Source organism: Lycium ferocissimum, chromosome 12 (genome assembly GCF_029784015.1).
Source record: "Lycium ferocissimum isolate CSIRO_LF1 chromosome 12, AGI_CSIRO_Lferr_CH_V1, whole genome shotgun sequence".
In the NCBI taxonomy this organism is placed as follows: domain Eukaryota; kingdom Viridiplantae; phylum Streptophyta; class Magnoliopsida; order Solanales; family Solanaceae; genus Lycium; species Lycium ferocissimum.
Genome location: NC_081353.1, coordinates 38,151,316 through 38,223,404, shown reverse-complemented (window position 1 = coordinate 38,223,404; position 72,089 = coordinate 38,151,316). Strand labels below are relative to the sequence as shown.

At 34.7% G+C, this 72,089-nt stretch overlaps 3 protein-coding genes and 1 pseudogene across 3 annotated transcripts; 2 read left to right on the top strand and 2 right to left on the bottom strand.

Annotated features, from left to right (window-relative positions):
- Positions 1 to 27,560: 27,560 nt before the first annotated feature.
- On the bottom strand, positions 27,561 to 29,772 carry LOC132040256 (polygalacturonase-like). The gene is made up of 4 exons (XM_059430884.1): positions 29,281 to 29,772; positions 28,569 to 28,858; positions 27,991 to 28,219; positions 27,561 to 27,881 (listed from the first exon to the last, which is right to left on the bottom strand). The coding sequence occupies exons 1-4, from the start codon at positions 29,728 to 29,730 to the stop codon at positions 27,663 to 27,665; spliced, it is 1,188 nt and encodes a 395-aa protein (XP_059286867.1). The 5' UTR covers positions 29,731 to 29,772; the 3' UTR covers positions 27,561 to 27,662.
- A 6,626-nt stretch (positions 29,773 to 36,398) lies between these two features.
- Positions 36,399 to 38,394, top strand: LOC132040591 (polygalacturonase-like). The gene is made up of 4 exons (XM_059431243.1): positions 36,399 to 36,883; positions 37,448 to 37,737; positions 37,850 to 38,078; positions 38,176 to 38,394. The coding sequence occupies exons 1-4, from the start codon at positions 36,434 to 36,436 to the stop codon at positions 38,392 to 38,394; spliced, it is 1,188 nt and encodes a 395-aa protein (XP_059287226.1). The 5' UTR covers positions 36,399 to 36,433.
- An 8,000-nt stretch (positions 38,395 to 46,394) lies between these two features.
- LOC132039625 (2-alkenal reductase (NADP(+)-dependent)-like) lies at positions 46,395 to 50,674 on the top strand. The gene is made up of 5 exons (XM_059430124.1): positions 46,395 to 46,777; positions 47,894 to 48,071; positions 48,607 to 48,773; positions 49,626 to 49,708; positions 50,076 to 50,674. The coding sequence occupies exons 1-5, from the start codon at positions 46,556 to 46,558 to the stop codon at positions 50,452 to 50,454; spliced, it is 1,029 nt and encodes a 342-aa protein (XP_059286107.1). The 5' UTR covers positions 46,395 to 46,555; the 3' UTR covers positions 50,455 to 50,674.
- Positions 50,675 to 51,615: 941 nt separating this feature from the next.
- On the bottom strand, positions 51,616 to 53,415 carry LOC132040452 ((13S,14R)-1,13-dihydroxy-N-methylcanadine 13-O-acetyltransferase AT1-like; annotated as a pseudogene).
- Positions 53,416 to 72,089: the final 18,674 nt, after the last annotated feature.

Sequence of the window (72,089 nt, the reverse complement as noted above, 5' to 3'; positions counted from 1 at the left end):
TAATTTCTTGGTTCAAGTTCGTTAGATTGAATTGAGTCGTCCGTCTTTCTTCGAGTCTAACAAGAATCCATTCCGACCTCAAGTAGCAATTGTGCACCTTGCAAGCAACCGAATCCAATCGAGAATCAACATCGGCCAATCCATTTGAGTGGTAAAAGGCAAAGAGTGTGTGAGTTCATTTGAGTGGTGCTAGCCGAGCACAAACGAGTGTAAACACGAGCGTGGTGAGGTTTCTTTACTACTAACGTGTTTGCTAAGTGTTCTTTGCAGTACTTCTCCATGGATTCCGATTCGTGTGGTGGCGATTATGATTGTTATTACGATGATGGTTGTATTTAGAAGGGGAGGACTATGGGAGCTATCAAGGGTGTGACGATGGGGAATATGAGGGCTATATGGGAAATGGTGATCATGAGGAAGCTCGAGGAGAGAATTACTATTTTGACGGAGAATATGACGAGAGTGGTTCTCATGTGTCTTATGAGGAAGATAGGGATGAAGAAGACCCTTGTTATGATTCATATGGTGAAGATAATGAAGCTGAAAATTCTTGTGCTATACATCATGAAGATGAAGATGACTCGAGGTATGACTCTCCTTCACACGTATCTTGTGGGTCATATGAGGAAAATCCTTATACAAATAGGACTCGTGGAGGTATGTCTATGGAGGTAGTGAAGTGCTAATGTTGATTTTGGAAGGACTTCTAGTGGGTATGCATATTTTCTTCTTCGTAGTAATTCCAATCCGAAGCAAAGTGGCATGAGTGGGAATGTGAGTACTAGTTGGGAGTCGTCCTATGCAAAAGAAGGTGGTTCCAAAGAGGCGATTCATGGAGACCAAGGTAAAACTTGGTGGTAGAGAGGAACCCTTGTGCTTGGGATGACGATTGTGACACCAATATCATCACCCCTCGTGCGGTTGAAGAGTTAAGGCTACCTTGTGTGATTAGGCGAAATCCTTACTATGACGAGGAAGGATATTGGGTTGATAAGAGAGTGATGGTATCCATTTCACTTGGCGAGTACCAAGAGGAGGTTTGGTGTGATGTGCTTCCAATGGATAATTGTCACGTATGTTTGGAGTCCCTTGGTTCCAAAAGCATGGAATCCCATATGAACAAGATTGGCATCGATATGTAGTGGACAAGAAAGGCAAACTTCTTTCCACGCATACTTTCTAAGAGAGTCCAAGTGCAAAAGTGCGAGATACCCATGTGAAATGGCCTACCTTGGCTGGGGTGGAAGCTAGTGGAGAAGAATATGCGAAATGGGAATTCATAATAGATGAAATCTTCGCTAGCTACCACTATTCACAAGAAAGGAAGATGGACTTAGCCGTTCAAACTTTTGATTCAAGGCTTGTCAAATATTGGGAGTATGTAAAATATTGTGGGAGACAAGTGAAGAGTCCAATCAAGACTTGGGAGGACATGAAAAGGATATTGAGAGGCCAATATCCCAAGCCCCATGTGAGAAGAAATGAATCTTTGAAGGGTACTTCTTTTGAGAGAACCCCATGCTTGAAGGCAAGGACGGCGGCCCCAACCATTCCTTCCATTGGTCAAAGGAGCTTACATGAACATCAAGGTAAGATCACTTATCCTTATACTCCTACATCTTTGTGTGATTTTAATGCCAAGTCAAGTATGAAAGTTAGCTTACCTTGCGTTAAGCCTAATGCTTCTTTGTCATGTATTGGTAATGTCATTGTTGAAAGTGTCCTCACACTAGTTGATCCTTTAGATGACAAAATTGATTCTTCTTGCAAGATTGATTTGTGTCCACCTAGTGTTGACACTTGTGCTTTGAATGATAGTGCATTATCGAATGAAGGTGCTCAAACACTAGTTGATCCTTTAGATGACAAAATTGATTCTTCTTGTAAGATCGATTTTTGTCCATCTAGTGTTGACACTTGCGAATTGAATGGTAGTACAATGTCATGTGGTCATCATGTTAGTAATTCTTGCGAGATTGACATACAACCAACTACTATTGAAACTTGTGTTGATCAACTTGCTTGTAATGATAATTCACTACTTGAGGATCCTTATGATGTGTTTAATGTACCTCTAGTTAGTAATGATGTTGATATAGTTGGTCAATTGAAAGAATGTGACATCTCACCCTTGCTTGTTTCATGTCAAAATGAGTCTCTTGATCGTACTTTAGTGTCATGTGGCAAGACGCCAATTTGTAGTGGTGATGTGTGTCATGTAGATAGTCATGTGAGCAAAAATGCATTGAAAGATGACATTGAAAGATGACATTGGTTCTTTTGAGAGTGAAATGACATGCTTTGATTCCTCATTGTTCATGGATTTACTCTTGTAAGGGATAATGTTTTATTTGAGGAAGACATGACTATTGCGAGCGATGAACCTAGCGGGGTGTTTGGTAATGTTGAACGTTTAGTTTCCTTTGGAGACTATAATGTGATATGTAACCCACTATGGGATGATAAGACACTCTTTCCCATGATGGAGATCTTCCTTTGAGGAATTATGATCCATTTGTATGGGGAAGGAAAGTGTTACAAAGGAAGGTAATTCTTGTCAGAAATTGCACATTCTTCCTTTCATGTTCAACTTCATAGTAACCCCTCGATAATCTTGTCCTTGAACCGTATGGTGAGGTTACATTGGGGAGTGATATTGATGAGGAAGTTATTTTACGTGATACCTTTCTTTATTACTTGTTTGCATATGATGACATTCTTAAGCAAATAGTGAGTGCATCTTATGCGAGAAGGCTCTTGTGATCTAGCCGATCGTGTTCTTGACCATACTAGATGGATGTTCGTTCTTTGATCCGGGTGACACCTTGTGTGATTTGAGAGCACTATCTGGGGGAGTCCTTATTTGAAAATGAGAGTGTTCTTGTTTCGACATTACGCTACATGTCAAATAGAACCAATGTCGAGTTGCATACTTCGGATTTTGAATCCATCGTTTTATTACTCTATCCTTATGTCATGAACCTTGGAGGAATCAACTTCTTGATACCTCATGTGTGCAAATGTTAGTCATGATTGTCATAGATGTGTGGTTGTACCACAAGTTTGCTCATCCGTGGCGAATATGTGATTAGTCCGTTAACACTAACCCTCAATCCTTGAGGAGTATGTTTTCGTATGTCTTCCCTTGGGTTTTTCTAGGTTCGGATTCGAGGACGAATCCTTTTGAAAGGGAAGGATGATACAATCCTAAATGGCACAAATGACTCAACTACTCAAACTTCTCCAAGGATTTATGTTGAGTCGGGATTTGGAGGATGAAGCTTTGGGAGAATTTAAATGGAGTCATTGGAGGGCCTTCAAGCTATGGGAGATAGCATGGGAGAAGAAGTCAAGAGTCCAAGGCCCAAGGCTTGCCTCTTAAAGTGGCTACAATTGCAAGCTTGGGTGATTTAAGGCCGGAAGATGGCTATTTGCGCAAAGGGATATTTGTGCAAGTGGCTACTTTGCGCAAGGAGGGTTATGATTGCAAGAAGGCCATGCATGCAAGGTTGATTAGAGGGCCATCTATGCAAGGAGGGGCGTGTTTGGCCATTGAAGACCAATCCTTGAATTGAAGACTAGCCAAACAAGGCCCTTACTTCATTAAGGGTAGCATTATAATTTCCTAATAGTCTTCTTAGCTTAGCTTCTATATATAGCTTGTTTTTCATTTGATTGGGGAGCTTTTTGATGAATTATGAATATTTTGAGTGTTTTAGGGATATCTCTAGAGAGAGACTTGTGAGAGGCCTTTGGTAGGCTCTTGTTGATTATTGATTGTGAGAGGATTGGTTGCTTGAGAATTCAATTCCCTTGAGGTCATCCTAAGAGTTTGGTGCTATCTAGAGTGTAATTAGGAGGTCTTGGTTATTGAAGAACCTTGGTTGCCTAATTGTGCCTATTTTTGTGTCAATCTATCTATCTTTCTTTTCCTATTGTTTATCTTCTTAATTTCTCATTTCCGCGTATCCGTTCACGTATCAATTGGTACTTGTGAGAGGCCTTTGGTAGGCTCTTGTTGATTATTGATTGTGAGAGGATTGGTTGCTTGGGAATTCAATTCTCTTGAGGTCATCCTAAGAGGTTGGTGCTATCTAGAGTGTAATTAGGAGGTCTTGGTTATTGAAGAACATTGGTTGCCTAATTGTGCCTATTTTTGTGTCAATCTATCTATCTTTCTTTTCCTATTGTTTATCTTCTTAATTTCTCATTTCCGCGTATCCGTTCATGTATCAATGGCGGTAACTCTACCTAGCAGACGGGAGATCCCAAGAGCTAGGTTCAAGGAGATCAAACAAAGTTGTGACCGGCGGTTCAACATTGTCAAATAACTCAACCCATTCTCGGATGAAGACAATGTTCAGAAATAAGGATAAAACTTTATGGCTTGTTAATGAGTTAATAAAGCATTAAGGTTTTTTAATGATTATCTAAATCTGGCAGTGTATGACCAGATAATGTGGCTATAGGACCACATGTTTAGAAATCACCTATGTGAGTGTTAAGTGTAAGCCGCTTTAAAGGGGAATGACAGTGAAGGCCCATTCTCTATGCACTCATAAAACCAGGCGGTGTTCATGGCTGAAACAAACACAAACGTGAGAACCATAAACGGTTGAGGGTTGATTGTGTGACTTATGTTGTCTAGGTATACAACAAAGTTCGACGGTTCAAAGATATCAAATCTACCGATTGATCGAGTATATCCGATATAAGTTCACTACGGAAAGTTCAAAGGGAAACCTACTTATCCATACGGTACCAATCTTCGCTTGTATATCACACTTGTCCGCGCGTTCTTTATATTATGGCCATTCCCCATTCATGTGGGGGATAGGTTTTGATATTGGTGAACGGGAAATGATGGGATGAAAAGTGAAGGGAATGTAAAAGGTCCCTTTGGCTTTGGGAATGTAAAAGGTCCCTTTGCTTTGGTTAAAGCATTTGTCCGACATGGGAAAAAGAGAGGAAAAGAGAGGTGTATATATTACATTACACCTTCTCTAGTTGCTAAAAGGGTTGAGGGGGCAAGGACCCCTCGCGCCGTCCTCGTCGCTCGGCTCGGCTTCGGCTTCGGCTTCGGATTTGGATTTGGATTTATCAATTGATTGATTATATTTTTGGACAAACTTTTCTTTAATTATTTAATTAAATAAATAAAAAAAACCAAAAACATCCAACGCGGATCGACCCCGACCCACGACTACCAGACCGACCCGGTCCGTTTTTCTCTTCCTGGATATTTTTGAATTTCCCTCCAAAAACTCAGCGACCGATCCGAATGGTTGCAAACATTCGTAATCGCATTTCGCTATAAATTCTCGATTTGTTCCATAAATCGTAAATTTTCGCGCTCAAAAACAAAAATAAAACCTTTCTCTCCAAAACTCTCTTGTTTTATTCTGTGTGATACATCCGCACGTTGAGTGGTTCGTCGCAACCCGAATTTGGAGTACTACTATTATGGTAAGATAATCGTTCTATCCCGGGGAGGGATATTCCATCAACCTCGAGTTTCTTGAGGGGAATAATTACCTTAAGGACACACTTTGAACTAAGTGGGCTCGATTATACTACGAAAATATTTTTATTTTTTCAACATCAAGCTTCGTTCATTTTCCAGTTTCAGAAGTTTCATCGGTTTTAAGTATTTTACTGTTAAGTATTTTATCGGTAACTGCTTTTACTAAGTGTTTTACTGATTGTGTTGAAACTTTATTTAAACTTATACAGATTATTTTGCGAACAATAGTTCCATACAAGCTGTTGCCAGAAAAATTTAATCCAGTCAAGCCAGTACAATTTCGAATGCCTCGAGGAAACTCACCTATTAATCCCATGTTTGGAAGCATGATGTTCAGTACCTTATTTTCATTCTCATGCCAGCATTCAATTCTTGTAATGAATCTTTTATTGATTTCAAGCAATAAAAATCACTCTCTGCAGCATTGTAGACGCAAAATCTGCCAATTAATGTAAACAGAAATCCAACAACAGCGTAGATGAAAAAGAAAGGTCTTGTTCTGAAGTTTGTTTTCTCCATTATTTGAGAGACTTCCTTCTAAATCTTTTATGAAGAAGGAGATATTTGCATTGAACCTGAAGAACTTATTGTAGCAATGGGGTCAAACTAGTCCGGCCAATCAGTCAACTTCCTAGAAGCAACTTGGAAAAAGCTTCAATTTTTGTCTTTACTTATTGATGATTCTTTGACTTAATTCATTGTCTGACGTTCTCCGCGTAAAGATTTCAAACATGTGGGAATTGGTTTAATGAATAGTCAAATAAGTAGATATCACTCCTGAGTTTTATAAAACAAGATAAGTAATTATATATATAATTATACACACACACACGCATACTACTCCCTCCCGTATCCATAATAAAAGTGTTGTTCTTAACTTAAATCATAAATTACCTAATTTTATCCAACTCTACCCTCAGACAAAACTGACAAGTTAAAGTAATATCTAAATGATGATTGAAAGAGCCACATAGTAACTTGGTATTGTTGGTACTACTTGTGCATGCTCTAATCAAGAGGAAAGAATAATTTATTTTTATTATATAGGGGTAATTTAGTAAACTTCACATTACATTATTAGTTTCTTAATATGCGTATTTTTGAGGTGACACTTATTATGAGACGGAGGAAGTATGTTAAAAGTGTGGGAAGTCCTTAAGTTGAAAAGTTGATTTACTAAAATGTTCATCAAAAGTTAAACGACATTTATACCCTTCATCCAAACATTACTAGTATTACAATATCTTTGTACTAAATAGTAAATTTACCTATAACTAAATGATAAAAAACAATTAAATAAGAAGTTATTAGAGTTAAATTCTTTTTATCTACCAAGCACTTACTGCAAAGTTATTATCGGAGTAGATTCACTTTCTTTGTTATGAATACAATGAACTAAAGTGGCTGTCCATTTAATTCTTGCAGATCACATACATGAATCGCTTGAATTCATAGGTATGTATCTGATATGTAACTTCATTCTTGCCTTTAACGATGTACTTTATAACTATAAATAGAACACTTTTGGCTCATGGATTGTACACTTGAAATAAGAAGAAAAGTCTTCTCCTCCTCTACATCTATTGTCTCTATATATCTTGTTTTATATTATTTCATTTGCTCTCAATTTATAACACGTTATCACCACGAAGCTCTAATCTACTGAGAAAGTTTCGGTATTTTCATTTTGTGTTACGAACATCAAGCAAGGTATGTTTTTCAAAAGATTTACTTTAATTTGGTTCTTGGAATACATATTATCATTCTTGTTACATTCAACTACTTGTCAGCCTTAAACTTAATTATATCTTGAATTCTCAAGACATAAGCATGAAATAATATTAAAGACAGTGGTTGCTATAGTAGCTTAAATGAATTTGATATAGGTTAATTGATTGTCTTTGGTCTTATAATTACAATCACATTCCTACCATTAAATAATCTTACCTTGCTCACTATTATGTGTTTGAATATATGTGGTACGACGTAAGAAAATTACCGCTCATATTTGGTATTATTTTATTATTCATAAATTGCCAAAATTATTTGACACAAGTAAACTATGACAGTTTATGATATAAGATTGCCCATGCATTATTTTATTCGGTAGCTATATAGCCCCTGAATTAGCTGCTCAATTGACGATCACATGAAATCTTTGTGTGGAATTTTATTTTTTTCTCCATGATAAAAGACTCTATACATGCATGACTAAATTCTCACCAATCAGTGAAATGTCATTAATTAATTGTATCTTGGTCATTATTCATATTAAGAGAGTGATTATCATCATATTTATTTGGATATCTTCATTAAATTTTAAAGGTTATAATATGAGATACATATATGTTTCATTAGTAAATGTTACTTACGGAATTGTAAGAATATGTGAACATTAGGGTGATAACAAATTTTTTCATAAAGGCATATTATAACTAACCATTTAACTTTATAACTGTTAACTTAAATAATAGTACGTTCAAGGTGTTATTAATTATGGTTGGTTTTTATGATCACTAAAAGAGAAAATATTTCCAAATGCTTGCTATGTTTATATCTGAAGAACTGCTCTATTGCTTGTACAATATTATTCTTTGTAAGTAATCTAATAATGTGAACAAGTTGTGGCTCACAATTGTACAAGAAGAGAATAAGCTTTGAAAGCCTTCATCGGGTAAGCGACATTTTGTGTTTTCAATACTTATGACATTCAATTATTCCACACACTAAAAAAACCCTCAATTGCCAACGGATTTACCAACAAACCAAATTCGTTAGTATATCAAGAATGCATTACTAACAAATTGGTAGCTGATTTGTTATTTAGAATTTAGCAAATGATTCCGAATGGAATACCAACTAAAATTGTACTAACTAAATAATTTAGTTGGTAAATATGGCGGGAAAAAATGCGCTAATCTAGTAACTTCCTACCAACGAATTACCAACCGAAATATTACCAACAAACACCTTTTGTTGGAGATATTACCATCGGAGTATATATCGGTTGGTAAACATAGCGAGGAAAAAGTGGAATATAGTTTATTAACATATTACCAATGAATTACTAACTAAATATTTACCAACTACGGGATTTCGTTGCTAATTTTACCAACTAATTAGATATGTGTTGGTAAATTACCAACTGATTGTTATTTGTAAGGAACTTACCAACGAACATTCAATCGGTTAGAAAGTTTTTACCAACTGATCAATTTTGTGGTCTGTAAATTACTAACAAACTAGAATTAGTTGGTAATAAACCAACCGATTATTAATCCATTGGTAAAATTTACCAATCGATCCATTTTTAGTTGGTAATATTACATACGGACACCGAATTGGTTAGTAATTGCTACTAACTAAGATCAAATCTCGTTGGTAAATTACCAAGTGATACCGAAATAGTTGGAAAATTTAGCAACTAAATGATTATATTGGTTGGCAAATTACCAACTGGCCAAAAACAATTGGCAAATTTAACGATGGATACTAAATCAATTGATATTTTTTGACGAATTAAGCATTTATTGGCAAATTTAATGATGGATTCTAAATCAATTGATATTTTTGGACTGATCTAGCATTTAGTAAATTCATCATTACTTATCTATCTATTATATTGTACAATATGTTCATGAATAATTGTACTAATTTCATAAGCTCTAACGGTTATCATGATTCTTTTTTTGAATTCTTTGTGAAAAGAAAAAGATAATACCTATGGTAGAAAGACTAGTCATTTTTTTTTTTAATTTTCAATATGTTAATATAGACACTAATGCTATGTAAATATCTCAACTCGTTGTTCAAACAATTATTGAGTCTAGAGTTCCTAGAGCTCCTTGTTAGAAAATCCGTTATTTAAACTTCAAGTAATTTGTTTCAACCATGCTAATAGTCCTACATTATTGGTTAATACAAAATGAAAATCGATTTACCAATGAGTCACTAAATGTTATGGATCTTACATATAATTTTGGAATTTATTAAGAAGTAATTCATGAGATCATGCACCTCACTTTCCTATTTACCATGGAAAGGGATACAACGTTGGTTCAACTTATTTTTGCGACAAAAAAAACTTGAATATACTTCTTTTAAGAAAAACCAAAACACCAAGTACTAACACTTAGATTTTCAAAGCTAAAGTAATTGATACTATACCCGAAATCCTGCAAATAGTCAATGGTCCAAATAAACGAAAGAATCGATTACGTTTTTCATATACATCCTCTTATAAATAGACTAAAAATCAAACCAAGTTCTTCTATTAGTACTTCATCCCTCTTTTTATTTATTCTTGTATTATTTATGAAATTGAGTGGAAAAATAAATAAAAGTTTTGAATTATGAACTAATGAATTAGCCCTTTTACTAATTTGTTGGATCATTAACACTCACTAACAAGAATTTTCGTTGGTCTATGAACGCGAATGATAAAAATCGAAGCCAATATACTAATTCTTCATCCGCAAATAAGCCCTCCCTATAGGTTCTTTTCTCAAATAATAAATACTTGGAGGGGGAAATCTTGATAGGATTTGATAAAGCAAACGACAATAGAGAGAGAGAGAGGGGGGCAGAGAGAGAGAGAGAGAGAGAGAGAGAGTCACGCTCCAATCCCCCTACTTCAGGACTTGTTGACGCATAGACTTGCTATAACTTGAAGACGAGGCTTCAAAATTTGTATATTGATTTTGTTGCACCAAGTTACCTTGACCAATCAAGTTCCAGCATAGTCCTTAATAATAGCTTCTAATGACAAATCACGAGATTCTTTCACGTTCTTAGTTTTGTCTTCTTTTGTTGTTCTCTAATCAAATAAGAAAGTCTCTTTCACTTTTCATCTTCGATCTAAGGAACACCATCCTTGCACTAGCGAAAAGAATTCACCCCCGTTAACAATATAAATAATATCCCCAAACATATAGTTTGTGTATTTTTCATAAGTTAGGCGAATTGAAGTCGATCATCCTTTCTAAGTCGTGCAATTGTAATTCCTTTCGATTGTTCTCTTGTAAGCATTGTTCTCCGGTTCTCTGAACTTGGTATGCTTCAATTCTACCACATGTTGGAAGAAGTTTTATGTGTTTAAAATTGATGTGTTGTGCTTTTTTAATCCAATCGTAAAATCTTTGAACTTTGCGTGTCTGCAATAGAAAATCAACATCTCGTGTAGGAGTGTCCAAAACGCGAGTTGGAATTAAGTTTTGAAGTTGATATACACGTTTGGCCCGTCTCAATTTGGCGAAAGACCACTTGGAGCTTCACCCTGTAGTTTTGTGCAGCTTCAATGAGTTTTGTATATGAAATCTTACTCCCTATATCAAGAATCCTTCCCGTCATGTGGTAATCAAGAAGCCTTCTCTCCGGTGGTGAGCTAGCCACATGTCTTCCTTACCTCCACATTCATGATCAAGCTTGGCTCCCCGCGATCATGGTCAAATTCATCAACAAATTTAATCCATCAATTCAAGAACAACGTTTATCAAGCCCTTGGAGTAGATGATTGTGGGGAGAAGTGTGAAAAATTAAAGTTAATTTTTGAAAGAATAAATATCATAGATATTTAGAAGAGTTTCTAGAAAGTTATAATGTAATATCTTTGATATATATTGTATTAGGAAATGTCTAGAAATTCTAGACACTTAGATATTTATAGTTGAAAATAGAATTATCTAGATCCTTTTGTATCTAGAATAATATCAAGATATTCTAGAGTAGTGATAGGAGATAAAGATGACTAGATTTTTCTAATGGATGTATCTGAAATATTTCTAGAACTATCGCTACACAAGTATAAATAGGGGTAGCCTTAGTCATTTTTAACCAACCCCAATTGTAAGCTAATACTACCAATACAAGCCAATTCAAGTAAACTTTTCCTTTCCATAGTTTCCTCTTCTTTAGTTGAATCTTTTGACCTTAGTTAACGATCTTGGGCTAGCAAGGTTTCCCTGATTTACTTTTCTTCGCATATTTCTCTACATTGTATCGAGCCATAGCCATATACGTTGGCTTCTGGATATATTTTCAAGATCGGGTTAGTGGTCGATTCAATTGTTTTTTTCTAAATGGATGTGTGTGGTCGTGCTAATGGAATGGGGATGGAATTATTGAACCAGTCCAACTACAAGGTATGGAAGACTTTGTTTGAGTCCTACCTTGTTGGCGAGGATTTGTGGGAAGTTGTCAATGGGAGTAACACAAATCCTCCTGCCGATGCACCGGAAAATAATGACGCACGTAAGAAGTGGAAGCAGATTAATGCCAAGGCGGAGTTCATCCTGAAGAGGTCCATCTCTCCCAGTTTATTTGATCATATTATAAGGTGTAAATCAGCTCATGAAATATGGAGGACCCTTGATCGTTTGTTCAACAAGAAGGATGAAGCTCGGCTACAGATTTTGGAGAACGAATTGGCCAACACCATTCAAGGTAATCTTTCTATTCCGAGTACTTCTTGAAGATTAAAAACTTATGTTCTGAAATATCTCTATTAAATCCGGACGAGGTTGCTTTCTAAAGCACGAATGAGAAGAATTATCATTCGTGGTTTGAAAGTCAGAATATATTCCTTTTGTTACATCAATTCAAGGATAGGCTCAACAACCATCCTTGGAGGAGTTTGAGAATTTGTTGTCATCACAGGAGCTACTAGCCAAACAGATGGCTGGTATGTCTATCAAAGAAGGGGCAGGAAATGCTCTTGTTGCTAACAAGAGGAATTTTAAAGAAATACAAGAGCGAAGTTGCTCAAGAGAGGTGATACATTCTCAATTCCATGAGGGGTCAAGCTCGCCAAGACAGAAGGAAGAGTATTCTAACAACGGTAAGAAGACTATTAAATGTTATCGATATGGTGAAGTAAGACACATAAAAAGATTTTGCCGAGCCAAGGAAAGCTACATGGCTCAAACTGAGAGAGCTCCTGAAGAAGAAGATTAGGGAAGGTGCTTTGTAGCTGAGACTCGAGTAGTAGATGCCTTGGCTTCTCTCAATTTCGAAAGAGGCTGGATCGTGGATTCAGGATGTGGGCACCATCTCACTGAAGATGAATCTAAATTTTTCAACTTCCAAGAAAACAATGGTTGTGATGTCATTGTGACAGCAGATAATACGGTCCATCACGTGGAGAAGGAAGACACTGGTGTCATCAACAAGAGCAAGAAAATTCGAAGATGTTGACCGGTAACGTGGTAGTCGCTACCGAGGAAATCAACGAAGCAGATCCTGAAATTGATAATAAAAGTCTAGACGTGGAGGATGTCAAGTAGATCCTGAGCATGAAGTTTCTGAAACTATATATGACAATGGTGACCATTCCGAAGAAAGCATTAAGGGAATTGTAGTGGAAGTTGAAGACTCTGGTCAATCATCCGCCGTATCAAAGTCAATCACTAGCTCAGATCAAATACCGGAAGCGTATGGAGAAGCCGACGGTCAAATAAATGAAGAGGTTGACCTTGAAGGCTCAATTTCATATGGAGATACAAGCGGTATGATTTTTGGAAGCTCTGAAGCTGCCAAACAATTTATTGAGGAGTTGAAAAGGGAATCTAGTGGTGGATCCTGTGTTGGTATTGAGGCTTCGAAGGAAATTCATGGTCAGATCGTCACCGACTCAGGTGTTTCTCCAGATAACACAATTGTTAAGGAGCTAAGAGAAAGGGGGAGTCTGGAAACTCAAGATAAAATTCAGCATGAAGATGATTCACGTGGTTCGCAAAGGCCAAAAAGAAATAGTGGCAAGTCTGCCCGCTACAGAGATGAAATTTTATCAAGACGTATTCATGTTTCTTTGGAGGCCCAATTATCAGCGGAAAACCATCATCATTTGAAGAAGGAAGAAGTGTCGGGAAAACATTGCTGAGATCTTCACCAAGGCACGTCCAAAAGCTACGTCTGAGTTCTTCTGCGACAAGTTCAGGATAGCTTCCAAAAAATTACTTTAAGGGGGAGTGTGAAAAATTAAAGTTAATTTTTTGAAATAATAAATATTATAGATATTTAGAAGAGTTTCTAGAAAGTTATAATGTAATATCTTTGATATATATTGTATTAGGAAATGTCTAGAAATTCTAGACACTTAGATATTTATAGTTGAGAATAGAATTATCTAGATCCTTTTGTATCTAGAATAATATCAAGATATTCTAGAGTAATGGTAGGAGATAAAGATGACTAGATTTTTCTAATGGATGTATCTAGAAGTATTTCTAGAACTATCCCTACACAAGTATAAATAGGGGTGGCCTTAGTCATTTTTAACCAACCCCAATTGTAAGCTAATACTACCAATACAAGCCAATTCAAGTAAACTTTTCCTTTCCATAGCTTCCTCTTCTTTAGTTGAATCTTCTGACCTTAGTTAACGATCTTGGGCTAGCAGAAGGTTTCCCCAATTTACTTTTCTTCTGCAATATTTCTCTACAAGAAGAATTAGAGGGCTACTTCTTTTGATTTAAGATAGTTTAAAATTGTGATTTGCCTAAATTATTGAAATACAAATATTATTATTTTTCTTGTCTTTAATTTTCTAAATGCGAAATTTAGTGTTATGCACATTAATTGAGATGGATGAAAGGAATTCATTGAAACAAATGTGTGTTCGCATCGACAAGTAAATTAAAATGGACCTATATAATGTGAAAAATAAAATATGTAGTGTAGCGTTTTTACATGATTAATTTTACATAATACTAAGTATTTTAATTAAGTGTTTGTCTTTGCATATTCAAACAACACCAAATGATTATAAATTCTAGTATTAATATTAATTTCATCGCACAATCTTTGCGTCTAAGTGGTAAGTGTTCTTTATCAATCTTACATTTTCCTCGTTTGTTTGATTCGATCAATTCATTGTAGATCTGTTGATATGCTATATTTTTTGGCTAAAATATAGTATTTATATAGTTTGTTGGCTGATGGGTTATAGATTAAAGAAGATAGAATATAATGATACTTGTGTTTTCGAATCCCCTTGATAAAGGCTATTTCTCTAAGATAGTTGTGAAGTGGTTATGAAATTTACAGAAAGTACTTACTGTTTAAAAATTGTATGACTGTGCAAGTTGTTTCTGAACTTTCAGACACAATTGTGCGTATCTCGGTTCGTCAAAGTGGCATTATATTGAGCGACCAAAGGCGATTTAGAAAACGCCCCAGCTAGAATAATTTAGAGCCAAAGCTACAGCTAGAAATATCTTTCGTCAATTTGTCGGTGCATCTTAAATCAAGCAAACCTTATTTAGGAATTGATTAAGAAAACTAACTGTGAACATATCCCAACATTTATTTAGGAGAGCTGGAAGCCTAACTGGGAGACTGAGGCTTTTAAGGCGAAATCTGCATAATGTTCAAGAAATCGACTAAGTGAGAAATATGGCGAAGGGTCTGGCCCCTCACGACATACAGGAGGCGCTTACACTCACCAGTGCATGCACAATACTTGGTAAATTCATTTTTTTTCGTCAAGTTATAATTTTTTCAAAGCTATTGCTTATGTACTAATTGTGCTAGATGAGATTTTAATTTTAGGCTAAAGAACTAGGGCGATCCTCACGAGCTTTTGAAGAATACACATATCAATGCGAATGATGAGTTGTTTCCGGGAAGTCTAAGAGCATATATGTAAGTGACTACAAGCATGTTAATAGTATCTTCTTAGATTTGTGTTGAGGTTCGTGCTTAAATCATTCCTCATGTTTACTCCATTTATTAAGTACATAGTTATAATATTATTCAAGACAGAACTCATCATCGTTGTTTGGAAAAGTGACCATGTTTGGTCCAGAACTAACTGGACATTAATCCAAATGGATTTTGTTATTGCTTATAGTTCTCCAATAGTACTAGTTTACTGGACTATCAAAACATAGTTGTACGATGTATGTGGTCTTTCTGTCAAGACGCAATAGTACGATGAAAGCGTTAGATACATAACATTTGGGTAGAGGTATAAATTATCTACTAGTAGTTTTATGACATATAAGACTGACACTATAAATTTTGGTTACTGCTTTATTAGTTCTCCACCAGTACCACTTTTACTGGACTATTAAAATGCAGTCGTATGGTGTATGTAGTTTCCTAGCAAAACACAGCAATACGATTAGAAAAATTATTGCTAATTGACCGAAGTGAGATGCAAAAATAGCCTGATAAAGACGTTCTTGTTAGACACATGACATTATGATAGAGATTTAATAATCTATTAGCACATACAACCTGACATGCTAGACTAACACTATAAATTAGTCTTAGATACTTATGTTATCATATTCTACGAAAGTAGACTTGCAATTCAATAGATCTCACTGTGTAGAAGATCTAGTTACTTTTTGGTTATGCTTGAGGCAGAATAGTAATGCCTAATGTTGTAAATACAATACCTGCTTATGTAAGATAAGCTGTATTCTTAGATCTAAGAGAAGCCGACTTAAGAAAACGCATAATTCAAATACCTTTGTTGTGACAATTTGCTGTGAGCCTTAATGGTACCTTTTTCATAAATAGTTTGCCAGGGGAAGAATCTGTTGGCACTTTTTCTGAAAAATTAGCTAATTTTTTCTTGAGTTAAATTTGTTCAAAGCTGAAACTCAAGAGAATTATGATGTATATGCTCTTCTTAGACTGATGACAACAACGACTCAAGTAAGTATTACTTGTATTCATACACTTGGGTAATATTGAGTATGGGAATGATGTACCACTTAATCATTGGTTTGGGTACAAAATGTGATATCAAAAGATGACACCCTAAGGCTTTAAAGTTATTTATCACCATGGACTATTAGAGAAAAATGCTTGTAAAGTAGCTATTATATGGCTTCTGGCTCTTTGCTCCTTTTTTATAATGGTTGCAGTGTCCTAGATAGGAGTATGTTTTAACAAAAAAAAATTCTTGTTTAACTCCTATGACCACTTCATATTTGGTTATATTGCTTTTGAAAAGAAATTTGAAATTTAAAGTCATCTCTGAGATTTCTTTGGTAGGAGATGCAAGCTTGCAATAGCATATCCTAAAGTTTAATCTATAGCCTCTGTTCAATCACTATTGGTGTGTACTGAAGGAATTTCCTTACTCATTTTCTGTGACGTCGAATCACTTATACTAGACGTCATTTCAAATAGTATCATGTAGCTCTTATTTATAAGCATTTGTTGAAATTTTAATGAGAACTTGAAGGCCTATAGTTCGGTTATTTCTCCAATGGGGTTTGGCATAAATGGATATGAGGAACACCTATACATAGATGTTATTTACATATCTCATGGTTCACTCACATTTTGTTGAGTTTTGATATCACTAATCCTACATTCAATGAGTTAAGGAATATTGACCAGAATTGGTTTTTATGATTGCTCATTTGAGGAAATCTTTCCACCTTCAGTGATTACTTATACTCTATATTTCGCTCTGAACATCCTTGAGGGGTCGTGTTGTAGCTTCATTGTTTGATTACAGATTATGGTACAGTTTAAAGAAATTCAACATTATAACCCAGGCCCATTAAATTTTAGTTATTGGTTAAATTTTCCGTTTTGAAAGATTAAAGTAAATGAAATGTGAAAAAAATGATGAGCATTATATAGGATAGCGCTTCCGCACAACATGCAAATTCACATTCCTCGGCACTCATGAGTAATTTTTGCCTTTTATTTAACTCCAGTACATGAGCAAACTCATGAACTCCCATGACTGGTGAGGCTGACTTCTTTATTTTATTTATGGACACACAAAACACTATATATCAGCTGTGTTGTCTCTCTAACTATTTCTTGATGATTTCTTAGCGCAATACTGTAGTGTTGAAGATCACATCTGCATCTCAACCTACAGATGAATTCACTCAGGGTGGGTGGAGTTAAAAAGGCATGCACTTATAACCTTGGTTCTCAGGCAGCTTTCTCGGGGAATGTTCATGCATCATCCACAACTTCTCGGCTTCAACATCATGATTTTGATGCTCGGGTGAAGGCATGAGTTGTATATCGTTTACAAGAGATGGAGGAGGAGATGAAGCAGGACATGAGAGAAGAGATAAGAGAAGAAATGAGACGAGAAATGCGTCAAGAAACAAGATACAAAATGCAGCAACAAGTGCGCGAGCAAGTTGCTAAGATTCTCCAAGCCGTCTCAGTTCTCATTGATGGCCTACCTACATTGCCCACTTGTACACCGCATCAGTTTAGACATGACATGCCATCAAATAATGATATGGATCATACTTAGATTTCTTTAACTCTTTATCTTAGACCGATTTTGCATTGTTTTATTGAAACTATGACTTATAAAAGAACAAATATTTTTGGATTTATTTTGGTGCTCTTTAGATTTTTTTTTTTAATGCTAGTATAAATTAATATAAATATTTAAAACGAAAATTTTACTATCGAATTATCATTCAGTTAGTAAATTACTGACAATTACTAACAAAAGTTTGTCTATTACTAGAATTACTAACCAATTACTAACATAATTGAGAAAAATAAATAACCATACTTACTAACGAACTTAAAATTTGTTGGTAATTTACCAACATAACTTTTCCGTAACTAAAATTGCTAACTGATTACCAGCGTATCTTGAAAAATCTATTATCGGACTTGCCAACCAAGTTATTGTCCGTTAGTACAGTGGCTAGCGGAATACCAACGGCATTTCTTCTTCGTTACTATAGTTACCAACAGATTACCAATGAAATTGAATAATGAAGAACTAAATTTACTAACTCCTTTTCTATTCGTTAGTAAAGGTACTAACTGTATACCAACCAAAAATTGGTTAGTGAATTTACTAACGGAAATTTCAGGGCCAAGTTTCAAAAATTACCAACAGTTTCTTTGGGTGTTTACCAACTAATTTTTAGTTGGTAATTTTACCAACGAATTAAAATTGGTAGGTAAAATTTACCATCGAGCCTTTTAGCAACGGATCAATATCAGTTGGTAACTCAATTTGCCAACTGATTTGATCAATTTACCAACGAATTTTTTTGTTGGTAATTCGGGTTTCTTTTGTAGTGACAAGATTGAAAATACATGAATACTAATCTAATAAATTTGAGATCAAATACGAAAATACTCTCAATTTTTATGATATTAAATATGCTCTTGAAGCAGTATTTACGGAAAAAAAAAGTTTTAAAATATACTATGAGATTATTTTATGCCTAGTTGTGACTAAACAAAATTATGTTAATTCCTTGAAGTGAATGAGAAAAATTGTGATAAACATTATACAAGGGTAAGATGGTGGGTTCAAGTCCAACGCACTATAAGGGTAAGACAACGGGTTCGAGTCCTGATGCACCGTGATGATAAGATGTTGGGTTGGGTCCCAACACATTATGGTCTCACATAGATTTATGAGGGCAAGACTTCATGTTCAAGTCTGGTGCTCCATGATGATAAGACGTTGGGTTCTAGTCCCAACGCATTATGGCCTAACATGCCTTATATGGATAAGACATTGGGGTCACGATCCAATGCACCATATTGATGATATAATGATGACTAAGATAAATTATTCCTTTCTGAGGATAAAATATGAAGCCTGTCCCACTGAATCTGCTCCATTCTATGAAGCGAATGTGGGAGCGATAGATCAAAAGTCTGAAAGAAGACTAAATAATTATCAGGGTCGTATGAATGAATGTGGGCGTGGCATATGACGAAATAATAATTGTCACCATGGTGGTAATTATAAATAAGATAATAATAAGGATTCTCAGGAATAATCCTTCAAAAGGTGAAGGTAATGTTTGCCATCGATGTGGTATGAAAGGGAATTGGGCACATGACTGCCATTCGTCCGAACATTTTGTCAAGCTTTATCAATCCTCCATCAAAAGAAAGAAAAACAAAGTGAGGCCACACTTGACCTTTTGATGTTGAGGCGAGGCCATATGAAGAATTATGAGAAATGCTTGGGAAAAAAAAGAAGCTCATGAGGCATGTCTAGATGATTATAAGTCATTCTAGAAGTCAATATGGCCATATGCATTAAACTTATGAACTAATACATGCTCATGGTTGAATAAATACCACAACTCACCTCTAGTGGAGGTTTGAGAGAAATAAGGAAATAGTTTGGCATAAACGGTCATTGGTCACATGCTTTTAGTACGTCAAAAATATTGTGGTATGTCTTATGATGAATCACCAAAGGGCAAAAGCAAGAAATAAGTCTTGCCTATAAAGGAGGTGGACAAAGGAGACGTCCACCATACTAATTTTATTATGAAATATGTGGTTGTACATAATTAATTGTGGTTCCGGAAGAGCTAATGTGTTACTACCCGGAGGAATGAAATTGTTCAGAATATTGGGCTTGTAGTAAGTCTCAAAAGAAACTTATTAAGTTTCAAAGGCAATGAATTATATTGAGACTACAAATTATGGGAAGATTTAATCTTCATGTTACTACAAGCAGAGCGGGTTATAAATAATTATGTGAAAGGTTACCCGACTTTTCCTCCTGTTTGAACTACACAAATATGGGCATGATGATGGAATCACATGCGATAGTAAACTAGAAGGTTACTGAAACAAATATAAGTTGGCATGACTGGTTGGTCATCCCGGTTCAAATGTGATGTGAAAATAATTGAGACTTCACGTGGTTATATATTAAAGAAATAAAAGATTCTTCAAGAATTCTCATATGCTGCTTGTTCTCATAGTAAATAGATCATTGTATCAGCTAAGGTTGGGATTGTATTCCCTGATTTTTGAAACATATAAAAGGTGAATATGGGCCCGTTTACCTGCCAGGTGGACCACTTATTATTATATGGTATTAATAGATGCATCTATGGTATTGTCACATGTGCTTTGGTATCTTGAAATTGGAATGGGCAAGGTTGTTGCTCAAATTTTTAAATTAAGAGCACAGTTCCAAACTATGATATTATGTTGATAATGCTAATTTATACCCAAGTTGGTTTAGCAGAAATTGTATGCCTTCAATTATAGCTAAACCATTGTCTATGAGAATAAAACTCCCAAATGAAAATTTGGTATGAGATGTGTTGTTTAATATGTAGCAGCACTTGTACGCATCAAAACCAACAAGGTTCCCCTATATGGTTGGTTTCAAGGACAAGAACCAAATAATTCCCATCTAGATATTTAATTGTGTGGTATATGATTCAATTGCTCTACAACAACGCACAAAGATGGATCCTCAAAGAAAATTGAGAATATATTATTAACTATCTGGAACCAATCACGGGAGATTTAATTTGCTTGCGATCAGATTTGGTGATTGATGTTTCGACGAATAAGTTTTCTCAATATTATGGGCAGTGATGGAGCCAGGATATTTACTAAGGGAGTTCAAAATATGAAAAAGTAAACACACGAAGAAGTCAAAGGGGTTCAACGTCTATTATATTATACATAAAAAATATTATTAACCATGTATAAACAGTATAATTTTCCGCTGAAGGGGGTTCGGATGAACACCCTTGGCCCTTCCTACCTCCGCCCTAATTATGGGGAAAAAAATAAGCAGCAGGAAATGAGACAGATTGAAATGCATTGTCACAGTCTTATATGGGTTAATGTTCTCGTAAAAATCAGTGAGATCAAGAGGTTCGAGAGATCATTTATTTGCAAGATATTGCAAAACAATTGTCAGACGTATTATTGACCAAAAGCAAAATATATATCATGATCTTCAACAATACAAACTATAGCTGCTACATCTTCAAATCATGCAAAAATATTAGCCATGAAGCTAGTCAAGAATGTTATGATTGAGATCATGACTCAACATATTTTGCAACTGCGTGGTCTTTCTTTGAAGAAAGATTCTAACAATATTGTAATAAGACAACACTAGTTGTATAGCTCAATTGCAGGAAGAATCCATCAAAGAAGGCAAAAAAAAGTACATTTGACCCAAATTCTTTTTCACACATGATTTTCAACAGAATGGTGACATAGATGTTCAACAGATGCGGGCGAGTGATAATCTTGCAGATTTGTTCACTAAAGCATTATCAACATCAGCCTTTGAGAAGCTAAGGTGCAAGATTGGAATGCGTCATCTCCCAGATATCAAGTGAAGTTTCTATCAGGGGGAGCAACGTACGCATTGTACTCTTTTTCCCTTAACCAAGGTTTTGTTTCAATTGAGTTTTCCTAGTAAGATTTTTAATGAGGCAGCTAGCACTCAATGCGTATTACAAGATGTGTGTATTCTTTTTCCTCACAAAGAATTTTTCCCACTGATTTTTTCCTAGTAAGGTTTTAACGAGACACATTATCTATGGACATCCAAGGGGAAGTGTTATGAATACAATGAACTAAAGTGGCTGTCCATTTAATTCTTAGAGATCACATACATGATTCGCTTGAATTCATATGTATGTATCTGATATGTAACTTCATTCTTGCCTTTAACGATGTACTTTATAACTATAAATAGAGCACTTTTGACTCACTGATTGTACACTTGAAATAAGAAGAAAAGTCTTCACCTCCTCTCTACATCTATTGCCTCTATGTATCTTGTTTTATATTATTTCATTTGCTCTCAATTTACAACATTCTTCAATTTATTTTCATTTTTCTGCAATTATTGCCACTACAAGAAAATGACAAATTTGTGACGGATAAATCCGTCACAAATCATTGATTGTGACGAATTTGTGCCAAATTTATAAATAAAATTATTTAAGAAAGGTTGATCCGTCACAAAGAGATCAAAATTCTGTCACAATTTGTGACGGAATTGCTCCTTGTCAAATATTCCATCACAATTTTAACATTTTCTTGTAGGAATTATAATTAATGCAAAGATCCAATTTATGTCTATTCATTGTCAGTTAGTTGTCTACATAAACTAAATAAATAAAATCAGATTGGAATCTTCCGGTAATTATTATAGGCTGAGTAGTACTTTAAATACAACCTTTCCACATTCCAACTTTATTAGTTTGGTCCTCTAAGCTTCTACGGTTTTATATCTATTCACACTCCTTTTTCCTACTTTACAAAAGTTGACATCAAAGTGTCAAATAATACTTCAATCACTTTGTCCAATTTTCCCTTTTTAGTAGAAACAATATGTTATGGCGCTTCTTTTTTCTTTGTTCATTAGCAGAATTTTGCATTGTCCGTCAAATTTTGGTCAGTACATCTGCAACTCCATTTGTAGCCTCTGAACTTTTCTTTTAAGCTCCTCCATATCATTTTGCAAATTTTAGCATTTTTGGAGGGTCCGAGCAACTTAGCTTATAAATTATGAATCGATTTCTTAGTCGATACAGTTAGTGTAGTTTTTAATGTCACACCATAAGGTTGCAATCGTTGCAGCCTGTACTTCAGCTTTATTGCTAGATCAAGGCTGCAAATTAACAACCATTGTCACACTTGTGTAGTACAAACCCATTAAAATGCAAGCATGACATAAAACTTTTCAGAGAAGGGGCATGCTATATATAACCTTTCAGTGATATACATTTCATTAGACATTGCAAAATGTGTTAGGTTTTCCCATCCTATGTGTAATTGGATTAATAAAACCCAATCCAATTTGGACCAAGTTAATTTTGCCCAAAATTTCCTCTATATATAGGATCAAATTAGATCTTATTTTTAGAACACAAGAGTGAATTTATAGCAGCCATATATAGAGAAAAACGTGAGAGAGAAAGCAGATTTTCGTCCAGAAATTTTCTGCTACAGCAATCCGCTTTAAATTGCGTTTCCCGATTCGTTAACCGTTGGATCGTGCTGAAATTTGAACTAGGGGTTCTCAACATCTCGTTCTTCGATTTCAACGGTCGAGATCGGATTTTGTGGTCTGTAGCTCCATTTTTCGAGTACAAACAGTAGCTCATTTTGGGGGTGATTTCTCTCCTTTCTTCGCTAGTTTTGGTGCTATCTTTTATGTATTGTTGCTCCGTGCTTGGCTTTGTTGTTGTAGCCATTTGGAGAACATTGTTGTATCTCTTGTTGATTATAGTGGGAACTTTTGTGGGTTTGGAGGTCCCGTGGATGTTCCTCTTCACTTGAAGGGGGTTTTACCACGTAAATTTGGTGTCTCTTGCAATTGATTTATTTTTGTGTGCTTTGCTATTTTATTGTTGGTATAGTTTGTTGCCCGATTTCCGTTTGTGCTGTGTGTTTATTGTCTTTCTCTTGGTTCAAATAGTGTGAGAAGTTTTAACTTGGGTATTTCTTCCGCTGTTACCTCGTCATGCAATTTGGTTATTGCTTGTTTCTTCCCAACAAAGTAGTATTAGAGCTTGTGGTTGTATTTGGTTGTGTTGATCGTCTATTTGAATGATGGAGGTAAATATGAGCAAGATGGTTTGTTTAAACGGCAGTAATTACCATATTTGGAAAGGCAAGATGAAAGATCTTCTATTTGTCAAGAAATTGCATTTACCTGTGTTTGCTTCTAAGAAACCCGAGTCTATTAAAGATGAGGATTGGGAATTTGAGCACTTATAGGTTTGTGGCTATATTAGGCAATGGGTTGAAGATAATGTTTGAAATCATATTGTGAATGAGACAAATGCTAAAAGCTTGTGGGAAAAGCTCGAGACACTTTATGCTTCAAAGACTGGCAACAATAAGTTGTTCCTATTGAAACAATTGATGAATATTAGATACAAAGAGGGCAGCCCTATTTCGATCATATCAATGATTTTCGAGGTGTCTTGATCCGTTCCGGAATGGGTGTCAAGTTTGATAAAGAAATACGGGGACTTTGGCTTCTTAATACTCGTTCAGGACTCTTGGGAAACTCTTTGAGTTTCTTTGACTAACCCTGCTCCCTGATGGTGTAACTATGGAATATGCTAAGAGTGGTATTTTGAATAAAGAGATGAGAAGAAGATCTCAAGATCCGTCTTCTTTCAACTTCACACTCCGATATTTTGGTTATCGAAGACGGGGGAGAAGTAACTTCGCAGGTCGAATGATTGAGAGGCAAAAGTAGAAGCAAGTCAAGATCCTCCAGGGTACAAGAATCTTACATGTGACTATTGTCACTTGAAAGGGCACATCAAGAAACATTGCTACAAGTTTAGAGAGACGAGAAAAGGCAAAAGAAAGAAGGCGATAATCAAAATCGTGTTGTTGTTCTTTAAAAATGATCTTCTTGTTGCTTGTGGTAAAAATGATATCAATCTTGTTTGTGATGAGTCTACCGGTTTGTGGATTCGAGTGCCACTTCTCATGTCACGCCAAAGAAGGAATTATTTTTCTTCTTATACTCCGGGTAATTTTGAAAATTTACGAATGGGCAATGATAGTGAGGTTGAGGTATTTGGCATTGGCACAGTTTGCTTGAAAAGTAAGAATGATTCGAGGTTGGTTCTTAGCAATGTCAAGCATGCTCTGGATGTTCGTGTGAATTTAATTTTACGTAGGAAATCTTGAGGATGAGGGTTATAATAACACCCTTGGTGGCGGCAGTGGAAGCTTCTTAAAGGTTCAATGGTTGGGGCTCGAGGTTACCGGATGTCCGACTTGTACTTATTTCGGGGCTCCATTTGTGGTGACTCGTAAATTTGGTGAGAATGATACTTCATCCGAATTATGGCATAGAAGGTGAGTCATATGAGAGAGAGGATTGATAACTTGGCTAAGAAGAATTTTCTTTCGGGAGTGAAACAAGCAAAGTTAACGAGATGTGTTCATTGGCCGGAAACGAAAAAAAGAGTTTCTTTTCACAATCATTCGCCTTCAAGAAAGCATGAATTGCTGGAGTTGGTACATTCTGATTTGTGTGGTCCTTTTAAAGTAAGCTCTCGTGGTGGTGCACTTTACTTTGTGACTTTTATTGATGATCACTCTCACAAACTCTGGGTATTTCCTTTGAAGTCCAAGGATCAAGTACTTGATGTGTTCAAGACTTTTAAGGCCTTGGTTGAGAGACGATGGGGAAGAAACTAAAATGCATCCGCTCAGACAATGATGGTGAATATATTGGTCCCTTTGATAATTATTGTAGGCAATGCCAGGTATTCGACGTAGAAAAACTCTTCCAAAGACTCCTAAGTTAAATGGTTTAGCAGAAAGGATGAACAGAACTCTAGTTGAGAGGGTTAGATGTTTTCTTTCAGAGGCTAAGCTGCCAAATTCATTTTGGGTGAATTTGGCAGAAGCACTTAATACTGATGCTTATGTTATCAATTTATCTCCTCTCTTGTTGCTTTGGATGGTGATGTCCCTGACAGAGTTTGGTTTGGTAAGGATGTCTCTTATGCTCATCTGAGAGTCTTCAGGTGTAAGGCCTTTGTACATGTTCCTAAGGATGAAAGGTCAAAGCTGGAAGTTAAAACTAGGCAGTGTATCTTCATTGGTTATGGTCAAGACGAATTTGGCTATCGTTTCTATGATCCAGTTGAGAAGAAACTTGTTAGAAGCCATGATGTTGTGTTCTTTGAAGACCAGACAATTGAAGATTTTGACAAAGCTGAGAAGGTTGATTCTCAGAGCAGTGAAAGCTTAGTTGATGTTGATCCAATTCCGTGACTATTGCGCTGAAGAAAATCTTCAAAATAATGAAGATCAAGTTGATAATGAAGATAGTGATCATGTTCAGAATGACCAGCATGATGTTGTTGATGCTCCAGTGGAAGATGATGTGGTTGGCCAAAGAATCAGTTGCTATTGATGTTCCAGAGAGTTCTCTCAGAAGATCTATTAGAGAGAAAGTACTTTCATCTCGTTATTCTCCCAATGAGTTTGTACTCTTGACTGATGGGGGAGAACCTGAAAGTTTTGATGAGGCCATGGATAGTGAAGAAAAGAAAGGTGGTTTGATGCTATGCAAGATGAGATTAAATTCTTGCATGATAATCATACATTTGATCTGGTTAAGCTTCCTAGAGATAGAAAAGCTTTGAAAAACAGGTGGGTTTTTAGGGTGAAACATGAAGATGGTAACCTGACTCCGGTACAAGGCTAGATTGGTTGTCAAGGGCTTTAATCAGAAGAAGGGAGTTGATTTTGATGAAATCTTTTCTCCAGTTGTGAAGATGTCATCCATTCGGGTTGTTCTGGGCTTGGCTGCAAGTCTAGATTTAGAGTGTTGCTTGATCGCCGGGATGGCGGTTTCCTCCACATAGTTGGGAGGGGGAGAATTGTTAGGTTTTTGGGTTTTCCCTTCCTATGTGGAATTGGATTAATAAAACCCAATCCAATTTGGACCAAGCCAATTTTGCCCAAAACTTCCTCTATATATAGGATCAATTTAGGTCTTATTTTTAGAACACAAGAGTAAATTTATAGCAACCATATACAGAGAAAAACGTGAGAGAGAAAGCAGATTTTCAACCAGAAATTTTTTGCTACAGCAGTCTTCTTTAAATTGCGTTCTCCGATTCGTTAACCGTTGGATCGTACTGAAATTTGAACTAGGGGTTCCCAACATCTGGTTCTTCGATTTCAACGGTCGAGATCGGATTTTGTGGTCTGTAGCTCCAGTTTTATAGTACGAACAGTAGATCATTTTTGGGGGTGATTTCTCTCCTTTCTTCGCTAGTTTTGGTGCTATCTTTTATGTATTGTTGCTCCGTGCTTGGCTTTGTTGTTGTAGCCATTTGGAGAACATTGTTGTAACTCTTGTTGATTATAGTGGAGCTTTTGTGGGCCGGAGGTCCCGTGGATGTTTCCTCTTCACCTTGAAGGGGTTTTACCACGTAAATTTGGTGTCTCTTGCAATTGATTTATTTTTGTGTGCTTTGCTATTTTATTGTTGGTATAGCTGCTGCCGGATTTCCGTTTGTGCTAGTGTTTATTGTCTTCTCTTGGTTCAAATAGTGTGAGAAGTTTTAACTTGGGTATTTCTTAGTTGTTATTCTTATTATCGTAATTTGGTTATTACTTGTTTCTTCCCAACAAAATGTTACATGAGGATCAATAGAACAACCAGTATGTTTAATACAAAAGAATCCAAATACAGTTTATAAATTGGAGCTTGCTAGGCCAGCCTCCGAACAAGTAACAGAAACAATAAAAGTATGCAGTATGATATACAAAAGAATCCAAATCCAGCTTCGTTTTGTATAGTAATTATCAGCTTTATTTTCATTTTGTAAATTAAAGTATGCAGTATGATATTATACAAATAAATTTATAGTATCTGTTTTCTTCTTATTTATAAGGCGCAGCCAGAAGTTTCTAAACCAAAAGCTCTTCCTCCAGCATTAACACATGAAGCTTTAGCTCGGCCATCTTTGTAACTAAGATTCACATCTTCAAGTGTTATTCCACTACATGGATTTGTTTTGCTACAATCTAATTTCACCGCAATTTCTGTAGCCGATGTTCCGTGTATGTCTTGATACGTTACATCACTTATTTTTACACCGGAGCCCTAAAAAAGAAAAAGAGAAGAATAATATGTTAGATAGATGAACACGATCTTTAATTTATCATAATAATTCGTGTCATCATTGTGCTAAATTTAACTGTTCAAACATTACCTGATGAGGACAACTTTCATGATTAGGACAATAATCTTGGTCTATGATTATTGGATTTTGAACATTAGACATAACTAAATGCTGAAAGAGAACACCTTTAACAAAGCCATTGCTAGGCCTTGCCCAAGTTTTCACTCTCACACCATTTTGAGTTCCAGTGAAAGTCACTGTTTTAACTGTCACATTTTGAACTCCAGCCTCTTGCACTTCCCAACCTAAACTTCCAATGCTGCATCAAACATATTAATTCTTAGTTGATAGTAATTAAATCATTATAACTTAACGAATTTATACAATAGTTTAATTTCTATATACTGACAGTTTAATAAAGATTTAAGCCACTTAAAGACAACTACATGTAAATGTGCATAACAAGTGAAACTAGTAACCTGGAATAATAAGGCGGGTAACCTGCTACTAAAAGTTAAAATGAAATTGATTGTGTAAAGTATTTTTATACTATCGGTACATATAAGTTAATTTTAACTATGTTAAATAACTAAGATACATTAAAATGTTTACTATAAAAAAATAGAGAGGAAGATTTAAATAGCACTACAAAGTATTATGTTCCAAACCTGATTCCATGGCCAGGGCCACAAGCAATGCTTTCGATCCATAAGTTAGAATTTCCAGGGCCAATTGAGATGCAATCATCTCCAGTACCAACACGTGAGTTCATAATGCTGACTCCTGACGATGATTGTACATGAATTCCATCGGTGTTGGGGCTATTTCCTGGAGCTGAGACTCTCACTCCTTGTAGCTTCACATTATGGCAGCCATCAACCAAAATATGGAACATTTGACTATTTTGTGCAGTTACTCCGTTGATTATGATGTTATCCGAGTTGTAAAAGGCCAGTGCCTGCTCCAAAATTCAATGCACAAAAGATTATTGTGCTAGTTTAATTTGACGTAATATCGATCCTATTCTTCTTTGGCACTACGGGTATGTTTGGTACATCAAAACCAATTTTCAAGGAAAAAAAAATTTCCACGTGGAAGTCATATATATTATCTGGATTTTTGTTTCTTTCGTACCGGGGAAATGACTTCCTCACTTAGCTTATTGATGGAAGTCATTTTCCTTATAAGTATTTTAACCTTTTAAAGTCTTTTTATTTGATCATCCAATTAATAGTTACGTACTACATAGAGGAGTATCAATATTTTGGATTCAAAAGTTTCGCCTAAACGCTCTTACATTTTGGGAGTAATATTATTACTAAATATTTTCTACTTACATACCAAATATGGAAAACATTTTTCATGGAAAACTTTACATACCGTAGTTCCCTGAGGACATTTCTTGCCAGAGGTCTTGCAGGCCCAAAGACCAGCACCTTGTCCATCAAAAGTTCCACCATAGATAGAAACTCCGGTGACTTTTTCGAACTTTATCCAATTTCCAGACTTGCCAATCACATTATAATCAGAAGGAGCTAAGAGAGTGCCATCAATGCGTATAGTAATAGCGTTGCTCTTGCATGTTTCGCCCCTGAAGTATGCGTTGCGAATCAAGTAACTTCCACGTGGCACGTATATAGTGGCCGCGCTAGTAGAAGCACAGGCTGCACTCCATGCACTCAAAAAAGCATTTGATGAGTCTGTTTTGCCATTGGATTTTGCTCCATAATTTTGGACATTGTAAATGGTATTTGCTGCTAATGATAGGTTGAAGAGAAAGATCAAGAAAAGTGGGAATATTGCTAAGAGACTAAGTTTGCACATCATCATTTTGCTAATCGAAAATTGCTAAAAAGTTTTTTCGAGGGATTCAAAGAATTGATCAAATGGAGGTGATGAGGAATTGGAGTAGTTCAGGGGGATATTTATAGGCTTTGGATTGATGAGTTGTACTTTCATGGATAAATTTAAGTTAGAAAAAGTAAAGACTTTTTAATAGTTGCTTTTACACTTCAATGAAAGTTAGGTTTTCCAAATTGGTCCTGTTCTGGTTTGGGAAAATAAGACTTTAAATCACAATCCAACATATGCAATCACATGACCAATTCTACAATTGTTGGCAACTTATTTGAAGGATAAAAGTGAGGGGAAAAAGAACAACCAAATGGCTAGCTTATGTTTCTTATACATTTGAATATTAATTAAATGTCTTAGAATGTTAGCAATGTAGTTGTGTTCTGTTGCATACAAACATTAAAAAGATAGAAAAACAATGCCCATAACGTTTTGTAGTCTTCCTTTTTGCATTTAAAATAAAAACTTGTCCAACGGACTCTTAAAGAGGGAAACATAGTAGGGATCTAGTAGCTCAGTTGGTTGGTTACCTGAACTTTCACCTTATTGGTGAGGGTTTGAATCCCCACGTTGTAATTCCCTCTCCATTTTCCCTTCCCCTACCCCTATGTCATAAAAACAATTTAAAAAATCAAAAAAAAAAAAGAAAAAAAAAAGAGGGAAACATAAAATAAGACACAAATTAAAAGCACCTATTGCGACGTTTCTAATAGAATAATTAAACTAAAATAGTGTCGTCAATCCAACCGGTTAAACTAAAAATAGTTGATGATTGTATAATATATATAATCCACATTTAATATTTGTATAATCGTGTATAATCCGTGTATCTCTCTCTTAGGAAAATTAAACAGTGAATCTGACCAGTTATTTTATATTGATCCCTTTCTAAAATGCGTTTATATGTTAAATACATACTTCAGAAGAATATTTTGATTAAAGGAATTGTTGCTTCCATGTGTTATATTCAAACTCTAACCATTTTTTGCCAACAATATCACATGCATGGAATTAATTATGATTGAATTCAAGGAACTGATTAAGTAAAGAGATTAGGGTAAAAAATTAGGTGGATTTATACTATGTTGACTTTTGTTATGGATAAGGAGCTTATACTAATTGCATGTGGTTCGTGGATTTTTTTACTTATATAACTTGTACATGTAAAACTACACATGTTTAATTACGTAGGATATAGCTTGTACATGTAAAACTCTAGGACGGACCAATTCACCTTATATTTAGAGAGATGAACTTTAGTTTCCAGGTAGTCATGTTACGATCTTTGAAATCAGAAATGGTTGCATTCTACACATTAAACATGTCAAAGAATTTACAACTTGTTGAAAACTTGGAACCCAAATATATACATATATATTATACTATCTAAGAAGAGGGAATACAGGCACCTCTCCGTCAACATGCCTGTTTATTTTTGGTATTCTGTGATATTTGTGCTTTACTACTGTTGTACATAGGGGTGTCAAAAAAATATGAAAAACCGACTGAACCTAATCATACCGAACCGATTTATAGGGTTTTTCAATAAAACCGTGAATTTTTATTTAAGCTTATAACCATTAGAATAATTAGGGTGGTCCTTTTAATTTATACAAAAAACCGAAAAATTCCCAAACCAATAGCCTTACATGTATGAAATATAGCCTTACATGTATGAAATATATTTTATATATTATAAATATATGTTAAATTGAATATATAAAATATATTTTATAAGTTCAATCAACGCTCTATATTTTTATATTATAAATATGTTAAATTAATATATATAAAAGAATTTGGCCACTAAATTTTGGGCCTTTAGTTATTGGATTTAGTTTCAAAAAGATACCTCATATACATAGTCATACGGTCATAGATTTAGATGATTTAAGTAGGCATTTTTGTTATAGCATTTAAGTAGGCACTAACGAAGTTTACCTCCATCTTGGTCTCTCTACTATGTTGCTTGATGTATATGTATCAAATTCACATGGTTTCTTGGCCTACAAGCTAATGTTTGTTTTGGTTCAAGACATTGTTGTCTTTGGCAAGTTATTCTTCTTCCTGGTCAATCGGTGAGGATTCACGCGATGATGCCATCATTGTTGTCTTGCTACTTGATATAACACATTTCAGTTTAATTACTTTGTGTAGTTTTTTTAATAGCTTTTACATTAAATATTTCATAAGAAACAAATAGAAGCTTTATTTGATGGTGTACTACAAAAAGGTTTGTGGAGGTCTGTTCGTTACATTTTAATGGTGGTGTATATTTAGATGACACTTTAAAACTAAAATAACCGAAAATTAACCGAACCGTATCGATACAGAAGAAAAACCAAGATGATGGGACGGTCTCAAAAAGTTTAATTTTGATTATATAAAATAAAATAACCAAAAAATTGAGATGATATAATTTTTTTAAAATAACCGATCGAACCGTCCTATTAACACCTCTAATTGTACATGAAGGTTTCATGTACATATCTTTCCCATGTTGGACAATATATTGGACAATTCCTTTTGCAAATGTGGGCCCAACTAAATTTTTTATTTTACACGTATCAATTAATAGCCTCTGTTTTGCTGATGTAGATAGCTGATGCTGATATTTAAATACATAATCTAAGTTAGTGAATATTTGTAGATCTCAATTGTTTATCCGAGCATCATGTTTTACAACACGTGATTTTAAGTAAAATTAGATAGTAATGAGTCTATATTTTCAAGATTTATCCTATTTAGCCTATTTTTATACACTTCAAAATTCTTTAAAAAAAGATAAGAATTTCTTAATTTGTGATTATAATTTCTGATATTTTTATGCTTAGAAATTGATTGAGGATGAGTGAATTAAAGTGAAACTTTAAAACTCCATTTCTTGGATTCTTAAAAGCTCAGAAACTCACAAAAAATAGTTTTATGATAAATAGTCATTTAATGTAATAACTCACAATAATGAGAGAAACTCCTTTTAAACTTTGTTTTTCAATTAATACTTATGACTAACAAAATTATGATATTTTTCTTATAACAAAAAAACTTATACTCCAATATTTAGCAGTGTTATTGGGCCAGTGCACAGCACGGGTTATCCTTACTAGTGTGTGTATATATATATATATATATAAACCTGAAAGTAAACATGGAATCCCAAAAACAAGGATACGTGCGTGCATGAAATTAAATATGCTGTAGTAATCCCCTTTGCACGTCTCCTCTCTGCATGCAACTGGTGAACAAGATAATAATGGTCATACGTCATCGGTAATGTGGAGCGGGATTTTCTCAGAAGTGTTCAAAAAAGAAGTAAGTAAGAACTGGAAGCGGGGTTCAATACCTACCACATATACATAAAAAAATAATTTTAACCTTCAATATACATTTGTAATTTTCACTGAAGGGTTCGGATGAATCCCCTCTAATCGGTTGTCAATCTAAGGCCGCTCCACCCCTGTACGTCATGGTCCAAGCCTATGGCACGTATGGTTCACTTTGAGTCTAGGTCTACACGAATTTGTCTTTCAGCCTAAAGCGCGCATACTTGTGTTATGTTTTATAAAAGTTTACTTTCCTCTCTCATTCAATTTGTGATTCAATGAAGGTATTGTGTGCAACCCTTTTTCAAAATCTTGTCAATCTAAAGATATGTCAATCCTGCTTGATCTGCCCTCTCTAGGCGTCATAGCTATAATTTATTCGTTTATTAATAACTAAAAGCAACAAATTTGTTTTCTTCTCTTATAAATTTCGGTTTTTTTTGTTTTTTTGGCGGAGGCCAACTATATGTAATTGGTTTATTGTTTGATTTGTTACGGGGGACGATGTGGTGGGCGATGGTGATGTGATAATTTATTTGGTTCACATTTCACTATTGTAAGCTAATATGAGCAGTAGATATATAATATTAATTTGTGTAATAGGTGAATTTATTATTTTTCAAATTTCGTATTTCAAACTTTAAGAGAGACAAGCTCATTTTTTCTCGTTAGATGTGCTAGGATACAATGAACTAATTCTACAATATATATATATACATACATGTGTATATATGTATATATATATATATATATATATATATATATATATATTCTCTCAATTTGTTTGGCGCTCTTTCCTTGCTTGTTGTTCCTAATATATATATATATATATATATATATATATATATATATATATATATATATATATATATATTGTTATTTTCTTATATTCCTTTTGTCATTTTATATTAAAACACGTCATTAAAACACCTACAAGATTGGACATGACTTATTGGACGTGATCCTACCAGAGACAATTTCAAGTAGTTTTCCTTATAGGGTACTGTTGCAGGACAACTACATTAACTCTTAGATTAGGAATAAGGGGACGTTTTGCCAGACGATTTAGGAAAATACTGCCGGTAAAAAGTTCATTATAAAATGTTTATAACCACACAAATATTATTACATATATAATATATTTGACTATAAATTTCAAAAGTTTTTTTTTTTATTATAAATTTTTTATGTCAAGTCGAACTATGACAAATAAAGTGAAACAAGAGGAGCTAGTCCTGACTGACTAAAAAAAAAGAGTGCCAATCAAATTGAGACAGATGACGTGCATCATTTCGATTGTAGAATTCGTTGTATCCTTGCCTACCTAAAAGGAAAAAATGAACTTATCTCAGGTAAAGTCTGGATGAAGAGCAACAAAATAATACATTCAGCTGTTGAATAAATAATATCTAGTGCTCATATGATTCCCCCATCCCCCTCCTCCCTGCAGCCAAAAAGGGCAAAAGAAGAAGAAGAAGTAGAAAAAGAAAAGAAGGATTAATAAGAAGAAACGAAAACAATAGATTGATACTTTGGGATATTAATACATGACGAAAATTACATAAATGTCCCAATCTATGTGGTGGCTTTCCAGAATCAAAAGAGTATTTCGTGAATATTTTGAATGGTAAATTATATATTATCACTTAGTATAGTAATTTTACGTAGTTTTCAAGTATATAAATTCTATTTCAAAAAATTTCAAGTTTTTATGTCTAAATTCGCGACCAAATTTGAGAAGTTTAACTCTCAAAAATCGAACTATGATACATAACTTGGGATAAGGGAGTATTATCTTGTCCAATATGGAACAATTGCGTGCCGAAAGGAGACGTGGAAAGGGGGTTATTGCATATTTCATGCATGCACGTATCCTTGTTTTTGGGATTCCATGTTTCAGGTTGGCTTTTATTAAAGTATGTTAAAGTCAGTTAAATGGATGATGTGAATATGTGGTGCAACTTTACTAATTCAAAGCTAGTAGCCACATAGAGTTAGGAAAAATTCAAAATTGCCATCAGATCTCTTAAGTCTACCTTTGCTCAATTGTTTGGGTTCTAAGTTTTCAACAAGTTGTAAATTATTTAACATATTTAATGTGGAGAATGCAATCATTTCCAGTTTCACCATCTTCAAATATTGTGACATGACTTTAATTTTCACTGGAAACTAAATTAATGCATCTTTCTAAATATAGAGATTAATGAAGCGGATTCATGAGCAGCATGAGGACGTTTCAGATTTAAATCCCCGGTGTAGGTAAAAATAAACTGGGCGATTTCTTTCTCCTTTTCAAGATTTGGTGGACAGAGATTTCCTAATATCTATGCTAGTGGGAGGTAACAGGTACCCCATAAAATTAATAGAGGTGCGCGCTAACCGGCTCGGATACCACGGTATTATAAAAAAACAACATATAAAGATTAATTGGTCCTTCTTAGTTTTTTACATGTAGAAGTTACATACGTCAATTAACCACGTGTGGTTTTGTTTAAGCTCAACTATATAGCTCCCAATACCTAGTAGGCTATCTACGCCCCTATTGGCCTAAAACAATGCATAATTTAATAGTCAACTTAGGATAAATCCATTCGAACTTGTAATAGTATCCACCTAATCTATTTTTTGACTCTATTCCGGCTTTTACCTAGTTCCTAATTCAATCGTAATTAATTCCATGCATGTGATATCGTCGCCAAAAATTGGCAAACGTTTGAATTTATCAAATGGAAGCAACAAGATCCCTTAATCAAAATATTCTTCATAAGTACATATATAACACATAAATGGATTTTAGAAACATCAAAATGGGTTCTCTGTCTTCTTTTACGTTTTCTGTTTTTAAGAATCTGTTGGACGAGTTTTAAATTTAAATTGAAAAAGGAAGGCTACATAGCGTTATGGGCATTATTTTTCTATCTTTTTAATGTTTGTTTGTATGTAACAGAATACAACTCCATTGCTAACATTAAAAGTCATTTAATTAATATTCAAATGTATAAGAAATATCAACTCGCCACCTGATTGAACTTTTACCCCTCAGTTTTCTCCTTAAAATAAGGTGCCCACAATTTGTTGATTTCCCCATGTGTTTGGTTGTGTTGGATAGTTATCTGAAGTCTTATTTTCCCAAATCCCGGCATGACCAATATGGAAGAAAAACCTAACTTTCATTGAAGTCTAAAAGCATCTATTAAAAAATCTTTACCTTTTTAACTTCTTTTTATTCATTAAAGTCCTATTTTCCAAAATCCAAAGCCTATAAATATCCCTCTACACTACTCCAATTCCTCATCACCTCCATTTGATCAATCCTTTGAATCCCTCCAAATTGTTTTTAGCAATTTAGCAAAAACATGCTGATGAGCAAAATGACTCCATTAGCAATTTTTCCACTTCTCTTCATCTTTCTCTTCAACTTATCATTAGCAGCAAATACAATTTACAATGTTCAAAATTATGGAGCAAAATCCAATGGCCAAACAGATTCATCAAATGCCCTTTTGAGTGCATGGGCAGCAGCCTGTGCTTCAACTAGCCCGGCCACTATTTACGTGCCGCGTGGAAGTTACTTGATTCGCAACGCATACTTCAATGGCCAAACATGCAAGAGCAACGCTATCACTATACAAATTGATGGCACTCTCTTAGCTACCTCTGATTATAATGTTATTGGCAATGAAGGAAGTTGGATAAAGTTCGAACAAGTCACCGGAGTTTCCATTTATGGTGGAACCTTTGATGGTCAAGGTTCTGGTCTTTGGGCTTGCAAAACCTCTGGCAAGAATTGCCCGAAGGGAACTACGGTACGTAAAGTTTTCCATGGAATCTTTTTTTCATTGTGTGATTGATGAGTAGACATAAAAAAAAATTGTAATAATAATATATTAGCAAATGCGAGAGTATACTATAAAAAATAGCAATTAACGCGCCTTGAGATAAATTTTGTAGCTAAACAATAAAATTGTTTGATAATCCTATTTAATGACAGATTGTCAAGAAAATTTGTACCTACGTACTAAATAATGACAAATTAGCGATGAATTCGTAGCTAATTTCATACTTTTTTTTTTTTTTTTTGTAGTTTGATGAAACTTTTGAATCCTAAAAATCAACAATATGTAGTGCCTAACTGTTAATTGGATGATCAAGTAATAAGAAGTTAAAAAGTTGAGATAGTTAAGGAAAATGACTTCCGCTTTTCCCATCTTGACATATACCAAAGTCCAATAAAATCATGACTTTCTGGTGAAAAAAAAAAACCTGAAAAATGATGTCCTTGGTACCAAATATATCTGTAGTGCCAAGGAAGAATTGAATATCATTTCAAACTAGCACAATAATCTTTTTTACTTTAAATTTTGGTGTAGGCATTAGCATTTTACAACTCAAACAACATCGTAATCAACGGAGTAACTGCACAAAATAGCCAAATGTTCCATATTTTGGTAGACGGATGCCATAATGTGAAGCTACAAGGAGTGAAGGTCTCATCTCCTGGAAATAGCCCCAACACAGATGGAATTCATGTACAATCATCGTCAGGAGTCAGCATTATGAACTCAAATATTGGTACTGGAGATGATTGTATCTCTATTGGCCCTGGAAATTCTAACTTATGGATCGAAGGCATTGCTTGTGGTCCTGGCCATGGAATAAGGTTCGGAACATAATAATCTAATACTAATTACTATTTAGAGAAAGTTGATTTTTATTTTAATTGGTTTATCTTGTCAACTAAAATGTATGTCCAAAACTTGATATTGGTGCAGCATTGGAAGCTTAGGTTGGGAAGTGCAAGAGGCTGGAGTTCAAAATGTGACAGTTAAAACTGTGACTTTCACTGGAACAGAGAATGGTGTGAGGGTAAAAACTTGGGCAAGGCCTAGCAATGGCTTTGTTAGAGGTGTTCTCTTTCAACATATTGTTATGGCTAATGTTCAAAATCCAATCATCATAGACCAAAATTACTGCCCTAATCACGAAAGTTGTCCTCATCAGGTAATTTTTGAACAATTAAATTCAGCACACTGATGACAAGATTAATGATTAATTCAAGATCATACTCCCTTAGTCTAAAATTTATTTATTTTGTTAGGACTTGGGCATGAAAATAAGTGACATAACGTATCAAGACATACATGGAACATCGGCTACAGAAGTTGCAGTGAAATTGGATTGTAGCAAAACGAATCCATGTACTGAAATAACACTTGAAGATGTGAATCTCAGTTACAAAGATCGTCGAGCTGAAGCTTCATGTGTTAATGCTGGAGGAAGAGCTTCTGGTTTAGAACAACCTACTGGGTGCTTATGAATAAGAAGAAAACAGATACTAAAAATTTATTTGTATAACATCATACTGCATACTTTAATTTACAAGATGAAAATAGAGCTGATAATTACTATACAGAATGAGCTGGACACTCCAATTAATAATGTAATTTTATTTTTTATGTTACTTGTTTCGGAGGCTGTCCTAGCAAGCTCCAACATTTAAGTTGTATTCTAGATTCTTTTGTAATGTATTAAATATACTGGTTGTTCTATTGCTCTTTAATTCATGTATGATGTAACATTCAATGTCTAATGAAATGTACAACACTGAAAGCTTATATATTTATGGCATGCCCTTCTCCGAAACTCCTGTTAGGGGGTGTTTTTTTCTTTGCCAGCTTTATGTGGCGCGATTTAAAATAGTCAGAACGGTAAATTTGGAATACCATAGGGAAAAAGTCTTTAGATTATTGTCTTCAATTGAAAAAAAAAAAAAAAAAAAAAACATCAAACTAATAAAAAAGGTGCAAACTAAAAGACTTGAAAAACTCTCCATTTTTCGTCAGCTTCATTTATTCAGACATCAAGTTTTTCAATAAAATAACCCTAGAGCTTAAATTAAAGATATCTTATCGAAGTTGTCAATAAGGTCCTTGGGAGTTGGGACCAAAATGAGTATCCATGCAAGGTGGATAAAGGACCACCAAATCCTAGCTTTTTATGGAGTATTTGTTCTACAGGATATGGAGTCAAGTCCATATTTCTTAATTGTTTGATTTTCTCATTCCACGCCCGGTATCTCTTTTGGACTTGACTAATTCAAATTCATTTTTTTGAGCGAATTGCCCTTCAAAAGCATTCGTCTTTAATTTTCGTCCCTCAAATTGATGATCTTTAATTTTTATCCATCGCCTAATATCTTAAGATTTTCAGTTCGAATCCCACTCGGTAAAAAAAAAAAAAAATTCGCAAGACAGAAGTTTAGTTTTGCAAAGCCAGGAGAATTTTGCATGAAATTTCTGTCTTGCAAATCCAAACTCTACCTTACAAATTTTTTTAAAAATTTTGACTGAGCGGGGGTTCGAACTCGAAACCAAGAAATTCTAACGAAGGACAAAAATTAAAGACCACCCCAAAATAAGAGCATTCCTGTAAATTGTCCTTTCAAATTCGTGTCGAAAAGTCTCAGATAGAAAAATAACTTGTTGTCTATTAAAAAAGACTTCATTCACACGATTCGAATCCAAAACATAGTTTAAAATGTTGAAATACTAATTTCCGCCCACCACAACTTTATTGAGGGTTGTCAAGGGTCAATCATCCTCATTTGAAGTTTGAGAAAACTAAATTAAGTTTCGGTAGAAAGTATTTAATCATCTACAGTGAAATTTTCAATACTAACTAGGTTTAGTCTAAGCCCGTCAACTGGTTTTGGTTAACTGGTTAAAATCGGTAACCGGACCGGTAAAACCGAAATCGGTGGAACCAGTTTACCGATTCCGATCAACCGTTTAATATATATCGGTCCGGTTTCCATTTTTTTCAGGACCAAGTTAAACCGGTAAAACCTTTTAATTAAAAAAAAATTAAAATGTTGCCGTTGGGACATGGGCTGGACCGTTGGCCAACAGTCCATTTGCAAAAATGGCCGTTGCCAAAGGGTTCCAAACCCCCATTTTGCACCCCCACCCCCCCCCCCCCCCCACCCCCCCCCGCCCCAACCCCAACCCCCAAACTTTTTTTTTAACACTTTAACCCATCCCCCACCCCTATATAAACCCTCTCCATTTTCATTTTAATCCACACCAATTCACTCTTCTCTTTCTCTCAATCTCTCAATTATAGTTACTTTGCAACAATTAGCCACTTTAAATTTCTCTCAATTAAATATTATAAAGTCTTATTCTAGTTTCAATTATTAATTTTGCAATTATAATATTGTTGGTGGAGTTGGTGATTTTGCAACAATCCGAAGTAGCTTTGGTGGATTTGCAATTCTAGCCGCCTTCACTTTGTTGGAAATTAGTCCCAATTTGGTACCTTCGTTCCAACTCTATCTTTATTTTTCGCTATTTAATTTACGCAATTTAATTCTAGCAATTTAATTTGTTGCAATTTATTTTCTTGTGATTTATTTGAGTGTGATTTAAATTAATTCTATTTAATAATGGCGAAGAGATTTAGACGTGGCCGTAGTAGTAGTGGTATTGTTAGGGGTGGGTTTAATGAGGAAATATTTGTGAACGAAACACCTAATTTAGGTATTGATGTTGGTGGAAATAATCCACTTTTAGATTATGAGGCAATGCAACAACATTATACCGACACTTTTAATGAAATTGATGATGATGATGATGAAACACAAGCCCCCGAAAATTCCATAGGAGATACAGGTCCTGCACAATCACATACACAAGACAAACCGCCTAGAACTCGTAATCCAACTGCTAAAATTTGGAAATTTATGACTAAGAATAAGAAAAGGCAAACAGCTAAATGTACCATATGTGAACAAGTATTTGCTTTTAGGTAAGGAACTAGTAAGGATGGTGGAACGGGTACACTAAATAATCATATGAGACTTAAACATATGGATGTTTGGGGAGAGCAAACGGATTCAAATGTGGGGGGTATTCAAATGACGATAGACCCACGAACCGGTAAAAATTTTAAGTATGACAAGAAAAAAGAGCGTGTAGAAATAGCTAAAATGGTAGCTTATGATTGTTTACCATTTTCCTTTCCTTCGAGTTTAGGGTTTGTTACTTACATTCAACGTTGTTATAATCCGTTATTTGAGGGTATTCCTAGAAGTACTTGTAGAGCGGATGTTATAGATTTGTATAAAAAAATATAGATTTTATTTGCCCCATGTATTTAATTCTTTAAATTGTAATGTTTCTCTTACCGCCGATTTGGGTCTTAGTCTTAACAAGTTAGATTTTTTTGCTATTATATGTCATTGGGTTGATGATAATTGGGTTATGCAAAAAAGAATTATAGCTTTTTTATATGATGAAGGAAAGGTCGTCACGATGGAAAAATTTTCGGATTCAATGTCTACTTGTCACCTTAAATCCATGACGAGTATCGACCCGTAGGCCGAAGTCACCTGACTTAACCGTTACTTGGACTCCACGTGCCCGAACTCAAGGAATATTTGCTCGCGAAAAGGAAAGGCAACATGGAAAGATAACTAATAATTCAACACAATGTACATAAGGGACCGGCAAGGTCGCTACACACAATATATCATAAATACGTGAGGCTATCGAAACACATCAAGCCAAAACAAGGCCGACAAGGCCACACATAATAATTACATATCCCACAATGTCCATAGAGCCTCCCAAGAGCATACTTATATACATATATTCGTCAAGTACCCAAAAGAGAGAAGCCCGGAGTAGTGGCATCTTCTAACAATCCGAGGGTCTGCGGGGTTGCTCCTATAAACACGCATGGTCATCCGCAAAGACGAAATGCGAAAGATCCGTCGTGCAAAGGGACGTCGTACGAATAAAAGTGCGAGTATGTAAGGCGAAGAGGTAACAACATAATTAAGATAAAAGGTAACATGAATAAGAGAGAAAAGCGAACATATCCGGATGACACAAAAATGCAATGCATGATAAAACCTTTTTGTATACTCATATATATAAATCATGTAACGTATGCCTTTAGATAGTATCCATGCCGGCCGGGTGAACGCTCGCCCTTGTCATATATGTAAAATCATGCCCGACCATTAAGGCTCGGGTGTTATCATCATTACGCGTCCGGGCCTCCCGAACGTCGGGGTAATATCATAACATGCCCTTTGCGGTGGTGTGCGCGTGCGCGCGCGCGTGCCCGGCCGACTATAGCGCGGCACGGTGTAGTAAAATACAATATATATATATATATATATACCATTATTGAGAGCCGAAAACAAGCTGGACTTTATCGGAGTTCCGACTTTCCTTCCGCATAGCCTCGAGTTATAGGCTTACGGGAGCTTTTCATCGATCGCTATATCTCACCTTGAAGCAATTATTTTGAGATCAACTCGTTTTTCCTTCATGACGTTCCGAGGCTAGTTTTGATGAGAAATCAAGGATCGATTCTTGGCCTTCTCGAGAGAGTGACATAAGGTCGTTAACCCCCGAATAGTTTATGGATTTCATATCGAGTCCAAAGGATTAATCGATGACGACGAGTGAAATATTGTCTTAAAACCAATCAAACGACAAACCTTAAGATTGAAAATACAAAGCATAAGAATGAAATGGAATTTGTAATGGAACGCTGGAGTTTGTGTACTAATTGGATTAAAAAAAAAAAATTATGGAAACGAAGACCTTACATACCTTTGAAAGAAAGGCGAGCCACCACTTAAAGAATTCCTTATATCGAAGCTTGTCCTTCACCCGAGCCTATATATATATCGAGAAGTATATCATTAATCATATTTCCGTCACCTTTCCATCAACTCATAAGTACTAATTATGGAAGACTAAATTTAGGTTATGAAAATTCGAACAAAGACCTCCCCTATAACATCGACTTCCTCCAAATGCTCAAACACTTCCAAACAATACCAACAACATTAACAACAACATCCTCAACATTCCACAAGACAAATATATATATTTTTCATACAAATTTCTCTTCAAATTTCATCCATAAGCCAACAACCTCGACACAACAAACTATGACCTTTATTCTTACAACTATTCCTTGATCAAGGTTAATAAAGAAAGAAATTCAAGGATTCATACCTTATATTTACTAAAGTGGCAAGATCTTCAATAATCACTTATTCCCAAGCTAACTCTAGCACAAAACGATATGATAATCGCGACTACAAGTTGTCCCGGTCTTCGATTAGTACTTAACGAGCTTGAATTTTGCTCAAAATCCTCACTCTCTATGTAATATTTAAGAAAGGGGCACTTGCTTTGAATTTTCCAGGGAAATTTTTAGAAGTTTTTGGATGAAAAAGTGAGGTTTTTAACCCTTTATATAAAATGAGGCGGCATCACCTTGCAAGAAGCTACGATCATCCGCGGAAATTACCTTATGAGACCTAAAACTTTTTGTAACGTCTATAATTCTCTACTCCGATATCCTATCGACGAGCGGTTTCTTGCATTATAATCTAGACTTGACGAACTTCATTTTAGGATTTTGAAACACCTTAAAACTCCTAATACACATGGAGATAGGCCCTTATCAAAGTTGACTCAAAATCACTTCCGAATTTTTCGACAAACTTAATTTTCTTGATTTGCTTGGTCCCTATGTCTTCCATAGATTATTATATGAACTCAAACCCTCGTAACCATGAGATGAACGCGCCACGTCTAGACTTAACCAACTACGCCGATAGATCTCACGTACACGACTACGAGGTGTAACACTACTATTATGAGATTTTTTAACATTTATAGAAAAACACTTTGTATTGCTTTAGATAATGCTTCTAATAATACAAAGGCGGTTGGTCTTTTAAAAGGAATTAAACTCTCGCTAAAAATATTTTTCATGTGAGATGTAGTTGTCACATTTTAAACTTAATTGTTAAAGATGGTCTTGAGTGTTTTGAAGATTCTATTCAAAAAGTTAGAAATGCAGTTGCGTTTCTTTTTTGTAATGTTAATAGGGAAAAACTGAGAGATTTTAAGAATTCTTGTGTGGAAAATAGCCTTAGACCTAGGAAAATTCAAGTTGAAATTGAGACTAAGTGGAACTACACTTACATTATGCTACAACAAGCATATGAGTATAGGATTCCCATACAACAAGTTCATAACAAATATAATATTAATAATGATGATTGGTTAAATATTACGGATTGGGAAGATGTTAAAGAATGTGTTGAACTCTTACAAAATTTTTATAATGCAACTCTTGCTTTTTCTAGACAATTCTATTCCACGGTAACCGAAATTTTAGCCAACTTAGCAGAAATAGCTAGAGTTTTACAAGAGTATAAATATAAATCCGGTTATCAAGCAGCTATTTTTAATATGACAACAAAATTTAAGAAGTATTGTTTTCCCATCCCAACTTTATTTATATTAGGTTCTCTTTTAAATCCTTATTTAAAAGTGTCTTATACTAGAACATTGGTTAATCAAACTTATACATTTTTAGAAATTGAAGAGGGAGTTGAATCATCTTTAGTCAAAGCTCGCTATTGATGCGAGTTTAGAAAATTTTTAGTCATTATTCTAATTTGGAAGAAAATCTACACCCGTTGCTCCACGCCCTACTACTTCTCAAAGTTGCAAAAAGGACTTGTCGGGTTTATCGCATTTAAAAGTTTTACATTCACATCCAACTCCTTCTTCTAATGCAAACTTTGATGAATATCACTTTTATTTGATGCCCAAATGTGGATATAGGAACTAGATGATTTGGACGTCTTAGCATGGTGGAAGAAATACAAGGCTAGTCAACCGATACTTTCAAGAATGGCTCGAGATATCCTTACGATTCAAATATCAACTGTGGCTTCGGAGAGTGCATTTAGCCAAGGAAGACAATAAATTAGAGACCATAGACACTCATTATCCGGATTTAGCTTGCAAGTACTAGTGTGCATTCGCGATTGGATTAGATTGGAGCGACGCAACCAAAACTTAGAAGCGGTGGAAGGCGAAGAGGAAAAGATTGAAGATTTGATAGCAAGTGGAGCGGACCAAATGGAAGACTTTGAAGATATCTCTATGACCGAATATGATATGGGGGAAATTAACCAAATGATTGACAATTGGTGATTTTATTATTCTACTATTTCTTTGCAACTCATGTATTATTTGCAAGTTAAAAAAAACTACCACTTGCAAATAAATGTTATCCATGAATGAATAAAATATATGGCTCATTGAGCTTTCTTCTATTTACTTGTGTTCATATTTTTACTTATATTAAGTTAGGAATATACCTAAAATATACTAAGAATATACTTATAATATACATCTACTTAAATTAAAAACTAGAAAGTTATATACTTGAAAAATAACTAAAATATACTCATAATATAAATATACTTAATTTATAAAATACGAATTTATAAACTTAGAAAAAACTTAAGCTATATATATATATATATATATATATATATATATATATATATATATATATATATATAACCTAAGTATATTGATATATATAAGTATATTCTTAGTATATTTTAGGTATATGTAGTATAACTTAAGCATATAACTTATATATATATATATATATATATATATATATATATATATATATATATACACGTATATCTTTGTTACCAAGCAAATACATAAACTTTACTTATAAACTTATATAACATATGTAAATATACCTACAATATACTACTAAATACTATAATATATATATATGCTATACAAAAAAAAAAAAAAAAAGAGGTTTTGGACATTTAACCGAATCGGTCCAGATGCTTCATTTTAAACCTAGAAATCAAACGGGTGGCCGGCTTGCTTTTAAACGTAACCGGCCGGTTTATTAACCGGTTAGATTCACAGTCCCGCTCAAACCGATAACAATGTGCTTAGTTTTTCGTACAAACAAATACCGCGTGAAAATTCAAACAAACAAAAAATAAAACTTTCTTCCTTTCAATTTGAAAAATAATTTATCTCTAGTAATAATTTATAACTACACAAAATACATACTCCCTCTATTTTAATTTATATTTTAATCTATTTTTTTATTAACTGCTCCAAAACGAATGACTCTTTTATATTTAAAACAAATTCACTTTACGAAATAATTTATAATCACATAAAATATATATAACATTTATTTTGAACTATAAATTTCAAAAATCTTTATTTTTTTTTAAATATCGTATCCAGTGAAATACGTTCACGTAAATTGAAATGGAGGGAGTATGATTTATTTAACACTGCAATAATTTGTTTTTGGAGAAAAAATCAAAAGGTTCCACGTGTAGGAAGATCCCCACCATTGCAAAAGACGGAAACAGTTAAAGCACCTAATTCCCAACCATTATAGTGATGAGACCAATAATTCAACATGATAAAAATCGTCCACACATTATTTCACATGTTTCATACTTTCTTCTTCACAATAGCTTTTCAAGATTCCACTCCAAGCACTTAGAAATTAAAGCTTTCTCCCTTTAAATACTTATTTGGATACATATAGTCATATAGAGAGTACTCAAAAGGAAGAAATTATATTGGAAAATGGAGGAAGTGAGTAACAAACAGATTTTACTAAAGAATTATGTAAATGGTGTCCCTAAAGAATCAGATATGGAATTGAGAATTAGCACTATGAAATTAAAGGTTCCAGAAGATTCTAATACTGTGTTGGTGAAAAATTTGTACTTGTCTTGTGATCCTTACATGAGACCTCGTATGAAGAAAACAGAGGGCAGTTACACTGATTCTTTTACTCCTGGCTCTGTAAGTCTAAGTTCCTCTTTTTTATTACTCACCCCGTCCTAAAAAGATTGACTTAATTTTCTTATTAGTGTGTCCTAAAAAGATTTACATATTTTTATTTTTAGGAATATTTTAACTTTATAACATTGATTTATAACCACGCAAATATTTTAGGTTGGTTTTGGACCTAACACTCCTTTATTTCTTAAAATCCGTGTTAGATCTTTTTAATAATAGTATTGTGGGTTTGCCAAATTCAGTTTGTTCTAAGATATTTGATGTTTTAGACAAATAAGAATGATTTGTCACTTTTTTTTCTTCAAAATTCATCCTTACTGATTTGGTTAGTGTAGTGTCAATTAAGTGAGGCATTTAAGAAAGCCAATATAGGGTAATTTAGGTAAATACTTTTATGATAGAGTACTAAATGTCTATTTTTAAGAGGTGTAGTAAAAAAATATTAGTAATAGTGACAGGACGTAGTAAAATATTATGATCAGAGGTGAATTCAAAATTTTGAGTTTATAAGCAGCTTATTTATACTAGTATATATTAAGTGGATTTCTTAACATAAATAAATACAAGCTTTTGGCCAAAGTTACTGGGTTGTACTGAAAGGCTGGAACTCTAGCTCCGCCGCTGATTATGATACACAGAGGTAGAGCTAGGATTTTGAGTTTATGGGTTTTAGATTCTAGAAAAGTCAGCTTACTGAGTTCTAGATAAATTTAATGGATTTTTAAACACATATACAAGGTCAGAGGCAAAGCTACTGAGTTCTGCCGAAACCGTAAACAGAACTGTAGCTCCTCCCCTATGATACATGGTGCCAAAACAACACAACTATAACAATGCTTGCCTATATGAATCCTTATTGATCATGTCGCTTCATTTAAAAGTAACTGGCCAAAGTAACTATCTAACTTAAGAAATGATATAATTTGAACAAGGAGGATAAGTGTTTAAATAGTTGGAAAATCAATATATATTGTGTTGGTAGATATAGATGTTTTTCTTTATTGTTCAAGTTTCATCAAGTCAATTTGAAGGATTACAAGTTACTATTTACTAATGTCTGTCAGATTCTACAATTTTCACATGAATGGCAATTGAATCCTTTCTGATCTTGTTGTGTAGCCTATTGTGGGGTTTGGAGTGGCTAAAGTTGTGGATTCAGCTCATCCAAAATTCAAGAAAGATGATTTAGTTTGGGGAATAACTGGATGGGAAGAGTACAGCATCATCAAAGCTCCTGAGACTCTCTTTAAAATTCATAATACAGATGTGCCTCTTTCCTACTATACAGGAATCCTAGGTAAATTACTCTGTCAAAGAACATCATAAGCACCCTGCAGTTTCAAGTCTTTATATGTTTTATTGTTAGAATTGCATGACCATCTTATCTAAAAGCAGATGGTCGCACGCTTTAATATGGTGTCAGAGTCGGACTTCCCGATTTTTGGTTTATCCGTTATTGGACGCTCTTGTTATATTTTCCACCGCAAGAGATGTCCTGTGTTGAAGGAGGAGAGGGGGGGAAGGGGGGGGGGGTTAGAGTATCACACGCGTTAGAATTTATATCTACAAAATAAAAAAATTGCTCCAATCTTCGCCGAAATTGATCCTTTTGCTTTTCAAAATGTGCTACGCGGCAACAATCCAATGTTTGTCTTCATAAGGAGATTTTCCTTGTCGTATTACATATTCATATTTGAACTGGAAAAAATCTTTTTCTTCTCATTGTGAAGGCAGAGGTCTATTTTATCCACAAAGTTCACACATTAGAAAGAGAATTATAAAATGTTTAGTGTAAAAACAATAGAAAGATAACCAATGCAATTGTATCTTAGGGATGCCTGGAATAACAGCTTATGGAGGTTTTTATGAGCTATGCTCCCCAAAGAAAGGAGAAACTGTTTATGTTTCAGCTGCATCAGGTGCTGTTGGCCAGCTCGTCGGACAATTCGCTAAGCTATTAGGTTGCTATGTTGTTGGAAGTGCTGGAAGCAAAGAAAAGGTAAACTTAATTTCTTCAAGCAACACTCTTCACTACAATGATTGATCTGCTAAATGTGATTAATATCAAATCTTGTTTGGATCTGATGATATTCTTGTTAATTAATGTCAACCGGCTTTCATTGCCCCTTCATGAACAGGGGAATCAGGAGGGAAGTTCTATTTCCATTGCTAGTTATCTCTTAGTTTAAGGTGTTTGTTTCTTAGTAAATGCATGACCTGTAGTGTATTTTCAAGAACATCATTCCCCAAGTGAGAGGTTTGAGATCCGATACCAAGTTGAATTTTAATGTGGTATACGAGATTGTCAAACAGTTCCACATGCTACCAGAACAGGCAGGGGTTTTGGTCCGAATCTCACTGCCACTAAAAATAAAGCAAAAATATCTCCACGTGTTCGGTCCAAGAATAAAAGAATCAGGTTTACACGTGAGTGGAAGGATGTTGAGACATCTTATTATTAAGAAATTAAAAGTGTGCTTCCTAACATATGAAGCTTTAGCTGAGTCGGTTACACAGTTCAACAAGATGAATAAAGTATTATACACAGTTCAACAAGATGAATAAAGTATTAGTGTCCTGACAGCTAGAAACTAGAGTTGGTTCTTAAAGACACCTTTCTGGCAACTTGTGACTAAATTAAACAGTATATGATATTGCGTGTATAAGAAATGAGAATTTTTATTCATTTTTTAGCTGGTTTCATCCCTCACAACAGTATGTGACATTTCGTGATGTCTGTTGTTACTACTGTTAGGTAATATTACGCAAAGATGAACATATAAGTCTAGGCAGGGACCGGTACTACTGATAAGGTCTCAATGTTTTCGTGGTTTTTCATTTCTTTTTTTAGGTTGAACTGTTGAAGAACAAATTTGGTTTTGATGAAGCATTTAACTATAAAGAGGAACAAGATTTAGCTGCAGCTTTGAAAAGGTAAATATCATTTTTTTTTTCTTTTTTCTGAGATAAGACTCATTTTGGCCTGAAGATGGAGTAACTAGTAGCAAAAGCCTATGTTTTTCATGAAAAGCACACATCCCTTAAAATGAATGGCATTTTTTCCTTCCATTAGAAGTTAGATTTTATTCCTTTCTCCTTAACATTTTCTCATGGAATTCTAGGTTCTTCTGGTGTTATTAGTTTTTCTACAGTAAGAAAAATACCGGGCATAAAAAACATACATCTCTCACCAAATGTTGATTCAGTTTGTTGAAATGTGTTACCATCTCATCCAGTAGCTTAAGCTACTACGAAGAACACACTTTTAATACTTTATTATATCATGTGTGAACACAACCAGGTACTTCCCTGATGGAATCGATATTTACTTTGAGAACGTTGGAGGAAAGATGCTTGATGCAGTTCTTCTCAACATGAGACTCCATGGCCGGATCGCTGTATGTGGGTTCATCTCACAATACAACCTCGAGCAATCTGAAGGAGTTCACAACCTGTTCTGCCTCATCTCAAAACGACTCCGTATGCAAGGTTTTCTGGCTGTTGATTACTTTCCCCTTTACCAAAAATTCGTAGAAATGGTTACTCCACACATAAAAGAAGGGAAGATAAAATATGTGGAAGACATTGCTGAAGGAATTGAAAGTGCACCAGGTGCTCTAGTCGGCCTCTTCTCCGGTCGGAATGTTGGAAAACAATTGGTGCTTGTTGCTCATGAATAAACTTATGGAGTGTGTTTGGTACGACGGAAATCATTTCCCCCCTTTTGATGGAAATTATTTTTCCTCATGTAACTAAATACCAGTAAATGACTTTCTCATGGAAATCATCAAGATTGATGTGTTTGCTCTATCATACAAACATATTTTATCAAGTATGCAAGTCTGTAAACGCCAAGAGTTGATTTGAGTTTTGTTGTTAGTGGACTTTGTGTTGCAATAAGTTTTGTATTTTGCAAGTGTGTCTGCTGCTTAAATGTGAAGGAGCCTCGAAAGAACCAGAAAGCTCATCGTCACGCGACCAGGGAGGTCAAGGTTTTGTTCGTGGAAATAAATTTCTTGCAGATACTTGGCAAGGTCGCGTATAATAGTCTTGTGGTACGGCTCTTTCCCGGACCTGGCACTTAACGGGAGCTTAGTACACCGGACTGTCCTTTGCCCTTTGTCTACTTAAATGTAGTACTACTAGCTAGTTGTAACTTGAGATTTGTGTGCTGCTAATTTATAATATTACTTTATGAGCAATATTTAAAGCAAGACATTTTGAATGGCAAAAGGTCAGGGAAGTTTGGGCGAAAATAGAAGGTCCTGTAGCGGCCTTGCAAAGTTTAAGTCTGGACCACACTTATTTTTGTTTATTGGGTTCTTAATAGATTATTCATATATATTAAATGAATTTTTTAACTCAAATACAAGGTTTGAATCAAAGATACTGAATTTTGCTAAAACCTCGGTAGTGATAAGGTGGCTAAACTGATACAGGGTGAACGCTATAATGAACCTGATGTGAGAGATCTATTACCACAAGATATTATTGATCGTGTGGTGCAGCACTGGAAAATTGACAGTTGACAAATGAGTAACCAAACCTAGTCATTTGTCAGCACTGGAACTTATATCCCTCTATGTGACAGAGTTTGAAGTACGAACTTCAAAGTAAGAGTGTTTTTGGAAATCACAACGTAATTATTTGGTTTAATTATTACTGTAGTAATTGCATTACATAGACATAGATATTAAAGAAAATGATTGACAAAAATAAAAAAATTTATTTCGATAAGACCTAAAATTCACAATCCTCTTGCATTGAGAAGTGTAAAGATATAACAATTGAATCTAACTAAACAAATTCACAATCCTCTTGCATTAAGAAGTATAAAGATATGACACTTGAATCTAACTCAAACAAATTCACAATCCTTCTGACATTAAGAAGTGTAAAGATATGACACTTTAATCTAAATCAACACAAAAGTTAGCTTGTGAGAGGAGAATAGTTCAAGTTAATATAAGCAGACCACCAGTCCATTCTCCAACCAATGTAGGATTGTAACCCACTCATGTTTTATTGTCCGTACCTCAAGGGGCGTAATGCAAGCAGCCTACCCGGACACATCGATAGTTGATTCCACAGCTCGAACTCGTGACCTATAAATCATACAAAGACAACTTTACCCTTCCCTTAACAAAGCAGAAACTTTAAGAAAGACCTAGAACTTGGTAAAAGCTAGGAAATCTTGGTCATGTTCAATGAAGTCCATGTAATTTTCCTTGAGATCCATCTGCACAGCAATACTATTACCACATTGTGGAGAATACAACCAAAACACTTGATGATGTCTTGACCCAAAATGCATTAAATTTGGATTTCCCCATCCAAAATCTGCTTCTTGCATATGAAAACTACACAAACTTGAGCATGTAAATTCCTCAATATCATCATTAGTTCCCCAATCTTGCCCTCCATAACTTTGGTTATATAAATTAGCCACCAGGTCAACTACTTCATCTGTTGAAGCTTCACCACAATAGTCAGCAGTCTTTTGCACTGCTTCTCTTATCAATATTATGAAATCTTTTAACTCCATATTGGTCCCTTTAGGTTCATATGCTATAGGAACTTCAATAATAAAATTCCCATAAGGATTAGTTGTTTCAGGATATTTAAGCTTACCTCGTAAATTCAGGGGAAATGACATTAGTGAAGGCTTCACTTTCCCTGTTATTGCCTGTGAAGCGCGGAGTTGAGCCCTCCATAAAATCGCTGTGACCATCTCAACTCTTGAGGGCTTAAAGCATAAGGCCCCTGGATTGTGACAATTTGTTAATTTGTCTCTGAGTTTTGATAAAGAGACTTCATCCATAACAAAGTTTTTGGCCACAATTTTAGCGTCCGGACGTAGTCCAGGGAAAATAGCAGAAGCTTCAAACATCGTGGATACATCTCTTGGTCCGAAAACATTAGCCAAATCAAAGCTCATGACATTAATCTTTTCAGTAGGCATTCCCAATTTACACACTCTGGACCACTCGTAGATGAACGTAAAACTCGCCCATCCGTCCATTGCAGGGTGCGCGGTGCTCATAGATAAAGTGAGTCCTCCACATTGGAAAATCGCAATTTGCACAACCATAAGTTGTGTGGTGAACAAACTAGTCGCCTCCACATCTTAATGCCTTGTGGCCAAAAACTCAAGGCGAGGTCAAAATTCGTTCTGGCCTCTTGGAGAAAATCGTCCATTAGGCAATTGACCTTGGTTTTTATTAATGTCACACCTTGGTCAAGGCAATTGATTGAACATTTATCTTGTGCAAATCTACCGGCAGCTGGATAAACATGAGCCAATATCCTAGAAAGTGATTTTTCAAGTTGTTGTACCATAAAATCAGTGGTAGTGGAAGAGTTGATAGAGTGTGGATAAAAAAGAACAACAGGCATATGTGTTTTCTCAGCTATTTGGTCAAAAAAAGATAACTTATAATTTTGAAGGTGATTAGGAGTTGGTGAGGATGGTTTTATGAGCTTTTTGGACATGATTTCAACTTGAATTTGGTCACTAAAATTAACACAAAGGCTGCCCATTTTGGATGTGGAAAAAATATGGAACTAACTCAACTAAGGGAAAGAGAGAAAATTTTAGGGAAGTTGAAGACACACTTTGATATATCTAAGAAGCTCCATGTGCTTCCTATTTATAGCGGGACAAGACTGGTTAATGTAAATTCTTTAAGAAGAATATCAAGGAAATAGTCTGATCATGGCCACTCAACAACATATCCAGTGTAATCTCATAAATTGGGGTCTGGGAGGGTAGAGCGGACACAGACCTTATCTCTACCATGGAGGTAGAGAGGTTGTTTCCGAAAGACCCTCGACTCAAAGAAAAGCTACCACATCAGTCCGGTGAAAGAAATGGCCACTTATAATATGAAATAAAAATAAATAAAAAATCAGTCTGAAGATTTCGTGTGTAAGTATTATTAATCTCTACATTACTTTTATGATCTCTTATGGTCATATAACTAAAGTAATACTCTGTCTGTTGTAATTTGTGTGATATTATTTGACTGATCACAGAATTTAAAAAGTAAAAGAAGTAGTTTTGAAACACATGTTCTAGATATGTTCTAAAAACAAGTCTTCGACATTTGTTGCTATAAATCATCTCTTTGATAATAAAATAGAAATTTTAAAGATAAATTATTTTAAATATCGAATAGACTAAAAAGAAAAATCTACTACATAAACGTAACAAAAAAATATTTATAAACCACAAAATCGAATGTCTCCAAAAATACCTAACACGGATGCAACTCTTAGATTGGAATTATGCAGCTGATAAATAAGTCGTTTCCACTTGCTTTGCAAGTTTAAATTCACATTAATTAATTCTCTAAAGCCTGATAAAACTTTCAAAGCATGGTGACTTTAATTCGCTGGTGAAAATTTATTTCTACTTTGATTGCTTATTAAGTGCTTGTTTGGAAAGTCAACTTGTAATTAAATTAGGGTGTAATGGGATGTAGTTATATAATTTTTGATATGTTTATCTGATCAAGTAAATTATTTGGGTGGTAGTAATTACAATGATCAATTCTCAAAGGAAAGATGAGAATTACTGGTAATTACATGGTATAATTATAAGGTAGGGGTAAGGTGGTATACACACTGCCTCCAAGGACATGCATGTTGTTTTAAATTTCTTTCCACGGACCTCCTAATATTACGTTTGTAATTATAATGTAATTACGTTATGACAAACAAACAAGTCTTTATAATTACTATACTATGTATTACACTAATTAAATAATTCATTGTTATAATTTTGATATAACTTGTTCACTAATCAAACGATCTCAAATTGTCTACCGTCAACCATAGCTTTCTTAACCACTAATAACCTCGTCATAATTTAATTATAGTAATCTCGTTGATATAATTTTATATAACTTGTTCACCAACCAAACGTTCCGTAATTCTCTATAGTCAACCATAGTTTTGTTTTATCATTTAATTTATTTCATGATTTCTTCATTTAAAACGAGAGAGAAATTGACAACACCTGCATTGATGGTTGAAAGTAGGGCTAAGAGATACTGGCTTGACAGAAATGCAAATCAAGGACAGTTCATACTAATAATTTAGCTTATCTGTTTGGTCCATTTTTCGTGAAATTACAACTTTTACATGGAATTAATGCAATTTTTCTTTTTGTGGTTTCGACGTCAAGTAGACAAGTACAGTAACATTACTATTGAGGCTTTAGCTTTCAAACCCTTGTTTAGAAAATTAATGCAATAAAAAAAAATTATTATAAGAATAATTTGTCATATTTAATTTTTTATATTAATAATAAATAAGTTACAAAATTATTGTAACATAATATTATAAGTCATGTAATATGTAAGTGTTACGAAGTTAAACTTAAAGAGAAATCTCTAAACATAAGAAGTTTGGTTGCAAACAGCGATATAAAATTTGACCAATTGTTTAGAAAAAATATATATATATATATTGACCAACTAAACTGCAACTTGCCCAATTTTACTGAGTAGGTTGACTTATGACGCTTTGGGTTGCAAGCCAATATTAATTTACTTCAATATCCTCATTAACTCAATAAAAAAATTATACCGCAAAAAATATTTTTCATGTTTTTATTTTATATTAATAATGAATAAATAAATAACTATATAAGAATAAACATAATATCATAAACCATATAATATTAATTTAGGCACCCCCTAAATTAATAATTTTTTTATATACTTATGTTGTAATTTGCTTAAATTAGGTTAAATATTTGATCCTGCCACCCCAAGTCGTAAATTAGACAAAGGTGCTACGACTGGTAGACACAAGTTTGAATCTATCTTGAACATTTTCCAACTCCCGTTTTTCTTTGTGCTTTTTACTTCCTTTGTACAGTGGTTCCCTTTTCGGCCCTCCCAATTTTCTATTTATCTTTTTATTATTTATATTGTCTTTCCTCTTTTCTATTATTTTATTTGTGATCTCTAGCGAGAACACACAAATAGAAACTTCAAAATCCCTTAAATTAAGCATTTCTCTTAATCTCAAATCTGTGAGTATTTAAATGGAAAAACTTGGGTCTCAATGGGAATTTTGGATTGAGATCAAAATTTAATTATTTTTTTTATAATTTCTTTTGTTTATTACTCCCTCCGTCCATGTTTACTTGTCTATATTTGACTTGGGACACTCTTACTAAGCAATAAATAAAATGAGAAATGAATTGGAGTACTTAATAATAAGGGTAAAATAGGTATAAATTGGTAAATTACGTCTTGGCTTTTCAAACTATATAACTCACAAGTAAAAGTGGACATATATTTTTAGTATAATGGACAAATAAAAATGGACGGAGGGAGTGTATTATAAAAATTTATGCTATTCCATAATTGTTAAATTCAATTTAAATCACTTTACTACTTAAATTGTGATGGAAATTGCGTAAGCACTGCTTAGAAAAAATATGAAATTTATGATTTATTTTTGAGAACTTGTAGTTTATCTAATTCTACATTTACTTATGGGGTGTATTTACCTATCAAAGAGTTTTTCTATTATATTCTTTATTTTGATTTGTGTAATTCCCTTATTGAAGATATTATTTTACTTGTGCAAATTTATTTTTTTAATATACATAAGAGATGCAAGTCCCTTGGTGAAAATGTTGATTTTACTTCTGTTGTTAATGAGTGTGATTCCTTGTTTAAGATGCTAATTATGTTCGTTTCCTGATTTTTGAGATGTAATTTTCATATTTGCAAATAAAAAAAAAGTCTATTAAATTGACCTGACCCAAACCAAATACACATTCCTAACAAGATGTACATTGAAGAAAATTGTGGCACCCGCCACCTTCAAATCCTAGATCCGCCTCTGGGTTGATTATGACCATTGGGTTGTAAGCCAGTATTAATTTTCTTCAATATTCTCATTAATTCAATAAAAAAAATATTATAAAGAACAAATTTGTCATATTTTAATTTTTATATTAATAATAAATAAATTAATAATTATTATAAAAAATAAGCATAATAGCATAAATCATACTATAATATAAACGTTACGAAGTTAAACTTAAACAGAAATCTCTAAAAGTAAGAAGTTTGGTGGCACGCATTGATGTCAATGATAAGTTATGCTATTTTATTTGATGATTTGACAAACATATTCTAGGAACCATATATGCCTTTAGAGGGACCAGATGTGATAAGGTCTTCTAGCCATTGCAGGGCCAACATATTCGAGGAACCAAATATGTCTTTAAAGGGACCAGATGTGATCAGGTCCTCTAGCCGTTGCAGGGTCAACTCTACTGCTGTAAAGACTACAAGAAAACATGGAATTAGCGACGGACAAAATTTCGTAGCTAAACAGCAAAATTACATGCTAAACTCATTTAGCTATGGATTAGCGACGGATTATAAAAAAATCTAATTAGCGAGGAGCTATTTAGCGACGGATTAGCTAGGGATTACCGACAAATGCCATAGCTAATTCCATGTTCTCTTGCACACCTACTGGCAACAGTGCAGCAGCACAGCTACAGTATGCTAGTGGCCAAAACAAGATGAAATGTCCCTTTCATATCATCTCACCTGCTCTCCTATATAAACAATATGTTACAAGTGAAAACCAAACACTTTGAAAAAACAAAAATCACTCACTCACAAGTGCTAGCCGCCGCTGCTCTCAAAGAGCTCTAACTGCAACAACTGACGAACCAGTTCTCTAATCACCGTAGATGTCTTAAGTCATTGAAGTTGTTGAATTTTTGTCTTTTGTTCTTTAACGTTGTATTCCTACACTGTTTTTAAGAAGTTCATAGTAGGACAGATTTTCAACCTTTTTGCATTGTTCACTTGGCTAGAGTTAGTCAAGGTGTGTTCTTTAAAATAGAGTTATTGTAAAGGCCTTGCAATAGAGATGTTGTAAGGGAAGGGATTGAGAGTTTAATTCCTACGTTGCAATAGGTTGTAATCTGAAGTTTCTCATTTATAATGAAGTTTGAGGAAATCCTATTCTGGTAGGTCGTGATTTTTAATCCCTTGAGCAAGGAGTTTTCTACATAAATATCTTGTGTTATTTACTTTCTGTTGTACTCAACGGAGCAGATAGAAAAACTGGTTCTCTATATTGTTTGGTGGACTCATATATTCTATCAGTAAACTTTGACGAATAAAACTTCAACTTGCCTGATTTTATTGAGTAGGTTGATTGATGACACATTTACAAGTCATTATTAATTTCTTCAATATCCTCATTAATTCAATAAGAAAATTTATTATAAAGAATAAATTTGTCAACATTAACATACCCAGTATGATTCCATCAGGTGGGGTATGGAAAATGTAGAGTGTATGCAGACCTTACCCCAACCTTTTAACGAGAAAATATGGCTTAAGCTTAGGCTGAGGTTCAAACCTGCAACCTCGGACAAGAAAATCATGTGCCATTTGTGCCCGCCATAAAGGATGGACATTTAGGGTGTGCCGTCGGGTAACTTGATTATTAATTTCCAAATCTAATTGCTTGCACAACATTAAATTGCTAACATCACCCATAGTGGAGTGTGTTTGTCATATTTTAATTTTTGTATTAATAATAAATTAATTAATAATTATTATAAAATAAACACAATATCAAATATCATACTATAATATATGTGACGAAGTTAAACTTAAACAAAAATCTCTAAAAGTAAGAAGTTTGGTTGCACGCATAGATACCAAATTTGACCAATTAAACTTCAATTTTTATTTTATTTTTTGGAAAACAAACAACCTTACTCTATCAAGTAAAGTGATATATGTTGGGTTGCAAGCAAGTATTAATTTTCTTCAAATCCTCCAACTTTTTTATTCATTTTTGCCACGTGTAAAATATTACTCCTTTCATTTCTCTTTATGTTTTTCTTATATTAATTTGTGTCACTTGTCCATTTTAACAAATGAAGAGAGATGTATTATTTTCTTTCAATATTATTTTCATCATTAAATAACGCATAAAGTACTGCTCCCTACGACCCAAATTAACAATCACTCTAACTCGAAATGTGAGTGCCATGAAGTTAGACTTAAAAAGAAAATTTTAAAAGCAAAAAACTTGGTTGCATGCGTTAATATCAAATTTGATCAATTAAACTTCAACTTGCCCTCGGGTTGCAAGCTAGTATTAATTTTCTTCAATAACCTCTAATTTATTTATTTATTTTGCCATGTTTAAATATTACTCCTTTCTTTTCTCTTTGTTTTTAACTAATATTAAATTATTTTTTATTTGTCTATTTTAGCAAATCAAGAGAGCTGTATTATTTCATTCAATATTGCTTTATCATTAAATAACTACATTAGATATTACTTCCTCTTGCCCAAATTAACAATCACTTTAGCTCGAAAGTATAGGTGTTGCGAAGTTAAACTTAAAAAGAAATCTCTAAAAGTAAGAAGTTTGGTTGCACACATTGATATCAAATTTGACCGATTAAACTTCAACCCGCCTGATTTTATTTAGTAGGGTGATTTATGACGAATTGGGTTGCAAGCCAGTATTAATATTCTTCAATAATTTCTTTGTAAAAATATTTTGACAAAATTTCTAATAGGTCAATTTGGGCTATATATTAGTCCAATTATTAGAAAGGCTGAAATTGAATGGATCAAAATGAATTGGATTAGTAAAGAGAAAATTACGTGATATAACGACTTAAGGCCACTACTTACCCGTTTAGATATACTTCTTAATTATTACTAGATTTTCATTTTATAGCAAATTTTTATAGTGTCTATCTATTACAGATAGTGTATGTATATGTATGGATGACTATATATTGAGTGAAGAATTGAGCATAATCGATGAAGAAGATGATGAACAATGTGCAAAATCGAGGAAATTGGGAGAGTTTTCTGTGTATTCATTCTCACAAAAGCAATTCTAAAATGTGTACAACCTCCTACTTATATTGACAGCTAAGATAATAAAATATCTACCCTTGGAGCATCAACTCCCATTAACTAACTAACTGACTTGCCTAACAAACTAACTAACTGTGTACTATTCTTCATTGCATACATAAGGTACAACCCATACTAACCACCTATCTCCACACTCCCCCTCAAGTTGAGGGATGAAATACATCTAACATTCCCAACTTGAACACCATATCATCATGTAACTGTCTTCCCAAGCCTTTGGTTAGAATGTCTACGATTTGATCTTTGCTTGGCACATATTTTGTCTTGATGATTCCTTGTTGTATTCTTTCCCGGATGAAATGGCAATCTATTTCAATGTGCTTTATCCAGTCATGATATATTGGATTGGAGGCAACTGCTTTGCTATCGCACTTCAGATCCATTGGCAATTCAAACTTCAACCCCAATTCCTTCAATAAACCTTCAAGCCATACCAATTCTGCAACTGTGAATGCCATAGCTCTGTATTCAGCTTCAGCTAAGTCCTGAATATTGTGCTTTGCTATTTAGACTTCCAGGAAATAAGAGAATCTCCCAGCTTGATGCAAAAACATGTAACTGATTTTCTAGACAACAAGCATGATGCCCAGTCTGCATCACAATGTTGTCACTTTGTTTGACTATTTGCTGCTCATTAGCAATCCCATACCAGGACTTCCTTTTATATATCTTACCATATATAAGGCTACTTCATAATGTGACACTTTTGGAGCATGCATAAACTGGCTCAGATGTTGTATGGCATAAGAGATATTTGGCATTGTGGTAGCTAAGTATAGTAATCTCCCAATCAGTCTCTGGTACACTCCTTTGTCTTCCAACTCCTTGTCATTGCTCAGACCAAGAGTCTTGTCATTGCCAACATCAAAAGCCTTATCATACTCAATGCTAGTTAGTTTTTTATTTGGTTCTAATGGAGTGGCAACTCGTTTGTCTCCTCTTAAACCACACTCTGGTATTAACTCCAATGCATACTTTCTTTGGTTCATGAGTATGCCTTTTGTTGATCTAGCAAACTCAATTCCAATGGAAAATCTCAAATCCCCCAAATCTTTCATTTTAAAGCTGTGATTCAATACGTCTTTGCTTCGAATCGCGTTGATGAGGCCGCGCGCCCGTGATGTTGCATCATCCACATACACTAAAATGATCACAATATCAGTGCCACATCTCTTAGTGAACAAAGCAGTTGTCAACTTCATGTTCCATTGTCTGCTAGCTTGCTTAAGACCATACAAGGATTTGAGAAGCCTGCATGCCTTATAATTTTTCTCCCCCAAGCTGCCAAATCCTGTGGTAAGGTCATGTAGACTTCCTCATGTAAATCACCCTGCAAAAAAGCATTATAGACATCCTTTTGAAAAAGAGGCTATGAGTACGCTAGCAGCACTAGATATAACACATCTCACTGTCACCATTTTCACAACTGGTGAAAAGGTATCATGGTAATCTAACCCCTCTTGCTGAGTAAAACCTTTAGCAACAAGCCCTTCTTTATATCTCCCAACACTTCCATTAGCTTTGAACTTGACCTTGAACACCCACTTGCAACCAATGGCTTTTTTCCTTGTAGGCAGGTCAACAACATCCCAAGTATGATTGTCAATGAGAGCTTGTAACTCGCGTTCATAGCCTAACCCAAGTTGGATCCTGAGCAGCTTGGTGGAAAGTAGTTGGTTCAGTAATAGAGGAAAAAGCATTAAGACAAGAAGCATAAGAAGGTGATAAAGAAGAATATGACACATAGTCAGAAATAGGATAAGGAGTAGAAAAGGAAGAGAGATGAGCATAATTTTTAATCCAGATGGAAGGCATGTTCACTCTTGTGGACTTCCTAGAAGGAAAAGAAGGAGGAATAATAGGAGCCAAAGAGTGTTGAGGAGAATAAGGAGTATGAGGTGAAGGAGTTAGAGTAGAGGAAGGAGATAAATGAAGAGGAGAGAGCAGGTTATCTGTCATAGGAGGATCAAGAGATGGAGTATCTAAAGGAGTTAGAGTAGGAGAAGTAGGTGAAGAAGAGAAAAGACTAAGTCATCTGTAAGAAGTGAAGAATTCTGGGTTGGAAGGACAACATAAGGAAAGGTTAGATCATGAGTGTCTAAGGTAGGATAGGTGAAGGGAACGGGAGGAAGAATGAAGATTTTGGGTACTTGAAGGGAAAAATGGACTCATGAAACACAACATCTCTGCTAACAAAGAAGGAACCAATGGAAATATTGTACAATTTGTAACCTTTTTGGGTGTTTGAATAGCCTATAAAGACAGAAGGAATAGCCTTTGGTGAAAATTTATTTTAGAGTAATGAGGAGTAGTGGCATAACAAAAGTATCCAAACACTCTCATCTGATTAAGAGATGGGGTGGAACCATGAAAGACTTCAAAAGGGGATTTGCCACTAAGAACGTTGGAAGGTAATCTGTTAATTAGATAGATTGCAGTAAGAAGACATTCACCCCAGAACTTAAGTGGAGCATATGACTCGAATCTTAATGCTCTAGACATCTCTAGGAGGTGCCTCTGTTTTCTTTCAGCCACTCCATTCTGTTGGGGTGTATGAACACAAGAACTCTGATGTACAATGCTAAGAGAAGAAAACAAAGTATTACAGTGAGTATTAAAGAATTCAAGACCATTATCAGATCTAATTGTCTTAATGAAAGTAGAAAATTGAGTATGAACAAAATTGATAAAATTTCTGTTCAAAACAACAGTGTCACTTTATTTTGATTAAGTACACTCCAGTCATTCTAGAGAAATCATCTACAATGGTAAGAAAATATTTCAATCCATGATAAGTAGCACAGCATAAGTGTCACACCCGACCTTACTAGGGTGTGTGATGGGCACCGACCTCCTCCCCGAGTCGAGCGAACCCTTAAACGTTCGCGTTACTACAACCCGTCATTTCGAAATTTTTTTAAGAAACATGAAACTTTTCAAAATAGAGATCCCGTCTTTATAGACATTAGGAAAGCAAATAATCACATAACTTTTACCATCGACAATATCTGAAAATACACACCCTTTTAACATCTATAACCGATTCGCGTTCCTCGACACCCAATAACACGGTCCGCAAAGTCTCTAAGATATACAATTACCATGACATAAGTACTTGACTCGGCAACACTCCGACCGAAAGGAGATCCCGCGGGAACAACTTCTCTAAAGAAAGTCTTTCTTTTTACCGCGTGGCATGAAAGCCCCCCCCGAAGAAGCGAGGTTCGAACATGTACCGAGTATGTAAAGCGATAACAAATAATAACCATGGCTTAATTTAGAAGAGGAGAAACCACAATCAAGCTCATTACTGCAGCCCCGCTACGGGAGGAAACATAAATGTACACATGGGGTCTTGAGAGCAATCCTTAAGTAAATAATAGATCGAACACACGTTCTTGGCATACACGATATAAGTACAAAGTACACCAGTTCTAGAATGCAAATTTAAATATAGTATCACAACCTTCGGACGGCCGCTTATGCGTAGGAATGATGGCCGCCGGGCGGAGGCATAATGATAATGATGGAGCTTCGGGCATTGCCGAGATAACAATAATGGTAGCCCGAGACTCGCTTAGGCTCAATATCAATAGTGGCCCCTTTCGGGTACGCCGGTCCAACATACGTCTATCCCGGCCCCAGACATCTTCGGTCCCGACATAATATTCCTAGCCCCGCCCGGCATGCATGACATACGTGACCCCCGGTTCGGCATGCCACTCGTGACATAATACTAATCCTAGCCCTTCGAGCGTAATAATAGTAGTGATAGTAATGTAAACATAAGTAGTAAACGAAATGAAATAGTAAAACCTCGCACCCTTCGGAGTGGTTTTAGAAAGTCTAAATATAATAAGATATCGCACTCCCCGGAGTGGTTTTGAAAAAGTTTAAATAATAAAATCTTTGGAGTGGTTTTGAAAAGTCAACTTTATATTTTCTTTAATACAAAACAAACTTCCTTAAAATCATTTATAAACCGCAAACACGTTTCAAGTCTGCGGGTTAGCATAAAAAGGTTAACCGTATGCACATGCAAAGTGGTGAGAAATTAAATGCTTTTCAAGTATCGTTATGGACATCATTCATTATAAAACATCTACGACCATTTCCAAGCAATTCGAGACCGTTTATGGAAGTTAGGGACATTGTGGGCCCGCCTTGGGTCAAGCCGAAGTGGCGTACACAAATTACGAACATTAGGCCTTGTGAAGTCGTCTACGAAAGTTTCAAGGCAATCCGGTTCCAATTGTGAAAGTTACGGATGTTTAGGCCATTTTCCCAACTACTTAGAAAGATGTATAATTCAATTCTATTTAAACGAATGAAAACAACTTTAGATGCGGATTCCTAAGAGTAGAGTCATCTCGGGTTCGTATTCAAACCTATCACACCTAAGACATGCCAAAGAAAGAAGGGTAAGGCTTTACATACCTTTTCCGTCTCTTACGCTTCTCCAAATCCAAGTTCAAAACTCTCCAAAATCTATAAATGGTCACATTTACCAAACATTGATTAGAGCCTTTAGAAATTCAATCTTGAATTAACATTTATCTACAAAAATTTGTTAAAGATTTCCCGTAAATGGCCATCCCGAGAATTTAACTCGGCCAAATCATTACCAACAATACCAACAAACATAATAACAACCTCAACAACCAATTCAAAAATATTTTCCAAGTAATTCGCATATTCAAATACTAACCCAAAACCATTCAATAATATTCAAGAACGCTCCAACATGTTCCGCACAACCTTTCAACAATACTCCATTCATATTCAATTCAACTCGCATGACATTCAAAAAATGACTCCATCGACATACTAACGACAAATTAGCAATATCATTACTACAATCATAAGAATCCATAAATTCTAACTTTTTCCATAATCCACAAACAACCACACTTCACTTCTAATCATTCAATTCTCATATTCATTTTTTTTTTCATCATAGGATTCACAATACAACAACTAGAATATTGAACAATCAATTCATCATAACTTACCAAACAACCTACCATTCCTACCATACAACCTCATACATGTGTTCATACATTTTCATCCACTTCTATACATTACAACCACAACCAAAATGCTAAATAAAATTGGTTCATCATCACCACACAATACCACACACACACACACGGCCACACACACACACACCATGCACGGCTACAACTTCAACTTCCATATTTTTTTTGAATTTCAACCACTTTCACATACTACAACATGACCTATAACATGAAAAAGAAGAGAAATTCTTACCTTTTCTTCAAATTTTTCCACTTGACTATGATTGTGAGCTTACAAAATGAACGGTTTTCGGTTGCCTCAATAGTTATACCATGTCAAGAGGACACTTGTCCGTATAAATACTGAAGAACATAAATTTGCTCCCTTTTTGTTCGAATTTTTTCTGAAAGTTTTGGAACTTTTGTCAAAAAAAATGAGATTTTTGTCCCTTAAAGTCGTTTTCTCGAAGTCGGTTTTATCTAGTTGTAGCTGATCGTAGAAGCGGAAATGAAAAGGTTCATTTTTGTAACGTCTATAATTCTCTACTCCGATGTCCTATCAATGAACGGTTTGTGCATTACAAAATGACTCGACGAACTTCATTTTAGGATTTTCGAAACACCTTAAAACTCCACATATACTATGATGAGGTACATGTCAAACTCATGCTCGAAAAACCTGGTATAACAATAGGTGTACGTCCATATATGTACAATTTCAAAAGGTGAGTACGCTTTCTCGACACTTGAGTTCTAGTTTGTCTTCCAAGTGGAGAAACTGTACAATGAAAAGATTCTTTATTAAGTAGATTCTTTAATGATGGAATTCTGAGAAAAACTGATATAGGAGCATGACCCAATCACTGGTGCCATGTAGAGCATTGCAATAGTTGTGTGGTAGATAAACATTGAGTAGAAACACTTGTACAGGAGTAAGCTTAAGTGTGTTGTGACAACATTGTTGTAGAAGGAACATCAGGTGCTTTGACAGGTAATAGGTGCTTGGTAGATTGAAGTATGTAGATTCCATCCTTCTCCTTACCAATCCCTCACTCTGCCAGAGGCAAAAATCAGGATAATAGCCAACCATGCATTGTAAAGCCTTAGTTAACTTTGAGACTGAAAGAGGATTGTAATTGAAATGGGGAACATATAACACATTTTGCAAAGTATCATTAGAGAGGGAAATGGTCCCAATATGTGTGACATGAGTAGTTTGACCATTAGGCAGATGTATTTTGCTAGAGTTAGGTGGAATAGGATCTAAGTGAAGTAACAAGTTCAAGGTTGAAACCATATGGTTAGTAGCTCCAGAGTCAATCACCCATGAATGAGATTCCAAACCTGTATGGGAAGCAAAGTTAAAAAATATACCTGCCATGTTGACAATTGCATTGGTGGGAGGTGAATTCACTGTTGGATCCTGCTTGCTGAGGTGATGTACTTGCTGATACTGGTCAGAAGTAAGTTGTGGAGCTACATTCATATGATAAGGATGAATAGAGCTTTAAGGTGAAGTAGTTTGTCTAAGAGGTGGAGGTGCAGTACTGCTAGATGTTGTAGTGTTTATGTTCGAAAGAAGTTGAGTAGTGTTGCCTGAGGATAACTGATCTGAACTATTATTATATTGCACATTATGTGCTCTAGGTGGTGGTCTGGGATTCCCATGATTTTGCTGCTTGTTGAATGGTTTCTTCTTGTGGATCTTGTAGTGAGGTGGATAACCAATCAGGCTATAACAACCTTTTATGTTATGCCCATGAAGTTTGCAGTGGTCATAGAATTGATCAGAATTTTGCTGATAATTTTGTTGATATCTGTTATTTTGACCAGTATCCTATGGATATCTATTGTGTTGTATAGTGGCTAATGCGGTTGGATCATTTAAACTCAGGTGGTGAAGTGATGTTGATTGAGCTATCACATTTTATTGCATTATGTGACTTTCATCTTGCATAATCATGCTATAAGCTTGGTTCATATTTGGGCTAGGAACTATCAAGAGAATTTGACTACGAGATTAGGCATAAGTTTCATTAAGTCCCATCAGAAATTGCATCCAACGTTGTTGTTCCATATGTGCCATATACTCCTTATGTTTGTCACTATACTTATCACAATCACAAGCAGGCATAGGTACCAAAGATATCTATAATTCTTCAATCTAGAGAAAAATTCAAAAACTGAGCTAGTTCCCTAGTTCATAGTGTAAATCTCACGATGCAATCGATAAACTCGAGTGAGATTACACTTATCAAATCGTTCCTTCAGGTCAACCCACACGCTATGTGCGTTAGATGAATATCGAATTCCATGTCCCAGTTCCTTTGAGACAGAGTTAGTAATCCAAGACAAAACAAATGCATTGCGTCTATCCTATTCATGTTCTAGGTCACCTTTATATTATTCTCTACGACATTTTCCTTCTATTAATCCTATCTTATTCTTAGCAAGTAGTGCTACTTTCATCGAATTACTCCATGCAGCATAGTTTTCAATTCCAATTAATTGTTGAGTGATTAAGATGCTACCTGGTGAGTCAGATAGATGCAAATAAAGAGGGCTTCGTGGATAAATATCTGTGAATTTCTCCATTGTTGAATCTGTTGCACTTGTTTTAGATCCATTTCCCGTCTCCGTAATCGCTATTTGAGGTTAAGATGAACTCGACTGGTTTTTCAATGGTGGAATTCAATAGATCCGCTTTTTAGGGCAAAGTTCTCTTTGATTCAAATCATGATACACTAGAAATCGATAAGCTCAAATAGTAAGGCCAACCGATCTATGACTCTGATACCATGTTAAGTGAATAATTGAGCACAATCGATGAAGAAGATGATGAACAGTTTACAGAATCTAGAGAGAGGAAATTGGGAGAGTTTTCTGTGTATTCATTCTCACAATAATTCTAAAATGTGTACAACCTCCTACTAATATTGACAGCTAAGATAATAAAATATCTACACTTGGAGCATCAACTCCCATTGACCAACTAACTAACTTTCTTAACAAACTAACTAATTGTGTACTACTCTTCATTGCATACATAAGGTACAACCTATACTAACCACCTATCTCCACACTATATGTATGAACGATGGCTAGTGTATGAGGTATATATGTATGACCATTAGTGTATGTTTTTGTATGCATGACATATTTTGAAGAAATTTTTTTTTTTTGTTGTGTTTTGGAAAATTAATAATATCGTCATAATTTGTTGTTAAGAGCAGTGTTTGAAAAAACAGTTTTGGGATTCGTCACGGGGCTCGCCCCAGGGCGGGGCACTGACAAAACACCCCGGGGCTTACATGTGGGGCTTAATCTTAGATTGTTGTTGTGTTTTAATTGAGAAAATAGTGCATTTAATGTCGTTTACTTCCATTTTATAGGTTCATATGATTGAGAAGAGTTTTGGAAAAAACCAAGTGAAAAACAAGTAAAAAAGAGACCAAATTGAAGAAAACGAACAAGTGGCCACAAATGCAAAAACGGCCAGAACTTAAATGCTGAAAATCAGGGGTTGGTTTGGCAAAATCTTAATTTGAGAAGATTGGGAATCCATAAAAAGAAAGACTTAGGGGGGAAATCATCATCTTTGGCCATTTTCAAGCTTGGCGAGCTAGGGTTTCATCACCAACACTTTGGAAGAGAAGATTAGAACACTTTAATGAGCAAATTCTTAACCCTTTCTTCAACTCCATGGTATGTATTGCCTATCTAAGTGTTGTAGTAATCAATTCCATTACTTGGATCTTGTTTATGAAATATTCATTGTCCAAGTTTTGGATTAAAACTCTTGTTACGCTTATGTATTGAATGATTTTTATTTCTAATTAAGTGGGTCTTTGTTTCTTTAATTAATCTTGTTCTTTATTGTTTCTTAAGGGATTTGGGGCTATAAACCTCATCTAATAACTTGAGGTAGGAATAGGATAGTTAACTTGAGATTAAATTGATTGTGCCTAATATCACACTCTAAGGCTTGAAAAAAAGCTTAGAGTGAAATTCATTGATTTGGTTGGAAAACTTTTAATGCGATTTTAGAAATCATTATCTTTTAACATAGACTCGCTTTTCGTTATAAAATCAAAATACATTGGATCGTTACTTGAGAGTCTCTTGTATTCATGCTTGTGGTCATTTATCATTTTACCCGCTTTCTAGTTAGTTTTATCTTTGTTAGTTCTTAAACCAAAAAACAAATATTGAAAATGTGTTTGGCTTAGCTTAATTGGTGATAAATTCTTTACTTTCTTAATCGTCTTTATATTATTCTCTGTGGGATTCGACCCCGACTCATAGTTGGGTAAATTATATTGCATACGACCATGTACACTTTCTCTTTGAGGATTGGATTTGGACGTTATCACCCTAGCTAAGCGCCCGACTGTACACCTTAAACGCGCCTAACGCTCGGGGCTCGCCTTACAGTTCTTACACAAGTATAGGTCAAATTCCTTAGTTAACACTGTTGACCCTCATAATTCTTTAATAAATGAATGATTTCTATTAATATAGCTGGACTGAATGATTTCTAATAACATAGCCGGATCTCAAATAACAAGCCGTAGTATTGTATATTTACTATTTGAGAACGCCGTGAGGGTGAATATCACTTAACATTTCTTTTAAAATACATAGCTGTATTTTACGTGGTCACTTATCATTATCATTGGTCTTCGTGTCTTTTTTCCTATGTCTCAAAATTATCATATTTTATTATTTCGTTATTTGAATGTAATTTTGTTTCTAGAAGGAGTAATGTTTTAACTATAATACTAATAAAGTTTATTGATTATTTTCTTTTAGGGAGGTAAAATGCATAGTATGGTAGTAATATATTTAAGAAATTATGATTCTTTTTTGTTTGAAAGTTAAAATGTTGGGGCTCGTTTGGTACGAGAGATAAGGATAAATAACCCCGGAATTATATTTGAGATGAGTTTATCCCACATTTGGTTGGGATAAAATTGTGGTATAACTAATCCCCGGATTAGTTATCCCGGTATTGTAGATCCCTGTGGGAGGGTGGAATAACTAATCCCGGGATAAGTTATCCTGGGTTAACTTGTTTCCAACCAAACGAGCCCTTAGAGTTAATTGCATTTCATAATAGCTTTTATATCATTGTATTATTTATATTTGAAATATTATGTTAGAAGTTTTGTTTTCTATGAGTTATTTTAATCGTGTGTTTTAATTTTTTAAAACCATTAATGTATTTTTTATATATATAAATTTGTGTGATTATACTATTTACTACATTATAAATTAAAATCTTAAAGATCCATGGGGCTTACGTCCCATGCCTCGAGACTTACGCCTCGTCCCGTGCTAAGTAAAACGTCCCACCTCACGCCCCCGCCTTTTAAAACACTGATTAAGAGCATAAATAGTGTTATTTATGAATTTTTTTAATTAATAAATGAAATCTGCCCAAACTTGAACGGGCTGAAGAGATTACGATATGTGTGCTAAACTGCTAATTTTGTCATCCTAAATCTGCCTAATCCTGCACTACATCAACTAGTGATTGTGTTATTCCATGTTTGAGAGAACTGCTCTCAACATCTTGGAACTACGAAATGCAAATTCATTGAATATAACTATTCTTATCTTCTTGGAAACTACATGACACGTTTTCATATTAATTAGGAACCACACAGTCCCTCGGTTGTTAAAAATAGACACTTCTGGAAACTTGTGACTCTATGTGTATAGCCAACCACATGGGAAGTGTACAAGAAAATGAGATGCCTGTATTTCTATTTATTCTTAGCTGAAAAAAACAGACTCCAGTGTTAGCTTATGACGTGATTATTCTTGTCCTAATTCAAACCCCAATGTTAGCTTATGACGTGAGGGTATTGTTCGAGACTGAATATCTTCCGAACGTCCCGAGTAAATAATGAGTTGAGTGGACCTGATACTATACCATGATAAAAAAGTAAACGTTTGGCCTAATTCAACCCCTCACGAGGTGAGAATTGCGCCAGACTATATATAGAAACTAAAAAGGTCTCGCTCAACCGATATGGGACTCAACATCTATCGCAAGTACACAATATATCGGAAAGGTCTTTCTGCCACACTGATGTTGGCCACAATGGCTCAAATGAGGGTAGCACAGTAAATTTGCATGGGTATCTAAGACAAATTTAATAATTTATACTTAGTTAATGTCATTTCTATCCTTCTCTCCTAAAGTTCATCTTAATTCAAAACTATACATATAAAGGTTATGATGGGCTTTTCATAGATGTGGCCAAATTTGGGTCAAATTGATGTGGTAGTTTAGCAGCTCTTAAAATAAAGAAATTAAAATATGTGGAAGACTTAGCAGAACATGTAATGTTGGAAAACAACTGGTGCTTGATGAAAAATATTTTCCTCGTGCAGCTAAATAACAATAAACGACAAGCTTTCTCATGGAAATCATCATCACGATGTACGTGTTTTCTCTACTATACACGGGGCGAATTTAAGTGCTAAAATTGAGGCACGTGAATACATGCTTTTACCGTAAAACTAGGCATTTTATGTATGTATTTTCTAAAATTAGTACTCCCTACATTCCATAATAAGTGATTTTTTAGGCTTATACCATGACACCCTTAAAAAGCGCTTCACTCCTAAAAATTAGGAGTGTTTTTACTAACTTACCCCTAATTAAATGCCTAGAAAAAGAAAAGCTTAATGATTCTTGATTATGTAAATAAGGGTCATTTTGGAAGAAGAAGATCAATTTCTTCTTGAAATCCTAAAGCACCACTTATTTTGAAACAAAATGAAAAGCCTAAAAAGTCACTTATTATGGGATGAAAGGAGTATAATACTACATGCGGAAACACATGCTATAAAAAAACTAAATGGTGTACTTGGTTGAAAGTTGATTTACTTGCCTAAAGGTCTAGGGATCAAGTCCGACTTAATGCATTTTTTCCTTCTTTTTTTTTTTAGTGGTGAATACATGTTTCAGAAATTCTAGATTCGCCTCTAACTATACAAACATAATTTATCTAGTGTGCAACTCAGTTCTGACCAAAAGTTATTATGAAGTTTATTTTATCGTTTTAAGAGCCTGTTTAGATGGGCTTATAGTTTTTGACTCATAAGCTACAAGTTATAAGTTAGAAATTTTAACTTATGATTTTTGGCTTATTGTTGTTATTCTAGCTTAAGAAATAAATACTTAAATTTTTTTTTATATATGATTCAAGTACTATAAAAGTGCTTAAACTATTTTGATTTAAAAACACCTAAAATAAGCCAATGCAAATAGGCTCTAAGTGGACTTTGTGTTGCAATGTATCTTGACAAATGATTGAACAC

What these genes read in the sequence shown, in the direction of transcription:
- LOC132039625 (XM_059430124.1), top strand. Translation starts at nt 46,556, where the DNA reads ATGGAGGAAGTGAGTAACAAACAGATTTTACTAAAGAATTATGTAAAT. An exon ending in CTACTATACAGGAATCCTAG is followed by an intron (nt 48,072 to 48,606) that starts GTAAATTACTCT and finishes ATTGTATCTTAG; the next exon opens with GGATGCCTGGAATAACAGCT. An exon ending in TTAGCTGCAGCTTTGAAAAG is followed by an intron (nt 49,709 to 50,075) that starts GTAAATATCATT and finishes GAACACAACCAG; the next exon opens with GTACTTCCCTGATGGAATCG.
- LOC132040591 (XM_059431243.1), top strand. Translation starts at nt 36,434, where the DNA reads ATGCTGATGAGCAAAATGACTCCATTAGCAATTTTTCCACTTCTCTTC. An exon ending in ATTGCCCGAAGGGAACTACG is followed by an intron (nt 36,884 to 37,447) that starts GTACGTAAAGTT and finishes ATTTTGGTGTAG; the next exon opens with GCATTAGCATTTTACAACTC. An exon ending in ACGAAAGTTGTCCTCATCAG is followed by an intron (nt 38,079 to 38,175) that starts GTAATTTTTGAA and finishes TTATTTTGTTAG; the next exon opens with GACTTGGGCATGAAAATAAG.
- LOC132040256 (XM_059430884.1), bottom strand. Translation starts at nt 29,730, where the DNA reads ATGATGATGTGCAAACTTAGTCTCTTAGCAATATTCCCACTTTTCTTG. An exon ending in AATGTCCTCAGGGAACTACG is followed by an intron (nt 28,859 to 29,280) that starts GTATGTAAAGTT and finishes ATTTTGGAGCAG; the next exon opens with GCACTGGCCTTTTACAACTC. An exon ending in ATGAAAGTTGTCCTCATCAG is followed by an intron (nt 27,882 to 27,990) that starts GTAATGTTTGAA and finishes TTTCTTTTTTAG; the next exon opens with GGCTCCGGTGTAAAAATAAG.